The 69,171-nt window shown below is 48.0% G+C and overlaps 5 protein-coding genes and 1 long non-coding RNA gene across 10 annotated transcripts in view; 2 read left to right on the top strand and 4 right to left on the bottom strand.

Moving 5' to 3' along the window:
- Positions 1-2,372: 2,372 nt before the first annotated feature.
- On the top strand, positions 2,373-3,326 carry LOC308669867 (olfactory receptor 5T7-like; the record flags this gene model as incomplete). The annotated part of the gene is made up of 1 exon (XM_081330795.1): positions 2,373-3,326. One exon carries the CDS (start codon positions 2,373-2,375, stop codon positions 3,324-3,326), a length of 954 nt encoding a protein of 317 aa, XP_081186921.1.
- Positions 3,327-8,476: 5,150 nt separating this feature from the next.
- LOC308669871 lies at positions 8,477-13,624 on the bottom strand. Its single transcript, XR_014026846.1, has 3 exons — positions 13,597-13,624; positions 9,098-9,182; positions 8,477-8,514 (listed from the first exon to the last, which is right to left on the bottom strand). It is a non-coding gene; the product is annotated as an uncharacterized lncRNA (long non-coding RNA).
- A 2,943-nt stretch (positions 13,625-16,567) lies between these two features.
- Positions 16,568-18,778, top strand: LOC308669868 (olfactory receptor 5T17-like). The gene has a single exon (XM_081330796.1). It carries the CDS (start codon positions 16,603-16,605, stop codon positions 17,536-17,538), a length of 936 nt encoding a protein of 311 aa, XP_081186922.1. The 5' UTR covers positions 16,568-16,602; the 3' UTR covers positions 17,539-18,778.
- A 2,846-nt stretch (positions 18,779-21,624) lies between these two features.
- On the bottom strand, positions 21,625-22,635 carry LOC308669869 (olfactory receptor 5AR1-like; the record flags this gene model as incomplete). The annotated part of the gene is made up of 1 exon (XM_081330797.1): positions 21,625-22,635. The coding sequence occupies exon 1, from the start codon at positions 22,591-22,593 to the stop codon at positions 21,625-21,627; it is 969 nt and encodes a 322-aa protein (XP_081186923.1). The 5' UTR covers positions 22,594-22,635.
- A 7,031-nt stretch (positions 22,636-29,666) lies between these two features.
- LOC308670315 (src substrate cortactin-like) lies at positions 29,667-56,329 on the bottom strand. 2 transcript variants are annotated; one of them, XM_081331776.1, is made up of 18 exons: positions 56,254-56,329; positions 53,752-53,835; positions 52,072-52,145; positions 50,180-50,309; positions 49,932-50,042; positions 48,211-48,265; positions 47,551-47,661; positions 47,357-47,467; positions 47,163-47,273; positions 43,362-43,472; positions 43,168-43,278; positions 41,757-41,812; positions 37,051-37,120; positions 35,824-35,963; positions 33,986-34,084; positions 32,917-33,244; positions 30,933-31,004; positions 29,667-30,626 (listed from the first exon to the last, which is right to left on the bottom strand). In XM_081331776.1, exons 2-18 carry the CDS (start codon positions 53,833-53,835, stop codon positions 30,490-30,492), a joined length of 1,911 nt encoding a protein of 636 aa, XP_081187902.1. In that variant the 5' UTR covers positions 56,254-56,329; the 3' UTR covers positions 29,667-30,489. The 2 variants fall into 2 exon arrangements, with proteins under 2 accessions (XP_081187902.1, XP_081187903.1); XM_081331777.1 differs by lacking the exon at positions 33,986-34,084.
- Positions 56,330-60,348: 4,019 nt separating this feature from the next.
- Positions 60,349-69,171, bottom strand: part of GOLGB1 (golgin B1) — a 34,612-nt gene continuing 25,789 nt past the window's right edge. For all 4 annotated transcript variants that reach the window (XM_081331773.1, XM_081331772.1, XM_081331775.1 and 1 more), the window contains exons 11-19: positions 68,227-69,171; positions 66,846-67,006; positions 66,587-66,638; positions 64,776-64,898; positions 63,911-64,069; positions 63,556-63,641; positions 62,846-62,980; positions 62,252-62,357; positions 60,349-61,608 (exon numbers count right to left, since the gene is read on the bottom strand). The exon at positions 68,227-69,171 is cut by the window's right edge and continues 997 nt beyond it. In XM_081331773.1, the coding sequence (XP_081187899.1) occupies positions 61,474-61,608; positions 62,252-62,357; positions 62,846-62,980; positions 63,556-63,641; positions 63,911-64,069; positions 64,776-64,898; positions 66,587-66,638; positions 66,846-67,006; positions 68,227-69,171 (1,902 nt within the window). In that variant the 3' untranslated portion in view covers positions 60,349-61,473. The remainder of the gene's footprint in view (positions 61,609-62,251; positions 62,358-62,845; positions 62,981-63,555; positions 63,642-63,910; positions 64,070-64,775; positions 64,899-66,586; positions 66,639-66,845; positions 67,007-68,226) is intronic.

Below are 69,171 nucleotides of genomic sequence, written 5' to 3'. Positions count from 1 at the left end.
GAAAACTCATTATAATGTTAAAAACAAACAAACCACAGAATGGAGATGACTCAAGGAACTCTCCGGCCGTGACCCCACATGGCAGAAGTTCCAGCACGCCACAAAACAGAGCAGAGATGCCCATCTGCACAGCTCCCCCACTCCATGGAGAACAAAAGCCTTGGCTGCTAAGCCTCCATGTAATCTTTCAAGCTATTCTCCAAAGCCCCCGAAGGCAGGACGAGAAGAAAGGGATGGAAACTAATCGAGGAGAGAAGCAACCTGGAATTAAGGAGAAATTACCTAACAGTGAGAACAATTAACCAACCAGTGGAACAACCTGCCTCCAGAAGCTGTGGGTGCTCCGACACTGGAGGCTTTCAAGAATAGATCGGACAACCATTTGTCTGACATGGTATAGGGTCTCCTGCCTGAGCAGTGGGGTGGACTAGATGACCTCCAAGGTCCCTTCGTACTCCGTTATTCTGTTCCGTGTGGATCTCGGCCTACCTTCCCGGCTCCCAGCCTTTCTTCAAAAGTTCCAAAGTTCCCATCAAGGAACTCCCAAATGGGACGCATGCAGATGCTTTGTTTTTCTCCTCTCTGACGCAAGCCATCTCCAGGGACATGCTAGATGCGACATAAACTATTGTCTCTTTCTTCAGCAATAGCAACACCACTTAGATTTGTCTCCCGCCCCTTAGGTCTTTACAGCACTCTCTGGGGAGTTTACAATGTCAAAGCGTTATTAGCCTGTTGCCACCAACACTCAGGGTCCTTTGACCGTCTTCGGAAGAATGGAAGGCTGAGTCAACCTGGAGTCCCCTCCGGATTGAACTCCTGGCAGTGGGCAGAGTCAGCCTGCAGTAGTGTCTTTTAACACTGCGCCAACCTGGGGATCTTGCAAGCAGCAGAAAAAGGAGAAAGAGAAGAATTTCACAGCTGCCACTTTCATCCTGGAGACTCTGAAAAGGTGAGGAACACAAAGGGGTGAAGGGACTTCAAATCCAGCAAGAGGGAGGGTGTGGGGGGAGATGAATGCGCCCACGAACTGTTTCAGATGCACCCCAACACCAGCCCTTGTTAGGAAGATGCCTAAATTGTGTGTTGCTTGAGAGAAGAAGCTTACTTTATTTTTGTCATGCCTGGGGGAGCAAAGCTTTCTCTCCCCATGTTCTTTCCTTCCCCGTCCCCCCCTCAGAAAAGAGAAAAGGTCCTGTCAGAAGAATAATCTGGGGTTCCAACTCTTAATCTAACGATCAACACTGTGAGAAGAAAAACAGGGATGTAGTGCTGGATGGCAAGCTTCAACCATGCAGTCCTATGTTCTGTGGACTGAGGAATGATTTTTTTTGGGGGGGGAGAAATAATTTGAAAGAGTCCATGCATGACTAATTATCCCAGCAAGTTGAAACCTGCCACAATCTGCCACGTGCAGACATGTAGTTTCGCTTGACCGGGGTTCACTTAAGGAGAGATTCAACTCAGAAATAAGGAGAAATTTCCTGACAGTGAGAACAATCAACCAGTGGGACAGAAGTTGCCTTCAGAAGTTGTGGGAGCTTCATCCCTGGAGGCTTTCAAGAAGAGACTGGACTACTATCTGTCAGAAATGGTGTAGGGCAGGGGTAGGCAACCTTGGCTCTTTTAGGACTCATGGACTTCAACTCCCAGAATTCCTGAGCCAGCGTGGCTCAGCTTGGAAACCTCTCACTTTCCCCTTAGCATGGCTGGCTCAGGAATTCTTGGAGTTGAAGTCCACGAGTCATAAAAGAGCCAAGGTTGCCTACCCCTGCCCTATACCATTTCAGACAAATCTCTTCTTAATGACTTCCATTGATGGAGCATTCACAAGTTCTGGAGGCAGGTTGTTCCACTGGTTAATTGTCCTCACTGTTAGGAAGTTTCTCCTTAGTTCCAGGTTGCTTCTCTCCTTGATGAGTTTCCATCCGTTGCTTCTTGTTCTGCCTTCAGGGACAGGTTGAGCCCCTCTTTTCTGTGGCAACCTCTGAGATATTGGAACACAGCTATCATGTCACCCCTAAAATATGACAAGACGTACAGACATAGTCATCCAGCACCCTTGGAGGTCTTCTAAGGACATCAAGTGTTGTCTTAGGGAAATTGTTTCCCAACGAACTTCCCATGACTTTGAAGGCTTGCAAAGGCATTGATGACATGGCCACATATGCTCCCTCAAGACAGTCAGTAGAAAAATTTCATTCCTGGTCAACAGAACCATCTGTCTACCTGATATTTTTTTTATTCATGCAAAGCATTGCTTAATTATTCCAGGTGGCCTTGGGGACGTCCTGTGGTTCACTCCTGCTTCTGAAGCTTCTTCTTCATGATGTGGTTTGAAACCAGCAGCTACCCAGGAATTCTATAGCTCGATGGACGTCATGGAAGGTGTCAATCAGACCCTGCAGGTGACCGAATTCTTGTTCCTGGGTTTCTCTGGCGTGCCCAGAGGCCGCCCCTTCCTCTTTCTGCTGTTCCTGGCCATCTACCTCATCACTTTGGTGGCTAACTCAATGATACTTGTCTTGATCCAGCTGGATTCGCGCCTCCACAGTCCGATGTACTATTTCCTCAGCCATTTGTCCAGCTTAGACATCTGCTACTCCTCCGTCACCCTCCCCACCATCCTGGTGAACCTCTTGCGCCAGCAGCCCACCATCTCCTACAGTGAGTGCATGGCCCAGATGTTCTTCCTGATGACCTTTGCGGGGACTGAATGCGCACTGCTGGCTGTGATGGCCTATGACCGCTATGCGGCCATCTGTGAACCTTTGCACTATTTTCAACTCATGAGTAGGAGGGTGCGAGTCCCTCTGGCTACAGCTGCGTGGATCTGGGGCCTTGTTGACTCTGCCATTCACACTACATTGACCACAGATTTGGCCTTCTGTGGAAACAACCAGATCCACCACATCTTCTGCGATGTCCCCCCACTCTTGAAAATTGCCTGCAGTGACATCTACACCAATGAGCTGACTCTTCACACAGCAAGTATCTTTGTGGGGTTCTGCCCTTTCCTCCTGGTTGTCATTTCGTACGTCTACATCCTGTCTACAATTCTGAAGATCCGCTCTAGCACTGGAAGGAGAAAGACCTTCTCCACCTGCGCTGCCCACTTGGTTACCGTCATCGTCTACTTCGGGATGATCAACCTGAATTACAACCGTCCGAGTGAGGGCTACTCCTTGGGCGTGGACACTCTGATCTCCATCCTATATTCCATCGTCACCCCCATGCTGAACCCCCTAATCTACAGCCTCCGAAACAAGGAGGTCAAAGGGGCCCTACAAAAGCTTCTGCAAACTCAGGAGAAGGACGATGCTTGAAGGACTGAAGGAAAAGACTTGGTCGCCTTCTTAGTCTCTCTCTATGTCCTTTTCTCTCCACCACCAGCAATGCTTTCTCCAGACTGAGGGGTTCTGTAGTTGTAAATTCCAATACGGCTGATTGCCTCAGTGACATTTGGCAGTCCACGTGCCAGATCCTTCCTTCCTATATCCTATCAGATTTAATCATTTAAAGTGGGAAGGGGAAGAAAGATCTGGAGAACTTTCTCCCACCTCCTTGCCGTGTGTTGCTCAAGGTGTTTGCAGAAGGATCTTTTCCCTCTTGACTTCCGCCTCCCTACGCACCCTTCAGATTTTGTAAAATGAGGAACCTAAAATCCTGATTGTGCCTCAGCTGTTTGGGAGCCAGCCAGAGACATGGGACAATAGACTCTCGTTATTCTAAAATACTAGATTATAATACTATAATCACGAGGACGGGGGGGGGGCTGTGTGGGACAAGGAGCTGAGCCAGGTGATGGGTAGAGCAATTGGAATAAAAGGTATGTATCCTGGACAAATGCTGTGTTTGTTTCTCTGCGTTTTCATTTGTTTCATCCTAAATACATCCAGAAGTCACCCTTTGAAGGGGGCAGTGGGTAGGCAGAACCGGGAGACCCAAATTTTTCACCAGGAGGAAGAAAGTTCTGATGGTCTGCTGCAAGGCAAGGCAGAACCTTTCCACTTCCCCTACCTCAGGCGAGGTTGTGGGCTGTTGTGTCCCTTGGCAAGTAAGACAAGGGCAGTGAAGGAGCTGGGGGTGTACAGTTGTACAGATCTTTTGTGCAGGAGGAGATGTTCCTTCTTCATTGATGTGTTTATCATTCTCTTCTGGGGGTTTTTTATTCATTTTTTCCCATACATACAATAGTAATTTTTTCAACCAACGTGCTGTCTGAGTTTACATGCTAATACATATTTAATTCCTAATCCTTTCTTCTTTCCTCCAGCCAATGGTAAAATAAATCCCAGGTTTGATAAATCCAAGTCCGTTTCTTCTTTTTCTTTCAGTCTCATAGTCAATCTGTCCATCTCTGCGCATTCTAGTATTTTTAAAAATTATTTCTTCATCTGATGGTATTCCTTTATTTTTCCAGTGTTGCGCAAACATAATTCTTGGTGCTGTTGTGATATGCAAAGTATATAAATATAACTAAATAAATAAAATAAATAAATAAATAAAGTCAAGTATAAGCTTTGTTTATTAGTCTTTTCTGGCATTATACCTAATAAAAAAAAGTTCAGGTTTAAAATCCACATGTTCTCCTAACATCTTTTCTAGCCAAGTGTGTATCTTTTTCCAATAATTCTTTACTTTATCACATGTCCCCCAAACATGATAATACGTGCCTGACTTATGTTTACATTTCCAACATCTATCTGACATATGTTTAAACATTTTTGCTAATCTTGCTGGTGGCAAGTGCCATTTATAAAACATTGTATATAAGTTTTCTTTATAGAAAGTTGGCATTGTCTTGGTGGAGCAGTGGGCTAATGCCTCCTTAAGTAACACCAGCTGCCTGCAATTAGTGCAGGTTCGAGTCCCACCAGGCTCAAGGTTGACTCAGCCTTCCATCCTTCCGAGGTAGGTAAAATGAGGACCCAGATTGTTGGGGGCAATTAAGCTGACTTTGTAATAATGCCGCTTGGGGTGTGTGTGAAAGCCCTAATAAGCAGGCATATACATAGAATGAAGGCTACTGCTAAGCTTGTAAGCCGCCCTGAGTCTTCGGAGAAGGGCGGGATATAAATGGAATTAAAATAAAAAATAAAAAATTGTCAATTTATAGTTTCTTTCCCATAAATGATCCACAATCACATTAAAGTCTCCTACTAAACAAATGTTTTGTTATTCCAATTGTGTTATTTTTCTATGAAGATTTTGACAGAATTCTTCCTGGTTGTTATTTGGTGCATATATTACTACTAACAATATTTGTTTTTGATGTAAATATATTTCTACCATCACAATTCTTCCTTCTTCATCTGAATAAATCATTTTAGAATCTATTGTCTCTTTAATATATTCCACAACACCTCTTTTCTTTTGTTGTGCTGATGCATGATAAAGTTTCCCAATTTTGGGGTAGTCCAACAGCTTATAATGCTGTTTTTTTATATGTGTCTCTTGCAAGCAAATTATATCTATATTTAATTTCTGTAGTTTCCTAAAAATTTTGCTTCTTTTTGATGGGGAGTTTAATCCGTTTATATTCATTGAAAAAATCCCATTTCCTTTCTCCATTTCAGTTATTTATATTTAGGTCTAGTAGATCTCGTAATCCTCTGTTCTCTGGCCTTTCCTTCACTCTCTTGCTCAGATTTCTCTTTCTGTTCAAATTGTGTAGGTGTTTCTTCAGTCGCCCCTTCCTTCTTCAATGTTGTCATTCTCTTCTCATTCTCATTTCTCTTTGCACATGGTCAACAATCCGGGCTGCTTCGGAGGCTCTCGACCGCGTTGTGCCTTTGCGGCCTCTGACCCGGCACAGGTCCCGGTTGACCCCTTGGTTTTCCGTGGACCTGCGGGAGACGAAGCGCCGGAGGAGGGGCCTAGAGAGCATTCGGAGGTCCAGTCGGTCCGAATCTGACCGAACACAGTTAAGAACTTTTTCTAGATCTTACCTTGTGGCAATGGAGGTGGCGAAGCGTGCTCACTTCACCACCCTCATTGCGTCCGCAGATAACCGCCTGGCCACCCTGTTTAGTGTGACCCGTTCCCTTTTAAATCAGGGGATGGGGGAGGACCCCTTGCAGGGACGGGCCAAGGAGTTTAGTCAGCATCTGCTGGATAAAATCGCTCAGATTCGGGCTGGTCTGGACTCTGACTGGGCAGTATCTGACGAGGGGGAAGCGATGGGTTTGGCCTATAATATTTGGGAGGAGTTTGATCCTGTGACTCCGGATGAAGTGGACAGGATCATGGGGAGATTAAGTGCCACCACGTGTTTGTTGGACCCGTGCCCCTCCTGGCTGGTTTATGCAGCTCAGGAGGTGACATGAGGCTGGCTCCTGGCAGTTATTAATGCTTCCTTGAGTGAGGAGTGCTTCCCTGCCACCTTGAAGGAGGCGGTGGTGAGGCCCCTCCTCAAGAAACCTGCCTTGGATCCAGCTATTTTAAATAACTTTCGTCCTGTCTCCATCCTTTGCTTTCTGGTGAAGGTTGTTGAGAGTGTGGTGGCACGGCAGCTCCCTTTGGTCCTGGAGGAAACTGAGTATCTGGACCCGTGCCAATCGGGTTTCAGGCCCAGGTACAGCACGGAGACGGCATTGGTCGCGCTGGTGGATGATCTCTGCCGGCCCCGGGATAGGGGTTATTCCTCAGTCCTGGTCCTATTAGATCTCTCAGCAGCTTTTGATACCATCGACCATGGTATCCTGCTGCGACGTCTCAAGGGGTTGGGAGTGGGAGGCACCATTTTACAGTGGTTCTCCTCCTACCTCTCGGGCCGTTCGCAGTCGGTGTTGGCAGGGGGGCAGAGGTTGACCCCGAGGCCCCTCACTTGTGGGGTGCCTCAGGGGTCAGTCCTCTCTCCCCTCCTGTTCAACATCTATATGAAGCCGCTGGGTGAGATCATCCGTGGTTTCGGGGTGAGGTACCATCAATATGCTGATGATACCCAGCTTTTCATCTCTACCCCGAACCAACCCAGTGATGCCCTCGAGGTGATGTCCCATTGCCTGGAAGCAGTACGAGTCTGGATGGGGAAGAACAGGCTCCAACTCAACCCGGCCAAGACCGAGTGGCTATACATACCGGCATCTTGGGTAATCCAGGGTATTCCATCTTTGGTTATGGGGGGAGAGGTGTTACCCCCCGTTGAAAGGGCGCGCAACTTAGGCGTCCTCCTGGATGCACGACTCAGTTTAGAAGATCATATAGGAGCCGTAGCAAGGGGGGCATTTGCCCAGGTTCGCCTGGTGCACCAGTTGCGCCCCTATCTGGACTGAGATGCCCTACGTACGGTCACTCATGCGCTCGTTACCTCCCGTATAGACTACTGCAACGCTCTCTACATGGGGCTGCCCTTGAAGACCACCCGAAGGCTTCAACTGGTGCAGAATGCGGCTGCGCGGGTTGTGATGGGAGCGTCCCGATACTCCCATATTACACCCCTCCTGCGTGAGCTACATTGGTTACCAGTTGCCCTCCGGATGAGATTCAAGGTGCTGGTTCTTACCTATAAAGCCCTACATGGCTTAGGCCCGGGATATTTGCAGGACCGTCTGCTTCCAGGAACGACTTGCCATCGCCCAGTGCACTCACACAGGGAGGGCCTCCTCAGGGTAATGTCGGCCAGACAATGTCAGCTGGCGACCCCCAGGGGGAGGGCCTTCTCTGTGGGGGTACCTGCCCTTTGGAATCAACTCCCCTTGAAGCTCCGGATGGCCCCGGATCTCCGTTCCTAACATGGCTTTTTCAACAGGCCGACCTGGACTGATGGAAGGGAGGTTTTCTTAATTTTGTTTTATTGTGTTTTTAATTGGACTATTTATGGGATAATTTGATTTAATACCTTTTAATGTTTGTATTTTGCGTTTTTATCGTTGTTAGCCGCCCTGAGTCCTTTGGGAGATAGGGCGGCATACAAATCCCATAAATAAATAAATAAATAAATAAATAAATAAATAAATAAATAAATAAATAAATAAATAAATAAATAAATAAATAATACAACACATATGATAACCATCAAAGTATACATTTGATGCTGCCAAGCAACGGACCTTCCTGGCTGAGAGCAAAAACCATTTGCCCCACATCTGAGACCCACTTCTGGCAGAATGTCTTGCTGTAAGGGCAGAAGAATAACAGAATCACAAAGTCAGAAGGGACTTGGGAGGTCTTCTAGTCCAACCCCCTGCTCATTTAGGAAACCCTATACCATTTCAGACAAATGGCTGTCCAGTCTCTTCTTAAAAGCCTCCAGTGATGGAGCACTCACCACTTCTGGAGGCAGGTTGTCCCAATGATTGATTGTTCTAGCAGTCAGGAAATTCCTCCTTAGTTCCAGGTTGCATCTCTCCTTGATTAGTTTCCATCCGTTGCTTCTTGCTGTGCTCCCTCTCCTACAAGGGTTTCCCTACCTGGGACCCTCCAAAGTTGGTGTTGAATACCAATAATACCCAGCCATGCAGACTGAGACGTTATGGGAACAAAAATCCAAAGCATGTAGAAGGTGCTAATCTAGGAAAGATAGTTTCATCTCATGTCCCAGATGTTCTGGATTTAGGAAAAGCAGAAGATACTTAGTTCTCCTCCTTCTGGGCGTGGGGATTGTCCTGAGCTCGAGCTTTGCCCCCTTTGCCCTTCACTCCAACCTTCCAGGCAGGAATCCCCAGGGTGCAACTACTTCGCGTTTCTGTTTGTGGTGCAGGTATTGATCTCCAGGGACAGTCAGGTACCGTAGGGACCACCTCTCTCCTTTAGCCAGCATTGGCTCCGAGGGTGACGCAGACAAGATTTGGGGCACCCGAGGAAGAAGCAGAGACCTCCTCAGGGCAGAAGAGGAGAACTTGCAAATTCCCCCCTCCCCCTTTTCTGTAGCACCTTCGCATCCCATAATAGACGGCCACGGAGAGAGTTTTCCCGTCTCCGCTTCCAAAAGTTGCAGCAGCCGCAGAAGCAGGAAAAGCAGCAGCTCCATCCTGGAGGCTTTTGCAAGGTGAGGAGACCCCAAAGAAAGAGGACAGTGAAGGTCCTCAGACCTGGCAAAGCCCCCTTGGGCAGCAGGGGGTGGGGAGGGGGTGGGGGTGGAGGAGATACTTACTAGGCACCCCTTTTTAAACCAGCCTTTTTGCCGCTCTGTAAGGTGCATAAGTTGCATCTGATTCAGTCTCATCCTTTCCTGGTGCCTGAGAGAGGGGGAAAAATAGATCTAAAGCGAAGTGTTGGTGGTGAGGAGACAGGGGAGGACCTGGACCTTCCCCCTGGAGACCCCCTGACCCCAAGCCTGGGATTGGTGGAAATTGACTTCTTGGTGGGATTCTTGGATCATCTAGTAAGTACCAAGCTCCCCATGCCTCTTAATCTCCACTTGACACATGCACACAAACACACATGCATACACCAGCGAAACCCCACTTTCTAGATGTGTTTGAGAAAGAAGCTGCCTGTGATGGGAAGGAATTTGGGGAGACCCCAGCAGGGCTGGGAAAGCAAGGAAGATTTGGGGGGTGAGGAGGGGAAGGAGGGGAAGACAAATTCCAGAGGAGGATCTGCTGGTCAGGAGAAGAAGCTCAGAACGGTCCTGGATTCCTCCTGAGGACCAAGGTGAGTTGATCCCTGATCTGTCTGATTTGTCTGAAATGGTATAGGGTTTCCTGCCTGAGCAGGGGGTTGGACTAGATGACCTCCAAGGTCCCTTCCAACTTCTTCTTCTTCTTCTTCTTCTTCTTCTTCTTCTTCTTCTTCTTCTTCTTCTTCTTCTTCTTCTTCTTCTTCTTCTTCTTCTTCTATTATTATTATTATTATTATTATTATTATTATTATTATTATTATTATTATTATTATTATTATTATTATTATTATTATTATTATTATTATTATTATTATTTAAGTTGGAAGGGACCTTGGAGGTCATCTAGTCCAACCCCCTGCTCAGGCAGGAAACCCTATACCATCTCAGACAAGTGGCTGGCCAGTCTCTTCTTAAAAACTTCCAGTGTTGGAGCATTCACCACTTCTGGAGGCAAGGAGTTCCACTGGTTAATTGTTCTGACTGTCAGGAAGTTTCTCCTTAGTTCCAGGTTGCTTCTCTCCTTGACTAGTTTCCATCCGTTGCTTCTTGTCCTGCTCTCAGGTGCTTTGGAGAATAGCTTGGCTCCCTTTTCTTTGGGGCAGCCCCTGAGATATTGGAACACTGCTATCATGTCACCCCTCACCCTTCTCTTCATTAAACTACACCTACCCAATTCCAGCAGCCGTTCCTTACATGTTTTAGCCTCCAGTCCCCTAATCATCTTTGTTGCTCTTCTCTGTACTCTTTCCAGAGTCTCGACATCTTTTTTACATTGTGGTGACCAAAACTGGATGCAGTATTCCAGGTGTGGCCTTACCAAGGCATTGTAAAGTGGTATTAGTACTTCACGTGTAAGGTGCATAAATTGCGTCTGATTCAGACTCCTCAGTTCAGTCTCATCCTTTCCTGATGCCTGAGAGGGGGGGGGGAATAGATCTAAAGCGAAGTGTTGGTGGTGAGGAGACAGGGGAGGACCTGGACCTTCCCCCTGGAGACCGCCTGACCCCAAGCCTGGGATTGGTGGAAATTGACTTCTTGGTGGGATTCTTGGATCATCTACTGAGTACCAAACTCTCCACGCCTCTTAATCTCCCCTTTAAACACGCACACACAGAGAGACACAAATATACACACGTACACCAGCGAAACCCCACTTTCTAGATGTGTTTGAGAAAGAAGCTGCCTGTGATGGGAAGGGATTTGGGGAGACCCCAGCAGGGGTGGGAAAGCAAGGGAGCTTTTGGGGGTGAGGAGGGGAAGACAAATTCCAGAGGAGGATCTGCTGGTCAGGAGAAGAAGCTCAGGATGGTCCTGGATTCCTCCTGAGGACCAAGGTGAGTTGATCCCTGATCTGTCTGATTTGTCTGAAATGGTATAGGGTTTCCTGCCTGAGCAGGGGGTTGGACTAGATGACCTCCAAGTTCCCTTCCAACTACTACTACTACTACTACTACTACTACTACTACTACTACTACTACTACTTATTATTATTATTATTATTATTATTATTATTATTATTATTATTATTATTATTATTATTATTATTATTATTATTATTATTATTATTATTATTATTATTATTATATAATAAGTTGGAAGGGACCTTGGAGGTCATCTAATCCAACCCCCTGCTAAGGCAGGAAACCCTATACCATTTCAGACAAATGGCTGTCCAGTCTCTTCTTAAAAACTTCCAGTGTTGGAGCATTCACCACCTCTGGAGGCAGGTTGTTCCACTGGTTAATTGTTCTAACTGTCAGGAAATTTCTCCTTAGTTCTAGGTTGCTTCTCTCCTTGACTAGTTTCCATCCGTTGCTTCTTGTCCTGCTTTCAGGTGCTTTGGAGAATAGCTTGGCTCCCTCTTCTTTGGGGCAGCCCCTGAGATATTGGAAGACTGCTATCATGTCACCCCTCGCCCTTCTCCTCGTTAAACTACACATACCCAATTCCAGCAACCGTTCCCTATATGTTTCAGCCTCCAGTCCCCCAATCATCTTTGTTGCTCTTCTCTGTACCCTTTCTAGAGTCTCAACATCTTTTTTACATTGTGGTGACCAAAACTGGATGCAGTATTCCAGGTGTGGCCTTACCAAGGCATTGTAAAGTGGTATTAGGACTTCACGTGATCTTGATTCTATCCCTCTGTTAATGCAGCCTAGCACTGTGTTGGCTTTTTTGGCAGCTGCAGCACACTGCTGGCTCATTTTGAAATGATTGTCTACTAGGACTCCGAGATCCCTCTCACAGTTACTACTATTGAGCAAGGTACCACCTATACTATACCTGTGCATTTGATTTTTCCTGCCTAAATGCAGAACCTTACTTTTTTCACCATTGAATTTCATTTTGTTAGATAGTGCCCAGTGTTCGAGTCTGTCCAGATCCTCCTGTATCTTAAGCCTATCTTCTGGAGTATTGGCTATTCCTGCCAGCTTGGTGTCATCTGCAAATTTGATGAGTTCCCCATCTATCCCCTCATCCAAATCGTTGATGAAGATGTTGAAGAGCACTGGGCCCAGAACAGAGCCCTGGGGCACCCCAGTACACACTTCCTTCCATGTAGATGCAGTTCCATTGAGGACCAAGCCAGCTACGAATCCATCTGGTGGTGATGCTATCTAACCCACATTTTTCTATCTTATCAAGTAGTAGGTTGTGATCTACTTTGTCAAATGCCTTTCTGAAGTCCAAGTAAATTATATCTACAGCATTCCTCTGGTCCACTAGTTTTGTCACTTGGTCAAAGAATGCAATAAGGTTTGTCTGGCACGATCTGTTTTTGACAAACCCATGTTGGCTTTTAGTGATAACTTTGTTCGCATCAAGGTGTTCGCTGATTTGTTGTTTGATTATCTTTTCCAGAATCTTCCCAGGTATTGAGGTCAGGCTGATAGGTCTGTAGTTTCCAGGATCTATTTTTTTCCCTTTTTTGAAGATGGGAACTACATCAGCTCTCTTCCAGTCCTCTGGTAGTTCCCCAGTGCTCCAGGATCTTTGAAAAATATAGTTCAGTGGTTCTGAGATCACGTCTGCCAGTTCCTTGAGAACCTTGGGGTGTAATCCATCTGGTCCTGGTGATTTGAACTCATCTAGGCTGGACAGGTGCTCACTTACCATTTTCTTGCCTATCTTAACTTGCGTTTCTATTCTGTTTTTTATGGCACTGGTTTGGGTAGGTTGGACTGTTTTTTCCCTTTGTGTAAAGACAGATGCAAAAAACGAGTTAAATAGTTCTGCTTTCTCCCTGTTGCTTGTCACCTTCTTGCCACTTTCCCCCACTAATGGACCAATCATTTCCTTAACTTTTATCTTGTTTTTTACATGTTGAAAGAAGCTTTTTTTGTTATTTTTGACTTTGGTCACAAGCCTTAGCTCATTTTGAGCCTTAGCTTCCCTCACTTCATCTTTGCAGGCACGGGCTATTTGCTGATATTCTGCCTTAGTTATGTGCCCCTCTTTCCACTTCTTATACTTGTCCTTTTTATCTTTCAATTTATCAGAGAGTTCTTTATGCAGCCGTGCTGGTTTCTTTTGAGAGCTGTTATTATTCCTCTTTGTTGGTATTGTGCTAGACTGGGCCTTTATTATCTCACTTTTCAAAATTTCCCAAGCTTCTTGAGTTGTTTTCCCCTTTAGGATTCTCATCCATGGAATTCTTCCCATGGTCTCTCTGAGTTTATTGAAATTAGCTCTTTTAAAGTCCAAGACTCTAGTTTGGCTGTGTTCTATTGCTTGTGCCTCCAGAATGTTGAATTCCAATATTGTATGATCACTTCCCCCCAAGGTTCCTGTGGCTTCGACACCTTCTATCATTTCATCTCTGTTTGTGAGAATTAAATCCAATACGGCTAATCCCCTAGTTCCCTTCTCTACGTTTTGGGAGAGAAAGTTGTCTGCTAGGTTTGTCAGGATTATTATTATTATTATTATTATTATTATTATTATTATTATTATTATTATTATTATTATTATTATTATTATTATTATTATTATTATTAATTATTATTAACCAGGAGGCCGAGGAGCACCTTGAGGGCCCCTCAGGCGGAGGGTCGGGGCTGCCCAGGTGAGTCTTAAGTGAGTTCCAGGGAGGGGCAGAATAAATTCAAGGAGGACCGTCTCTTCCTGGCTGTAGCTTCCCACGACCCACGTAGCACGGAAGGGGAGATCTGTAGCACTGGGGATGTGGCAGACACTCTCCCAGCTGCGCAATGTTGCACGGGAAGGGCATTCCTCTGCAGACACTGCGATTGTGTTGTATGAGCCCACCATGTTGTGATTAGGCTCCAGAGAGTGACGTGAGCAGGGACCTCAATTTCAGCCACCATCTCCAGGGGCGCCGAGAGATTTCTCCTCCTTGAAATGGTCCTATCTTTCCCCCACACACACACCGCCATTTCCATCCCAGTCACATTGGATGGATGATCCCCCTGGAGTCTTGAGAGAGAGAGAGAGGGAGGGAGAGAGGGAGAAAAAGAAGGAGAGGGAGGGAGAGAAAGAGGGAGAGGGAAAGAGAGAGAGGGAGGGAGAGAGAAAGAGAGAAAGAGAGAGAAAGGGAGGGAGGGAGAGAAAGAGGGAGAGGGACAGAGAGGGAGAGGGAGGGAGATTGAAAGAGAGGGAGAAAGGGGGAGAAAGGGAGGGAGGGAGGGAGAAAGAAGGAGAAAGGGAGAGAGAGAGAGAAAGAGAGAAAGAGAGAGAGAGGGAGGGAGAGAGAGAAAGAGGGAGAGAAAGAGAGGGAGAGGGAGAGAGAGAGAGAAAGAGAGGGAGAAAGAGAGGGAGAGAGGAAGAGAGGAAGAGGGAGGGAGGGAGAGAGAATCCTTCCCTCTTTTCTGAGTTCCCAGCAGACCTTAGCAGGCTACATCATCTCCTCCGCATACAACACTGGTCTAGTTTTCATCCTAGCTTTTGGACCGTGTCCTGATGAACAGATCCAGCCAGTGGTGAGGCTGTAGACACTCCAGGCACTGTGCACATCCAGAAATGCAGGTAGCTTAGTAACCTGCCTTAAGTGTGTTGTAAAAACAGAAACACGAGAGTGATCAGAGAGAGTTTGCAGAAGGTTATAATTCCCGTTCATTCCCAGCTGTGTCCATCAACAACGGTCCCCTTTCTGCCTGTTTGCACAGGGTTGCAAAGGGGGGAATGCCGGCCCCCACATAGCATGTGTGTCAGATGGCTTTTGGGGAGAGTTAACTGGAGGGACAGGGCTGTAATGAACTGCCCTCCCCCAATGAAAGGAACTCATCAACATGCCCAGAAGCATCTCTTCTCCCCAATGGTGGCTAATCATACACCTAGCAGAGTTTGGTCCCTCCAGATGGTCTTTGAGAAATCCAGTGGTTCACTCTTGCTTGTGAAGCTTCGCCTCAAGGCTGTGGCTTTAAATGTTGCCCCCAAAAACTATTAAGAGGAAAACAAGTTCTTAGACAGGGGTAAGCAACCTTGCCTCTTTTATGACTCGTGGACTTCAACTCCCAGAATTCCTGAGCCATCATGGGGGAACTATGGCCCCTTCACGACTCGTGGACTTCAACTCCCAGAATTCCTCAGCCAGCATGGCTCAGCATGGAAACCTCCCCCTTTCCCCTCAGCGTGGTTGGCTCGGGAATTCTGGGAGTTGAAGTCCACGAGTCATAACAGAGCCAAGGTTGCCTACCCCTGTCTTAGAGGAATGGGTGTGTGGTAGCTGTAATGTATTGGGCCTTGTTTTACTGTGTGTACCACATGGGGTTTGAATGCTGGAAGGTTGGTTAAGCAGGGAGCTGGCTAACGGCTCCCAGCTCCTCAGACAACCCGTCTCCAGCGCTGCCATTGGCTGCCTCTAGGGCGGCAATAGGTTGCTTTAAACCTATTGGCTGCCACCTAGAGGCCAGGGTATAAATAGCTGCATTCGCAGCCCTGTTTCCCAGTTCGGTTCCTGCAAGCAAATAAACAATGTTCCTGACTGAACTCACTCGCCTCGTCTCTTCTCTCAAGCAACAAACCCAGTACACAACAGTAGCCAAATAGGAACGCAGAAGGAATGTGTGTTAACTGGGGCAACCTCAAAGTCCTCGCTTCTCAAAAACTTACATTTCTAAGGCAACGCAAATAATATTTTTATTGCATTAAGACAATATTTTTTCTATTGATGAGAATAACACTAAAAGAGTGGAGGATAAACTTGAGGTTTGATAAGGGTCAATACCTAACTTTACATCACCTATAATTTATGCATCTCTACGACTCCCATCACTTTCTCCTCCTTTCCCAAAATGTCTAAATAGGAGAGCATCCTTTTGTGTGTAGGAATCCCTTCCGCTATTCTCTGGAGAGAATTCCTCCAGTCCTCCCTGCGAAATAAATAATAAATAAATACTCCAGTGAGCCTGGATTATGGGTTTCGTGGTCCTGAGTTTGATTCCAGACTATCCCACCCAGTTGCTTGTCTTGGTCTTCCATCGCAGCTCAACGAAACCAGCCAGAGATGCACAAGCCTCTTGATGCTCAAGAACTGGAGATGCTGTTTTCTTCTCAGTAACCAGAAAGAGGAATTTCACTCACCTCCAGACTCAAAGCCCATGAACAGAGGACCCCAGGTAAGTAGATCGATGCCCCTGAAAGTCCCGTGGCCTCCTTGTGCAATTGCTTTGGAAAAGGGCATTTTTGCTGCAATTCCCATGGGCTCTACCTTCGAAGCAGGAAATAGTCCACTTAATGGTCAACCTAAATACGAGCCAGATAGTCATCTGTCTGGTAAATCTTCCTGCTCCTATTGAAGTCAATGGATCAGGAAATCCATTTTCTGCTTCGCTATGTCCTTTCCCAAAGCGCAACCAGTTCAGCTTGGCTCTTTTAAGAGTAATTAATAAAACTGCACTCTTTTAATTTAATTAAGGGTGAGGTTGTCACATATTGTCATGTTTTCATCTCCCCATGTGTCACAATTATGGCAAAGAATGTGCACGTTTCCATTCCTAACTCCAAAATTCTGCTCTTTTTTAATCCCTCCTAAATTCTTCCCTTTTCCAGTCTTCTCCTTGCAGTTATCCTTGATGGACCTCATGGAAGGTGTCAATCAGACCCTGCAGGTGACCGAATTCTTGTTCCTGGGTTTCTCTGGCGTGCCCAGAGGACAACCTTTCTTCTTTCTGCTCTTCCTGGCCATCTACCTCATCACCTTGGTGGCCAACTCAGTCATACTCATCTTGATCCAGCTGGATTCGCGCCTCCACAGTCCGATGTACTATTTCCTCAGCCATTTGTCCAGCTTAGACATCTGCTACTCCTCCGTCACCCTCCCCACCATCCTGGTGAACCTCTTGCGCCAGCAGCCCACCATCTCCTACAGTGAGTGCATGGCCCAGATGTTCTTCCTGATGACCTTTGCGGGGACTGAATGCGCACTGCTGGCTGTGATGGCCTATGACCGCTATGCGGCCATCTGTGAACCTTTGCGCTATTTTCAACTCATGAGTAGGAGGGTGCGAGTCCCTCTGGCTACAGCTGCGTGGATCTGGGGCCTTGTTGACTCTGCCATTCACACTGCCCTGGCCACCGATTTGGCCTTCTGTGGAAACAACCAGATCCACCACATCTTCTGCGATGTCCCGCCACTCTTGAAAATTGCCTGCAGCGACACCTATGTTAATGAGGTGGCTCTTCACACAGCCAGCGCTATTGCAGGCCTGTGTCCTTTTGTCATTGTCATCGTTTCATACATCTACATCCTGTCTACAATTCTGAAGATCCGCTCTAGCACTGGAAGGAGAAAGACCTTCTCCACCTGCGCTGCCCACCTGGTTACCGTCATCCTCTACTTTGGGATGATCAACCTGAATTACAACCGTCCGAGTGAGGGCTACTCCTTGGGCGTGGACACTCTGATCTCCATCCTATATTGCGTCGTCACCCCCATGCTGAACCCCCTAATCTACAGCCTCCGAAACAAGGAGGTCAAAGGGGCCCTACGAAAAGTTCTGAAGGTTTAGAGCGGAGTTTCCCCAACTGTGGCAACTTGACGTTGTGTGGACTTCAACTCCCAGAATTCCCCAGCCATAAAGGAAGCCCTGTTTTTATTTCTTTTTAATGGGACTCTATTACCATGTCTGACGAGGTGTGGAGGATCAGTTTCCCCATTTTGCTTATGGGGATTCTCCGTCCTCCAGGTCACGGTTGTCCCAAGGGTGCTTTTTCAAAAGGCAACTGGACTTCCTTTGTTTTTCCTTGAAGATGTTTCGCTTCTCATCCCAGAAGCTTCCTGAACGGTGGAGGATGGGTTTATATTCCTTGCAGTCATCTGGTCGTTAGTGCTCTCCCTGAGAGTCGTTGAGGCCACCTGGAAGTTTCGGGGGCTGATACGATCCCTCCTGTCCCCTCATGCTGACAACCCTGGGGAGTCCAGAGTGCGATGGAGCCCGTCGAGTGGCTCATTGAATTGGGTGTGATATCTGGGGGGGGGATGGGGGGTGGACTGGAGGGGAGGCATTGGGTTTTTGTTATCTTTTTTATTTTTAATTTTCTGTTTTGTGTTTTTATTGTTTGCAAGCCACCTAGAGTTGTTGTGAGTAGGCAGCTATATAAATGTTCTAAAATAGAAATGAATGAATGAATGAACGAACAAACCTGAATGACTGAATGAAAAAAATAAAATAAATAAATAAATAAAATAAATAATAAAATAAAAATATAATAAATAATAATAAAACAAAATAAAACAAAATTATAATAAAGTAAAATAAATAATAAAATAAAAATACAATAAATAAATAATAATACAACAAAAGTATAATAAAATAAAATAAAAATAAAACAAAACAAAACAAAATTATAATAAAGTAAAATAAATAATAAAATAAAAATACAGTAAATAAATAATAATAAAACAAAAGTATAATAAAATAAAATAAAAATAAAACAAAACAACGAAATAAAAAATAAATAGAATAAAAAATAAAATAAAATAAATAAAATAATAAAAATAAAAATAATAAACAAAAGTAAAATAAAATAAAATAAATAAAAATTGCAATTTGTCTGATCATAGTAAGTCCCAAGATATTTCATCTTTTTCTCCACCTCCCAAGTTTCATAATCTTGAAATTAGGGTTATATTCTTAGCCAGCATTTTTGTCTCCTGTTTATTTAGTTTGAAACTGGCTAAAGCTCCAAAGTCATGGAGCTTCCTCCTCAGATATTCCGTTGTCCTTTCTGGGTCTTGCAGAAATACAACTAAATCATCAGCAAGAGGGTCCTGCCTCGGTTTCTTAGGAAAGAAAGACCGTCGACTCCATTCGTCTGAATGGTATACTTTTAATAAAGTCCAACTGGACACAGTACAGCCAAGCCAGAAGTAATATTTACACCTGACGTTTCCTAGTTAACTTCCCGTTCCTCCCCCCCGCCCCCCGCCCCCCACCCCCACCGTTATCTCTTTATTGTCCAGTTACATTCAAAGGATTTGTTTTGCTAACAGTCCCTTCATTGACAGCTTAGATGTTGAGTGTTGGACTAAGGAGAAACTTCCTGACAGTTAGAACAACTAGCCAGTGGAACAACCTGCCTCCAGAAGCTGTGGGTGCTCCGACCCTGGAGGTTTTTAAGAAAAGACTGGACAGCCATTTGTCTGAAATGGTATAGGGTTTCCTGCCTGAGCAGTGGGGTGGACTAGATGACCTCCTAGGCCCCTTCCAACTCTGTTATTCCATTATTTTTTAAGAAGAAATTGGACAACCAGCAGTCTGAAATGATATAAGGTTTCCTGCCTGAGCAGTGGGGTGGACTAGAAGACCTCCAAGGTCCCTTCCTACACTGTTATTCTGTTCCGTGTGGATCTCGGCCTACCTTCCCAGCTCCAGCCTTTCTTCAAAAGTTCCAAAGTTTCCATCAAGGAACTCCCAAATGGGAAACATGCAGATGCTTTGTTTTTCTCCTCTCTGACGCAAGCCATCTCCAGGGACATGCTGGATGCGACATAAACTATTGTCTCTTTCTTCAGCAACAGCAACAGCCAACAGGGGGTTGGACTAGAAGACCTCCAAGGTCCCTTCCAACTCTATATTATTATTATTATTGTTATTGTTATTGTTGTTGTTGTTGTTGTTGTTGTTATTATTATTTCTTCTCCTCCCAAATTTCTCCCTTTCCCTGCGATTCCAACAATTTTTTGTTTGTAAGATTTTTAATTTTTCCCCCCATACATATAATAATAATTTTTCAACCAACATGCTGAGTTTAAATACGCTAATACATATTAAATTCCTAATCCTTTATTCTTTCCTCTAACCATCAGTAAAGTAAGTCCCAAGTTTTATAATGTTCTGTTTCTTCTTTTACTTCTAGTCTCATAGTCAATCTATCCAACTCTGCGCATTCCAAAATTTATGATTTATCCCGATGAAGAAGGAAGAATTGTGACGGTAGGCATATATTTACACCCAAAACAAACCCTGTTAGTAGTTATTTATGCACCAAACAGTAACCAGAATTCCAGCAGTTGTTTCCTCCTATGGTTTATGCAGGCTGGCCTCTAGCAAAGCCAGGTGGAAGCTGAATCCAGAGATAGCAGTTCAGTGTAGAGATTTTATTTGTTATATATATTTTTCCACCCACTTTTTTTGTTGTCATCTCTGACGTCTCCATTTAGTACTCCCAGCTCTACGTGTTTTCCGGGGTGACCAGTCTGGCAGGGCCCCCTGGTCTACCCAAATATGGGACAGAGCCCACTGCTTCCACTTTCGCCTTTCAGCCCCAATCTAGGAGGCTTCACAGGCAGTTGCTTCTGCGACAGACATGTTGTTGTTAGTTGTGAAGTCGTGTCCGACCCATCGCAACCCTATAGACAACGTTCCTCCAGGCCTTCCTGTCCTCTACCACCTTCTGGAGTCCATTTAGGCTCATGCCTACTGCTTCAGTGACTCCATCCAGCCACCTCCTTCTCTGTCGTCCCCTTCTTCTCTTGCCCTCAACCTTTCCCAGCATTAGGCTCTTCTCCAGTGAGTCCTTCCTTCTCATTAGGTGGCCAAAGTATTTGAGTTTTAGCTTCAGGATCTGGCCTTCTAAAGAGCAGTCAGGGTTGATCTCCTCTAGGACTGACCGGTTTGATCACCTTGCAGTCCAGGGAAAACCCCCATGGACAGTAAAAGGTAAAGGTGAAGGTTCCCCTGCACATGCGTGCTAGTCGTTTCCGACTCTAGGGGCCGGTGCTCATCTCCGTTTCAAAGCCGAAGAGCCAGCGCTTGTCCGAGGACGTCTCCGTGGTCATGTGGCCGGCATGACTAGACGCCGAAGGCGCACGGAACGCTGTTACCTTCCCACCGTAGTGGTCCCTATTTTTCTACTTGCATTTTTACGTGCGTTCGAACTGCTAGGTTGGCAGAAGCTGGGACGATTAACAGGCGCTCAACTCTGTTACACAGCACTCGGGATTCGACCCACCAAACTGCCGACCTTCTGATCGACAGGCTCAGCGTCCTAACCCGCTGAGCCATCTCATCCATGGGCAGTACCCAACACTTAATAGTACAGCTGGCAAAGTGAGGAGACCCTGTGGCTTAGAGGTTAATACATCTGCCTGACATGCAAGTGGCCCGGGTTCGAATCTTAGAAGGATATGGCTAGCTTTTGAGAGCTAAATAGCTCAAAATAAATATAAATATATTTATTTATATTTATATAAATCAAATAAATAAATAAAAATAAATAAATAAATAAAATAGCTATACTAGTCTCCCTTTAATTCTTTGTTGGTAAATTTAAATTTAACAATGCCCAGTTCTAATATAAAAAACAGTGAAGTCAAAGGACATCTTTGCCTCGTGAAAATACCTTGAAAAATCTTTTGGAGATAGTTGGGAGAACGTTTTCCAGATCTTTTTTTTTTCCACTTCCACCTTAAATGGTTAAACCAAAATAGCCACGTAGGAAGGAAGGATATGGCTGGTAGAATTCCAGAGGCATTGAGCAAAGGAGCCCTGTTGAAATTTGAGCTACACAATACCTCATTGAGGTAAAACTGTTGTTGATCTATAGACAAGAATGTGCAGAGAAGGTAGGAATGTGATCCAGGTTTTTTTACTTCACTGTCTTCCAGGAGAGGCTTTGTCCTTCTCCTGGGTGCACAGAAGTTTTTGTAGAGCCCCCTTGACCTCCTTGTTTCGGAGGCTGTAGATTAAGGGGTTCAGCATGGGGGTGACGATGCAATAGAGGATGGAAACCAGAGTGTCCACCCCCAAGGAGTAGCCCTCCCTCGGACGGTTGTAATTCAGGTTGATCATCCCATAGAAGAGGATGACGGTAACCAAGTGGGCAGTGCAGGTGGAGAATGTCTTTCTCCTTCCACTGCTAGAGCGGATTTGCAAAATGGAAGATACGATGTAGACATATGAAATGACAACCAGGAGGAACGGGCAGAGCCCTACAAAGATACTCGCAGTGTGAAGAGCCATCTCGTTGGTGTAGGTGTCGCTGCAGGCAATTTTCAAGAGTGGCGGGACATCACAGAAGATGTGATGGATCTGGTTGTTTTCACAGAAGGCCAAATCGGTGGCCAACGCAGTGTGAAAGACAGAGTCAACAAGACCCCAGATCCAAGAACCCGTGGCCAGAGGGATCTGCACCCTCCTACTCATGAGTTGAGAATAGTGTAAGGGTTCACAGATGGCTGCGTAGCGGTCATAGGCCATCACAGCCAGCAGTGCACATTCAGTCCCCGCAAATGTCATCAGGAAGAACATCTGGGCCATGCACTCATTGTAGGAGATGGTGGGCTGCTGGCGCAAGAGGTTCACCAGGATGGTGGGGAGGGTGACGGAGGAGTAGCAGATGTCTAAGCAGGACAAATGGCTGAGGAAATAGTACATCGGACTGTGGAGGCGCGAATCCAGCTGGATCAAGATAAGTATGACTGAGTTGGCCACCAAGGTGATGAGGTAGATGGCCAGGAAGAGCAGAAAGTAGAAAGGTTGTCCTCTGGGCACGCCAGAGAAACCCAGGAACAAGAATTTGGTCACCTGCAGGGTCTGATTGACACCTTCCATGAGGTCCATCAAGGATAGCTGCAAGGAGAAGACTGGAAAAGGGAAGAATTTAGGAGGGATGGAAATAGCAACAGGACTTATATACTGCTTCACAGTGCCTCCTCTAAGCGGTTTACAGAGTCAGCATATTTTTCCCCAACAATCTGGGTCCTCATTTTACCGACCTTGGAAAGATGGAAGGCTGAGTCAACCTTGAGCCCCATCAGGATCGAACTCCTGGCTGTGGGCAGAGTTTGCCTGCAAAATAGCATTTTAACCACTGCATCACCACGGCTTTATGGGACCAATGGAAAAGCACACATCCTTTAAAATAATTGTGACAGTTTATAACATCATGTTTTGAAATAACCTGCTCCTTACTTAAGTTGAATTAAAGGACGCAAATCATTAATTACTCTTAAAGGAGCCAAGCTGATCTTGTTGGGCTTTGGGAAAGAACATAGTGAAACAGAAATGGATTTCTTGACCCATTTATTTCAATAGAAGCAGGAAGATTTACCTGAAAGTTGGAAATTGCAGTAAAATTCCCTTTTCCAAAAAGATTGCATAAGGAGGCCAGGGGACTCTCAAGGGCATTGATCCACTTACAGGAGGATACAAAAAAAAATTACTCTTTTCAATCTCATAGTTTTGTCGAAAGCAAATGACTCCGGCGTTCGGACAGCCTTTCCCAATCTTCCACACCAAAGTGAGAGATCAAGAATAGCTTGCAGGACTTAATTTTTTTAAAAAAAAAAGCAAAAACAGGATACTGATTGAACACACGGATGTTGAGTGCAAATGCAATTGAGATATGTTTGGGTTAGAAAAGTTATCTAAAACTGACATTATTGATGTTATGAGAAAAATGTAACAAAGATGTTGACATTCAGTTGTATATTCATCAATAACAATAAGAATTGTATTTGCCTAGTGTGGGAAAACAGGGATTCCTGGGAGAAGAGAGGAAACGTTGGATGGTGGTAATATTGAATCTAGACTGAAGGAGCCAATATGTACCACTGAATTACTAATGGACCCAGACAACTAGCTGTCTATTAGGTATTTGACTGTAAAACTAGAAAATTAATAAAATAAGCAGTGTGAACTATAAATTCAGGTAAATGAGGGCGGATATGATATTGTTGCCATTACGGAAACATGGTGGGACGAAACCCACGAATGGAACACACAGCTAGAGGGATTTAAACTATTTAAAAGAAACAGACTAAACAAAAGAGGAGGTGGAGTTGCTCCCTATATAAGAAATAACTATATCTCTACAGAAATAGAGCACAACAATGACGAAAACTGTAAACTTGAATGCATTTGGATCAATATAAAAGGGGGGGGGAAATGACATTGCCATAGGTGTATACTATAGGCCGCCCAACCAAGCAGAGGAAATAGATGAACTTTTTGCTAGTCAGTTAACTCAGGTATGTAGGAAGCGCATCACAATAGTAATGGGGGACTTTAATTACCCTGATATCAACTGGGAGACAAACTCTGCACCAAGTGGAAGATCTAACAGATTCCTGACAAACCTAGCAGACAACTTTCTCTCCCAAAAAGTAGAGAAGGGAACTAGGGGATTAGCCATATTGGATTTAATTCTCACAAACAGAGATGAAATGATAGAAGGTGTCGAAGTCACAGGAACCTTGGGGGGAAGTGATCATGCAATATTGGAATTCAACATTCTGGAGGCACAAGCAATAGAACACAGCCAAACTAGAGTCTTGGACTTTAAAAGAGCTAATTTCAATAAACTTAGAGAGACCATGGGAAGAATTCCATGGATGAGAATCCTAAAGGGGAAAACAACTCAAGAAGCTTGGGAAATTTTGAAAAGTGAGATAATAAAGGCCCAGTCTAGTACAATACCAACAAAAAAGAAAAATAACAGCTCTCAAAAGAAACCAGCACGGCTGCATAAAGAACTCTGATAAATTGAAAGATAAAAAGGACAAGTATAAGAATTGGAAAGAGGGGCACATAACTAAATCAGAATATCAGCAAATAGCCTGTGCCTGCAAAGATGAAGTGAGGAAAGCTAAGGCTCAAAATGAACTAAGGCTTGCGACCAAAGTCAAAAATAACAAAAAAAGCTTCTTTCAACATATAAAAAACAAGAAAAAAGTTAAGGAACTGATTGGTCCATTAGTGGGGGAAAGTGGCAAGAAGGTGACAAGCAATAGGGAGAAAGCAGAACTATTTAATTCGTTTTTTGCATCTGTCTTTACACAAAGGGAAAAAACAGTCCAACCTACCCAAACCAGTGCCATAAAAAACAGAATAGAAACGCAAGTTAAGATAGGCAAGAAAATGGTAAGTGAGCACCTGTCCAGCCTAGACGAGTTCAAATCACCAGGACCAGATGGATTACACCCCAAGGTTCTCAAGGAACTGGCAGACGTGATCTCAGAACCACTGAACTATATTTTTCAAAGATCCTGGAGCACTGGGGAACTACCAGAGGACTGGAAGAGAGCTGATGTAGTTCCCATCTTCAAAAAAGGGGAAAAAATAGATCCAGGAAACTACAGACCTATCAACCTGACCTCAATACCTGGGAAGATTCTGGAAAAGATAATCAAACAACAAATCAGCGAACACCTTGATGCAAACAAAGTCATCACTAAAAGTCAACATGGGTTTGTCAAAAACAGATCATGCCAGACAAATCTTATTGCATTCTTTGACCAAGTGACAAAATTAGTGGACCAGATGAACGCTGTAGATATAATTTACTTGGACTTCAGTAAGGCATTTGATAAAGTAGATCACAACCTACTACTTGATAAGATAGAAAAATGTGGGTTAGATAGCATCACCACCAGATGGTTTCGTAGCTGGCTGACAGGCCGTACTCAGCGTGTGGTCCTCAATGGAACCGCATCTACATGGAAGGAAGTGTGTAGTGGGGTGCCCCAGGGCTCTGTTCTGGGCCAAGTGCTCTTCAATATCTTCATTAATGATTTGGATGAGGGGATAGATGGGGAACTCATCAAATTTGCAGACGACACCAAGCTGGCAGGAATAGCCAATACTCCAGAAGATAGGCTTAAGATACAGAAGGGTCTGGACAGACTCGAACACTGGGCACACTATCTAACAAAATGAAATTCAATGGTGAAAAAAGTAAGGTTCTACATTTAGGCAGGAAAAATCAAATGCATAGGTATAGTATAGGTGGTACCTTGCTCAATAGTAGTAACTGTGAGAGGGATCTCGGAGTCCTAGTGGACAATCACTTCAATAGGAGCCAGCAGTGTGCTGCAGCTGCCAAAAAAGCCAACACAGTGCTAGGCTGCATTAACAGAGGGATAGAATCAAGATCAAGTGAAGTACTAATACCACTTTACAGTGCTTTGGTAAGGCCACACCTGGAATACTGCATCCAGTTTTGGTCACCACGATGTAAAAAAGATGTTGAGACTCTAGAAAGGGTACAAAGAAGAGCAACAAAGATGATTGGGGGACTGGAGGCTAAAACATACAGGGAACGGTTGCTGGAATTGGGTATGTGTAGTTTAATGAAGAGAAGGGTGAGGGGTGACATGATAGCAGTGTTCCAATATCTCAGGGGCTGCCACAAAGAAGAGGGAGTCAAGCTATTCTCCAAAGCACCTGAAAGCAGGATAAGAAGCAACGGATGGAAACTAGTCAAGGAGAGAAGCAACCTAGAACTAAGGAGAAACTTCCTGACGGTTAGAACAACTAACCAGTGGAACAACCTGCCTCCAGAAGCTGTGAATGGCTCCAACACTGGGAGTTTTTAAGAAGAGATTGGACAGCCATTTGTCTGAAATGGTATAGGGTTTCCTGCCTGAGCAGGGGGTTGGACTAGATGACCTCCAAGGTCCCTTATATATATAATTATATATATAATTATATATATAATTCCTTGAAAAGATTAAAAATACGAATCCCAGGCATGGTAAAATTAACAAACAAATGAACACTGGGATAGAATTAAAAACTAAAAGAGTTTTTATTGCTAAAAAATCAAGCTTTCGTTGGCCAACTGCCAACGTCGTCAGGATGGAGATGCTCCAGGATGGAGATTTATATATATAAAGAAGGTGATGTAGGGAAAAGATCAAGAGAACTTTGTGCAGCTGATCAAAAAGAGCAGATGCAGACCTTGGGGATCGTAAACGGAGGATCCTAATCACCCTGCAAATTTCCCTGCAGCCACAAATCGAGATTTGTGGTCCCTGCATTTCGGAGGGCTTGAGCAAAAAATAAACACATCAGGAATTATGACCTTTTGCATGGTGTGAAGGTACAAGCTGCCTCTGATCACATGCACAGGGTGTCTGTGTGTGTGTGGGGGGGTGATCCCTACTGCTGATGGTATGGGGGGGGGTCTTTTCCTTCCTGCATTAAGGGCCGCAAGAAGAAATCCTGAGTGAGGACAAAGGACGGCTCCTGGTTGAACCTGGGAGCGGCTGCTTCCACACAACCATTTCACCGTCCACTCACGTCACTCTCTGGAGCCTAATCACAACATGCTGAGCTCACACAACACAATCACGGTGTCTGCAGAGGAATGCCCTTCCCGTGCAACATTGTGCAGCTGGGAGAGTTTCTGCCACATCCCCAATGCTACAGATCTCCCCTTCCGTGCTACGTGGGTCGTGGGAAGCTGCAGCCAGGAAGAGACGGTCCTCCTTGAATTTATTCTGCCCCTCCCTGGAACTCACTTAAGACTCACCCGGGCAGCCCCGACCCTCCTCCTGAGGGGCCCTCAAGGTGCTCCTCGGTCTCCTGGTTAATAATAATAATAATAATAATAAGAAGAAGAAGAAGAAGAAGAAGAAGAAGAAGAAGAAGAAGAAGAAGAAGAAGAAGAAGAAGAAGAAGAAGAAGAAGAAGAAGAAGAAGAAGAAGAAGAAGAAGAAGAAGTTGTTGGAAGGGACCTTGGAGGTCATCTAGTCCAACCCCCTGCTCTGGCAGGAAACCCTATTCCATTTCAGACAAATCAGGGATCGACTGACCTTGGTCCTCAGGAGGAATCCAGGACCGTTCTGAGTTTCTTCTCCTGACCAGCAGATCCTCCTCTGGAATTTGTCTTCCCCTCCTCACCCCCAAAATCTTCCTTGCTTTCTCACCCCTGCTGGGGTCTCCCCAAATTCCTTCCCATCAACAGGCAGCTTCTTTCTCAAACACATCTAGAAAGTGGGGTTTCGCTGGTGTATGCATGTGTGTTTGTGTGCATGTGTCAAGTGGAGATTAAGAGGCATGGGGAGCTTGGTACTTACTAGATGATCCAAGAATCCCAGCAAGAAGTCAATTTCCACCAATCCCAGGCTTGGGGTCAAGGGGTCTCCAGGGGGAAGGTCCAGGTCCTCCCCTGTCTCCTCACCACCAACACTTCGCTTTAGATCTATTTTTTCCCCCTCTCTCAGGCACCAGGAAAGGATGAGGCTGAATCAGATGCAATTTATGCACCTTACAGAGCGGCAAAAAGGCTGGTTTAAAAAGGGGGGCCTAGTAGGCATCTCCTCCACCCCCACCCACTCCCCACCCCCTGCTGCCAAAGGGGGCTTTGCCAGGTCTGAGGACCTTCACTCTCCTCTTTCTTTGGGGTCTCCTCACCTTGCAAAAGCCTCCAGAATGGAGCTGCTGCTTTTCCTGCTTCTGCGGCTGCTGCAACTTTTGGAAGCGGAGACGGGAAAACTCTCTCCGTGGCCGTCTATTATGGGATGCGAAGGTGCTACAGAAAACGGGGGAGGGGGGAATTTGCAAGTTCTCCTCTTCTGCCCTGAGGAGGTCTCTGCTTCTTCCTCGGGTGCCCCAAATCTTGTCTGCATCACCCTCGGAGCCAATGCTGGCTAAAGAAGAGAGGTGGTCCCTACGGTACCTGACTGTCCCTGGAGATCAATACCTGCACCACAAACAGAAACGCGAAGTAGTTGCACCCTGGGGATTCCTGCCTGGAAGGTTGGAGTGAAGGGCAAAGGGGGCAAAGCTCGAGCTCAGGACAATCCCCACGCCCAGAAGGAGGGACTCTCAGGGGAAACTCCATGAGAACAGAGTTGCAATCGAATCAACGAAGGGTTGGATCCTGCAGGAAATGTCCATCCCAGCTCCTCCACTGCCCTTGACCTGTTTGCCATGTGACATACCAGAGGTCTCAATCCCTTCCTGGGGTGGAAAGTGGAGAAGACCCTTCCCCTCATACAGGGGATCCTTCTCTGTGGAGTCCTTGATGAGCTCTGAGCTTGGTGGTTTTCTTGCAGAAGTTTTATGAGCTAACTAAGTAACACCATCATCAGTGCTAGAAGGAAGGGGGTTTGTGGAGAGGAGGAGGAGGAGGAGGAGGAGGAGGAGGAGGAGGAGGGGTAGTCCTAATGGTCTCTGAGCTTGGTTGTTTTTTTGCAGACCTTTCATGACCCAACTAGGTAACATCATCAGCCACCTGGCTGGCTGAAGAATTCTGGGAGTTGAAGTCCACAAGTCTTAAAGTGGCCAAGTTTGAAGACCCTTCCTCTAGAGTCTCCTGCTGGAGCAGGGGGTTGGACTAGAAGACCTCCAAGGTCCCTTCCACCTCTATTCAGATGGACTGATCGGCGCGAACCAGCCCATCATCTCAATCTGGCTTGTTTGTTCAGGCAAGTTGGTTACATGAGGTGTTTGGGTGTTCTGAAAATAGCCTTACGATATTGTACAGGTAATTTTAGAGTTACAGGCACAATTCTATCTACAATTTCCGTTGCTAAGCAAGGTGCTGAAGTGAGAAGCAACTGATCTCGCCACCGTTTTTCCACATTGGTTAAATGAACCATGTCGTCATTAGACAAATCCAGCTTCCCCACTGGTTTTGCTTGTGGGAAGCCAGTTGAGAAGGTTGCAAACAGCGATCATGTCACACACACACACACACACACACACACAGAGGATGCTGACATCATCCTAAATCCATGCTGGTTGTCAAGGGGCCAAATTGGGATCTCATGACACGTGCTGATGCAAGTACATGGATTGGTGGTAGGTCACTTTTTTCAGTGTCGTTGCCACTTTGATTGCTCAATGAAGATGTCTGGGTCCCGACAGATGAAACTCTTCAAAAGAACTTCGAGGCATCGTTTACCTTAAAGGATCTTTTATTCGAGTAGCATAATATCGGCACTACATAATCGAAGCCAACAACTGAATTCCCCTTCCCTGGGCACAAAGTAACAAAGCACAATTCCCTCCTCCAATTAACGGTCATAAATCACATTCCCCAGTTAGCTTGAAGCGCGGGCTTCCTCTCCAGACCGCCAATTCTTCATCAGCTCTGGGCTCAGTAACCTTGATTCTCACGCTAAGTTCAGTGTTGCTATGTCTAGCTGGACTCTCATTCACATCTCCCCTCCCAGCATCACCTAACTCTAAAAGCGAAAGAGGAAAGGGGGCTACATTTCCATCTGTTGTCAATGCAAAAACATCCGATGTTAGCAGCGCTGACAGAAGGATTGTAAGTTAAGGACAGAACAAACTATCACTCTAAGCTCATGGAGCTTCAGTGGTCCATGAGAGATTTAGCCAAGATGGAATTAGGAACCCCAGAAAGATGGGGCATGGGAAGATTGCGGGGATCCAGTTCCAAAGATTGAACAAACCAGTTGCAGCTCGAATAGGTTCAGAGATCACCACAGAAAGATGGAGCAGGGGAAGGTTGTGGGGATCCAGTTCCAAAGATTGAACAAACCAGGTTCAGAGATCATTGCATAATGAGAAGAACAAGAGGACAGATACCGGAGTACAACTGCTCTAAGAAGGAGAAAGCATCTGACTGTTCCATGCAAGGGGAGGCAGGTCTTCTCCACTTCCCCTCCCTCAGGAGAGGGTTGTGGCCTGGTTGTGTCACACAGCAAGTAAGACAAGGGCGCTGGAGAAGCAGGGGTTGGGTGACCACCATTGGGTAGATCTTCACGAAAGGAGTTTCACATAGTTAGCGGGGAATAGGCCAACTCTACCCTGGCAAGATCCACGCCACCAGCCCTCGTCTACCCGTTCGATGGATGTGATGGTATCTCCAGGGTCAAAGGAAATCTCATCATCTCCCTCTGGAAAAAAAATGGAGAGGGTATTAATAAGCAGGCAACACTTGTTCAGACCAAGGGTAAGGATTTTCCTGACAGAACAATTAATCAGTGGAACGGCTTGCCTCCAGAAGTTGTGGGTACTCCAACACTGGAGGTTCTTAAGAAGAGACTGCACAACCACTTGTCTGAAATGGTATAGGGTCTCCTGCTGGAGCAGGGGGTTGGACTAGAAGACCTCCAAGGTCCCTTCCAACTCTGTTATTCCTCACCCATCGTAGCCACCTCCATGCGCTTCCCAGTCCCCATTATCCAGAAGAATTGACCTACCTCCTTGGTAGTCATAAAGGGCCAAGGCAGATAGGCTTCCTTCACTCACATCATATATATGCTCTTCAACAGCTGAAAAAGAAAATTGTGGAGGTGGAGTATCTTATTATCCCCATCGTGTGAATTATCCTGACTCTTACCCAGCCTCGTCAACTTGAAAACAGAGTTGAAGATCAACCCCTCCCACATTCAATGGTGTGAGAATTTAAATCAAGGCACATCTATCAGAGAGGGATATTTTCCAAGAGGGATCTTGGAGTCCTAGTGGACGATCACTTAAATATGAGCCAGCAGTGTCATACAGCTGCCAAAAAAAACAATGAAGTTCTAGGCTGCATTAACAAAGGGACAGAATTAAAATCATGTGAAGTGTTAATACCACTTTACAAGGCCTTGGTAAGACCACACGTGGAATACGGCATCCAGTTTTCATCACCACAATATAAAAAAGGATGTAGAGACTCTGGAAAGAGTGCAGAGAAGAGTAACCAAGATGGGCTAAAACATATGAAGAACAGTTGTGGCTATGTCTGGTCTAACGAAGAGAAGGACCAGGGGTGACATGATAGCAGCCTTCCAATATCTCAGGGGCTGCCCCAAAGAAGAAGGAGCCAAGCTATTCTCCAAAGCACCTGAAAGCAGGACAAGAAGCAACGGATGGAAACTAATCAAGGAGAGAAGCAACCTGGAACTAAGGAGAAACTTCCTGACAGTGAGAAAAATTAATCACTGGGTTAATTGACTTGTCTCCAGAAGTTGTGGGTATTCCAACCCTGGAGGTTTTTAAGAAGAGACTGGCCAGCCATTTGTCTGGAATGGTATAGGGTTTCCTGCCTCAGCAGGGGGTTGAACTAGAAGACCTCCAAGGTCCCTTCCAACTCTATTACACTCTTATTCTGTTACCAAGAGTGCTTCAAATTGTTGAATGATTTCCCCCGTCTCTTCCTGCTCTTACCCTTGCAAAGTTCTTTTGTGATGTCCAAAGAGAATTTGTCTTCCTGCGTTTCAGTTATTCTGCATTCTGAGGGAACTGGGATGCTCTTAAAACAGGACCTGGGGAACTGGGATCAAATGCAGTCTCGTTCCCAAATTCAACTTATTGTCAAGGCTGAATTGCTAAGATGCTTGCTAACCTCTGTCGCTACTCAACTTGCCGTAGAAACGGGAGTTGGGGGGGTGGGAGGGAGGGAGGGAGGGAGGGAGAGCCTGGGGAAAAAAATGGGAGTTTCAAGAAGCCATCCATGGACCGTGGGACCCAAAGTCATGAAAAGCAGGTATCTGATGGAGAAGTGGACCGTTCCCATAACAAACCGAAGGGATGTGATTGGGCAACGTGAACACTTGGTGGGTGGGGATTGTGGAAAGCTATTGTTAACTAACCAGATTTTCGTGTGGGAAAACTGGAGTTGATTTTGTTCCTTCAGTGCCAGGATGTGTACTCAATAAAGTTTATCTCTTGCGGCACCTCAAGACCATAAAGTTTCTTCAGTACTGAATTTGCCAGCTGGACGGTCAACATTTATTTGTTTGTTTAGAAAATTTATATGGCTGCCCAACTCATGGTGACTGTAGATAGCTTAAAGAAATAAAACCCCAAATATAAACCCCAATAAACCCTCACTCCCCAAGAATCAAACCAATCACTTGATGGGCTCCGTATCACTCTGGGCTTCCCAGGACTGTTGGCAAAACCAAGTCTTTAGGGTCTTTTGGAAAACTGGTGGGTCCAGTCTTATCTCCACAGGGAGGATGTTCCACAGGGAGGGAGCCACTGCACAGAGAAATATCCCTCGTCTTGGTCCCACCAGATGGACCTTCTTAAGAGAGGGAACTCATAACATGCCCTATGTTCTGAAGTGACCTTCTCTAGCCCAGTTTTCATAAACCAACAACCAGGACATACAACAAATTTACATCAAGACTTGAGTCTCCAGGGTGAAGGTAAATTTCACCCTGCTCAACCAGCTTGCCCTCTTCCTCTTACCTGAAGAAGTCATTCCTCCAGGATGACCACTGCAGAGCTCCTCGTATTCCTGGCCCACCTCAGCACTGTCTTCATGGGAGACTTCCTTTTGATCCGGCATTTCCTCATAATCGCCTCCTTCATCATCAATGAAGGGAGGAGGTTCTGGACGGTCCAGATTTTCAATCACCTCCTCATAATCACCACCATCTTCGATGCTTTCTGTATAGATGGGCTGCTCCTGCTCCTGCTCCTGGCCAGAAGGTGGGAGAAGAGGTTCTCTGGTGCCACCTTGCAAGTCCAGGCTCCGTGGAGGAAGAACTGGAGGGTTGTCCTCTTCTGCTTCTTCCTAGAAAAAGAAGAACCACATCCCTCAACAAATTCACTTCTCATCAAATCTACTCTTTCTGGAGGAACCAGAATTTGACTAGATGGGCCCACCAGGACAATCTTTTGTTCATAATGACAGATAGCAAAAGTGCACACTATATGAGGCTGTATGACTTACAACCACAACTGTGGGGTCCTTGGTGTTCTCTGAGCTTGGCAGTTTTCTTGCAGACCCTTCATGACCCAACTAGGGAACATCATCAGTGTTAGAAGGGAGGAGGAAAAGGAAGAGGAGGAGGAGGAGGAGGAGGACGGGGGATGAAGAACTGTGGGGTCCCTGGTGCTCTCTGAGCTGAGTGGTTTTCTTGCAGACATTTCATGACCCAACTAGGGAACATCCACAGTGCTAGAAGGGAGGGGGGTTGTGGAGAGGAGGAGGAGGAGGAGGAGGAGGAGAACTGTGGGGTCTTTGGTGTTCTCTGAGCTTGGCAGTTTTCTTGCAGATCTTTCATGACCCAACTAGGTAACATCTTCAGTGCTTAGGAGCCTTCTCGTTCAATCCTTCTAGCCTTGATGATGTTACCCAGTTGGGTAATGAAATGTCTGCAAGGAAGCAGCCAAGCTCGGAGAACATCAAGGACACCTCAGATGCACAGAAGCTGTCTGGAAACCAAGAACCTTTTAAGCACGTTTCCCTTGATAGCAGCAATGTTGTACAAGTGAATTCACACTCAGACCTTACACTCTCCATCTCCACTACCTGGTGTTCGGGAGGCAGAGGGGGCAGGTTGCCCTTTCTCTGTGTCTGTCCAGGCACCGACGGAGGGCTCTGAACTCGCTCTTCGCTCTTCTTCATTCCCTTAAAGGAGAAAGGACATTCAGCAGTTTGGCCCTGCAGGCCAATTTTTCCTTGATTTTCCTCCACAGCAGAAGAAATTGATAATGTGGAGACTACTAAGGGCCGTTGTCTTCCCAAAGAAATGTTTCCATTTGCAAATAGTAGCAAATATCTGTACCTCGTGTGTAGGATGAGGGTGGAGGTTCGTTCTCCGAGCTTGTGGGTTGCTTTTCCAAACATTTCCTTACTAGGCTAGGTAACATCTTCAGCAGAGCTTAGGGCAGTGATGGTAAACCTTTTAGAGATGAGTGCCCAAACTGCAACCCAAAACCCACTTATTTATCGTTGGGTGCCAGGTGGGCGTGGCCCATTGGGTGGGTGTGGCCTATTGGGTGGGCATGGCCCATTGGGTGGGTGTGGCTGTGGTGGTAATGGCAGACTGGGTGGGACTAAAAAGTTCAATCAATCAATTCCAACTTTACGAGATTTTTTTTTTCGCACAAGAAGTCGAAATTGATTGATTGAACCTTTTTTTGCACACGCCAGCGGCGGCCTAAAGTGAAAAAGTTTTCTAAAACTCAGCTGAAGGCCTAGGACTGGGGCGACGGCACGCATGCCCACAGAGATTGTGCCATAGGTTTGCCACCATGGGCTTAGGGGATGTCAATGTCAGTGATCTTCTATTTATGAGGGCTTCAGGTGTGGGTGTGTGGAGTGACGGTCTTGCGATGGGTCTTGTGATGGGTCAGGTGTGAGTCAACAGTGAGAGGCTTGTGATGGGTCTTGTGATGGGGAGGTCACATCAGGTGAGAGTCATTGGGAGGAGAACTGCTGGTGGGAGTGGGGGATTGCGCGGGATGGCTGAGGGTTGGTTCTGTCTCTGATTAGCTACGTGGTTGATTTGGATTCTGAGGGGTTCATAGGCTGGTTGTAGGTCAACGTGTCTGTTTTTCCATTCTCACGAAGAGGGGGAAGTCTCTGAAAAGGTCCTTCAGGGTAGAGATTTGGGAATTTGTTGGCCTCATCTACTCCCACAGACAGCTTTAAGAGTATGGGTAGCCCTCAACTTGCAACAATTCATTTAATGACTCTTTGAAGTTACAACCGCATGGGGAAAAAATGACTTATGACCATTTTTCACACTTACAACCACTGCAGCATCCCCATGGGCACATGATCAAAATTCAGTCGCTTGGCAACTGACTCCTGTTTATGGCAGCTGCGGTGTCCCAGGTTATGTGATCCCCTTTTGTGACCTTTTGACCAACAAGGTCAATGGGGAAGCCAGATTCACTTCACAACCGCGTTACTAACTTAACAACTGTGGTGATTCACTTAACCCAGGGGTGTCAAATTGCCGGCCCACGGGCTGGATGCATCATAGCAAAACCGCACCCACCCCATTGCCGGCAAGGGGGGGAAAAGTCACGATACGTCATGACATGTCACGTGACATTGCGAGTTTGATACCCCTGACTTAACCAGTGTGGCAAATAAGGTTCATAAAATGGGACAAAACTCACTGAACAACTGTCTTGTTTAGCAACAGAAATTTGAGGCTTGATTGAGGACTACCTGTAGCCCTACTCATGGAGTGAAGGTGAGAACACATGGTTAACTGGCCCCCGCATACATGAAAATCAGCTTCACTTCTGAGAAGTTGTGGTAACACTTAGCAACAATCCTAAGCCGAGAAGGCCTTAACCCCAGAGGTCAGCTTGAGATGACTGATGGAGAACATGTCTTCTCAAGACTCTCACCTTTGGCTTCTCTTGGGTTTCTTGAAGTTCCCTGGACTGGCGACGGGCTCGTTCCTCTTCTGCCCTCTTCTTGTTCTCTTCCTCTACAGTCTTGGCCATGTTTTCAAAACGTTGCCTCAAGTTACCCATCCCAGCAGAAGCTGTTTCCAACGAGAAGGTCAATAGAGAAGATTCAGAATTATGAGAAGAAGCTTCCTCCATCTCCAATCAAAAGGAGAAACTGGTGGGATTGTGTAGGTCCTCTGAATGACTGGTCTTCAGAAGAAGTGCTACGAAACATCCAGTCTCTCCTCAAACCAGGGGTGTCCAAACTTGGGAACTTTAAGAGCGGTGGACTTCAACTCCCAGAATTCCCCAGCCAGCTTGTCTGGCTGGGGAAGTCTGGGAATTGAAGTCCACAGATCTGGCTGGGGAATTCTGAGAGTTGAAGTCCACCAATCTTAAAGTGACCACGGTTGGACACCCCTGCCTTGAATCTTCAAATGGAGGGGGGGCACCCTTCACTCTCACAAAACCATCTGAAAGGCCTTCCTCCTTTGTGTAGGTCGAATGGGTTCCCCTTGGGATTGCCCCCTACGAAGTCAACACCGCCCAACACTTGCTAGCATCTTCCAAGTTAAACAGCTTGGCATCTGTGAATCTCAAGGCCAGATCCTGAGGCTTGTGCAGCCCTCATCCTAGCCACCGAGCGTTTTTTCACGGGGGACAAATTGGTTCTTAGGAGAGTTGCAATTGCTTAAATCAGGGGGATATATGGTGATATAAGGCCACAGAAATATCACCTTTTTGGAGCAATCCCATAGATTTAGATTTAATTTTGGTGTCTGGCATTCCTCTTGATTTGTGGGAGATGCTTCTCTCTTATTTTAATTCTTCCCTTTTTGTTTATGAAGGAAAACAGGTGCAGGAAGTAACCTGAGCTCCTCCATATAGTAACTTGAGATCCTCATCTGTTGATTATGCAATCATCTCTCCCACCTTGCTGAGATGTGTCAATGTGAATGCACCTCTTCGTTGGGTGGGGGGGGTGTCTCCCTCTTTGGAGAGAGTCCCACCAGCACCTGCTGTTTCATCAAAGCTACAGGAAACCTGGATTATTTGCACTGGGTCCTGCGTTCGATTCCGCATTCAGCATCCACGGACGTCTTGCCAGGGGTGAGAAAGGGGCATTTTCTTGCTCTTTGTGAGATCTGCCCCTTCTTCCCAGGGGCCGATGGATAAACTTACCAGCCTCTACAGGTTTCGTCTTCTGATATGAGGAAATGGGAGCTTCCATCTCACCAAAACCGGCAGCGCTCTGCAAGAGAAGTCAGGGGAAACTGACAAAAGAGAATATTTGCGGCCCTGGGATGGTGCTGCCTGAGCTTGATGGCTTCCTTGCAGACGTTTCATTACCCAACTAGGTAACATCATCAACGCTAGAGGGGAGGGGAGTTTGCAAAGTAGAGGGATAGGGGAGGAGCGAGAGCAAGAGGACTGCGGGGGTCCCTGGTGCTCTCTGAGTGGGTGGTTTTCTTGCAAATGTTTCATGACCCAACTAGGGAACGTCATCAGTTCTAGAAGGGAGTGTGGGGTTTGTGGAGAGGAGGAGGAGGAGGACTGTGGGGTCCTTAATGCTCTCTGAGTTTGGTTGTTTTCTTGCAGATGTTTCATGACCCATCTATGGAACATCATCAGTGATTGTCCCACTCTCTTCTAGCTCTGAAGTTAAAAGCCCACAAATCTTCAAGTTGCTGAGGTTGGCAAACCAGTCCAGATTTATTACGCCCATTCCTGATTTATCCTCCCCTTGAAGAATCTGTAAAGGTAAAAGGTAAAGGTTCCCCTGCACATGCATGATAGTCGTTTCCGACTCTAGGGGCCGGTGCTCATCTCCATTTCAAAGCCGAAGAGCCAGCGCTTGTCCGAGGACGTCTCCGTGGTCATGTGGCTGGCATGACTAGACGCCAAAGGCGCACAGAACGCTGTTACCTTCCCACCGTAGTGGTCCCTATTTTTCTACTTGCATTTTTACGTGCTTTCAAACTGCTAGGTTGGCAGAAGCTGGGACGAGTAACAGGCGCTCACTCTGTTACGCGGCACTCGGGATTCGACCCGCCAAACTGCCGACCTTCTGATCGACAAGCTCAGCGTCCTAACCCACTGAGCCACCGCGTCCTCTTGAAGAATCTGTAAGTCACATCAAACAGATTTTTTTCTCCTTCTAGGCCAGGTTGGAAATGGCTGGAAGACAGCTTAATGGTGCCACTTTAACGATGCAGTAACAATAGTATCTGCAGAGGGTCAAAAAAGGCAACGTGGACCCCAAGCGCAGACGCCTAGATTCCCCAGCTCCCATTTTATATGGGCCCCATGCAAGACGCAGAGGTAACAGAAGCAGTGGAGCTCCCATCGTGCAGATGTGGACAATATCTTGACATTCTCTTACTTCCCTGTGTACCCCCGGGTAGCATAAGTCCACTACCAAAGGGCAGGAGGAAGCTGTGGACACCCTGGCTCTAATGAATGGGATTTGTAGTCCAACATATCCGCAGGATTACTGCCTTGTCGTGGCGAAGGGGCTTGCGTAATTCAATGAAGCTATGAGCTATGCCGTGCAGGGCCACCCAAGACGGACAGGTCATAGCAGAGAGTTCTGACAAAACGTGATCCACTGGAGAAGGAAATGGCAACCCACTCCAGTATCTTTGCCATGAAAACCCTATGGACAGTACCAAAAGGCAAAACGATATGACGCTGGAAGATGAGCCCCTCAGGTCGGAAGGCGTCCAATATGCTACTGGGGAAGAGCAGAGGGCTAGTACTAGTAGCGCCAGAAAGAATGAAGCGACTGGGCCAAAGCCGAAAGGACGCTCAGCTGTGGATATGTCTGGTGGTGAAAGGAAAGTCCGATGCTGTAAAGATTTTTTCTCCATAGGAACCTGGAATGTAAGATCCATGAATCAAGGAAAGCTGGACGTGGTCAAACAAGAGATGACAAGACTGAACATCGACATCTTAGGTATCAGCGAACTAAAATGGACAGGAATGGGTGAATTTAATTCAGATGACCATCAGGTATACTACTGTGGGCAAGAATCCCTCAGAAGAAATGGAGTAGCCTTCATAGTCAATAAAAGAGTAGGAAAATCAATACTGGGATACAATCCTCAAAATGACAGAATGATCTCAGTTCGAATCCAAAGCAAACCATTCAATATCACAGTAGTCCAAGTCTATGCCCCAACCACCAGTGCTGAAGAGGATGAAATTGACCGGTTCTATGAAGCCCTACAGCACCTTATAGAACTAACACCAAAAAATGATGTCCTTATCATCATGGGGGATTGGAATGCTAAAGTAGGAAGCCAAAAGATAACTGGAATAACAGGCAAGTTTGGCCTTGGAGTGCAAAATGAAGCAGGGCACAGGCTGATAGAATTCTGTCAAGAGAATGCGATGGTCATAGCAAACACTCTTTTCCAACAACCCAAGAGACGGCTCTACACATGGACATCACCAGATGGTCAACACAGAAATCAGATTGACTATATGCTCTGCAGCCAAAGATGGAGAAGCTCTATACAGTCAGTAAAAACAAGACCAGGAGCTGACTGTGGCTCAGACCATGAGCTTCTCCTTGCAAAGTTTAGGCTTAAACTGAAGAAAGTAGGGAAAAGCACTAGGCCACTCAGGTATGAATTAAATCATATCCCTGTTGAATATACAGTAGAGGTGACAAATAGATTTAAGGAATTAGATCTGATAGACAGAGTGCCTGAAGAACTATGGACAGAGGTTCGCGACATTGTACAAGAGGTAGCAACCAAAACCGTCCCAAAGAAAAATAAATGCAAGAAAGCAAAATGGCTGTCTGAGGAAGCTTTGCAAATAGCTGAGGAAAGGAGGGAAGCGAAAGGCAAGGGAGAAAAAGAAAGATACGCCCAATTGAATGCAGAATTCCAGAGAATAGCTAGAAGAGATAAGAATGCCTTCTTAAATGAACAGTGCAAAGAAATAGAAGAAAACAATAGAATAGGGAGGACCAGAGATCTTTTCAAGAAAATTGGAGAAATGAAGGGCACGTTTAATGCAAAAATGGGCATGATAAAGGACCAAAATGGCAGGGACCTAACAGAGGCAGAAGAGATTAAGAAGAGGTGGCAAAATTACACAGAAGAACTATACAAGAATGAGCTTAATGTCCCTGATAATCACAATGAGGTGGTCACTGACCTCGAGCCAGACATCCTAGAATGTGAAGTGAAGTGGGCCTTAGAAAAACTGAGCAACAACAAAGCTAGTGGAAGTGACAGTATTCCAGCTGAGCTATTCAAAATCTTAAAAGACAATGCAGTAAAAGTGCTACACTCAATTTGCCAGCAAATTTGGAAAACTCAACAGTGGCCACAGGATTGGAAAAGATCAGTTTACATTCCAATTCCAAAGAAAGGCAGTGCCAAAGAATGTTCAAACTATCGCACCATTGCACTCATTTCTCATGCTAGTAAAGTCATGCTTAAAATCCTACAAGCTAGACTTCAGCAGTATGTGGATCGAGAACTACCAGAAGTACAGGCAGGATTTCGAAGAGGCAGAGGAACTAGAGATCAAATTGCCAATATACGCTGGATCATGGAGAAAGCTAGGGAGTTCCAGAAAAACATCTACTTCTGCTTCATTGACTATGCTAAAGCCTTTGATTGTGTGGATCACAACAAACTGTGGCAAGTTCTTAAAGAGATGGGAGTACCAGACCATCTTATTTGTCTCTTGAGAAACCTATATGCGGGTCAAGAAGCAACAGTGAGAACTGGACACGGAACCACTGATTGGTTCAAAATTGGGAAAGGAGTCCGGCAAGGCTGTATACTGTCGCCCTGCCTATTTAACTTATATGCAGAGCACATCATGAGAAAGGCAGGGCTAGATGAATCAAAAGTTGGAATTAAGATTGCCGGAAGAAATATCAACAACCTAAGATACGCAGATGATACCACTCTAATGGCAGAAAGTGAAGAAGAACTAAAGAGCCTCTTGTTGCAGGTGAAGAAGGAGAGTGCAAAACTTGGGTTGAAACTTAACATTAAGAAAACCAAGATCATGGCATCTGGCCCTCTCAATTCCTGGCAAATAGATGGGGAAGAAATGGAGGTAGTGACAGATTTTATTTTCCTGGGCTCCAAGATCACTGCAGACGGGGACTGTAGCCAAGAAATTAAAAGACGCTTGCTCCTGGGGAGGAAAGCCATGGCAAATCTAGACAGCACACTAAAAAGCAGAGACATCACCCTGTCAACAAAAGTGCGTATAGTCAAGGCTATGGTCTTCCCAGTTGCAATGTGTGGCAGTGAAAGTTGGACCATAAGAAAGGCTGAGCGCCAAAGAATTGAGGCCTTTGAACTGTGGTGCTGGAGAAGACTCCTGCGAGTCCCTTGGACTGCAAGGCGATCAAACCGGTCAGTCCTAGAGGAGATCAATCCTGACTGCTCTTTAGAAGGCCAGATTCTGAAGCTAAAACTCAAGTACTTTGGCCACCTAATGAGAAGGAAGGACTCACTGGATAAGAGCCTAATGCTGGGAAAGATCGAGGGCAATAGAAGAAGGGGACGACAGAGAATGAGGTGGCTGGATGGAGTCACTGAAGCAGTAGGCGCGAGCTTAAATGGACTCCAGAAGATGGTAGAGGACAGGAAGGCCTGGAGGAATGTTGTCCATAGGGTCGCGATGGGTCGGACACGACTTCGCAGCTAACAACAATATCCGCAGGGGAAACAATTGGCGAAGCTTCTCCTGAAGTCTTGATGTCACGAGAATAAAACCAAGCCATGAGGCTCGAATTAGGGGAGAAGCATTGATGACAGAGAGTTTGAAATGGGCACATGTCTTCTGGAGCTGCTTCTTCCAACCATCCAGACCCAGCTGAGCCCATCCCAGGTTTGACCTCCATTTACCTTGTCCACTCTGTCTTTCTGCACCCCGTAACGGCCTCCGAAGCCCTGGGAATAGTCTGCAATAGAGAAAACAAGCAACTTTTTTTTAAGGAAGGTGGAAGCATGAGTGGAACTCAGACGTCTGCGCTTAACGTCCTTCCTTATCAGTGGCCCGTGCAGCCGTCTACCCTGAGGGGCTTGAGACTACATTGAAAGAGTTGCTCCAAAGGTGCTTTTTCCAAAAGGCAAGTGGACTTCCTTGATTTTGTTGTTGTTGTTGTTGTTTGAAAATGTTTCCTTTCTCATCCAAGAAGCTTCTTCAGTTCTTCAGAACTAAGAAGAATCGAAGAGGATGAGAAGAGAAACGTTTTCAAAGAAAAAAGCCAAGGAGGTCCAGTTGCCTTTTGGAAAAAGCGCCTTTGGGGCAACTATGACCTGGATGATTGAGAACCTCCGGAGGCATTGAAGGAGTTGGCACAGAAAGGGTCCTGTGATGAAGCTGATGATTTAAACACTAGTAACCACCTAAGAAGTATCAACTTCTTCTGCATGTTGACATACCCGGGTCACTTAGCACAATTAAAACTAGACTGCAGATTTCATAATACATCCCATCTCCTTCCCTAGTCCCACCTAGGACTCATGGGCTTGACCTTCTCCTTTGATGTCTAGCCCAGGCTAGATTGAGTGTGACTGAGTCTTTCCGTACCTCCAGTGTCTGCCTAAACTAGCTGTGTGGATACAGCAGATAAGCAGAGATTCAACTAAGGTGGTTAGAATTGGCGTTCTGGTGGAGTTCTGCAGATGCCACCTGCCTCCCTATAGTAGGTGCAATGAACAGGATAAAAGAGTTGGAAGGGACCTTGTAGGTCTTCTAGTCCAACTCTCTTCACAAGCAGGAGTCCATATACCATCCCGGTCAAATGGTTGTCCAGTCTATTTTTGAAAACCTCCAGTGATGGAGCATGCTCAACTTCTGGAGGCAAGCTGTTCCACTGGTTAATTGTCCTCACTGTCAGGAAGTTTCTCCTTGGTTCCTGCTTGCTTCTCTCCTTGATTACTTTCCATCTGTTGCTACTTGTCCTGCCCTCAAATGCGTTGGAAAATAGGTTGGACCCCCGTTGTTTCTGGCAGCCCCTCAAATATACACAACGATACACAAATGAAAAATGAAGAGAACAGGACCTTTGAAAATAACAAAGAAGAGTACCAAACATGGAGTCTATCTGCTCTTCTTAGAAGTCCCCTGTATGGAAGCAACCTCCTTCTGGTTCTGGAGCCTCAAAGTTCTGGAGAAGAACTTGGAAGCTTGAACTTGCAAAATAGGAACTGGACCTTGCAGTCCTTAGCTAAAAGATTTCAGAACATGGTTTCCATGTTGTATATTTATGCTCTTCTAAGAGATTACCCAGCTCCACTTCCTTCCACAGACCTGTCTGGGATTCGTGGGGCTTGACCTCCTCCTTGTGGGCCCATCCAAGGGCAGACTTGTCTTGGCGGTCCTTCTGCACACCATACTTCCCACCAAATCCAACAGCATGGTCTGCAATGGGAGAACACAACATTTTTCAGAAAGCCAAGAGAGGTTAATTGAGATGAACCAAGGTTGACTTGAATCTTCCAGACCTGTCTGGGATTCATGAGGCTTGACTTCCTCCTTGTGGGACCAACCCAGGGCAGATTTGTCTTGACGATCTTTCTGCACGCCATACTTCCCACCAAATCCAACAGCGTGGTCTGCAATGGGAGAACACAACATTTTTCAGAAAGCCAAGACAGTCAAGAGATGATTTGAGATGAAACTAATGGACTTGCAGCTCCCAGGGAGAGAATACAAAACAAATTAAGACATTTTCCGAATTTGATTGATAGATAGAATCACAAAGCCAACAGATTGCCCGGCTTGGCACAACCTAGTAAGCCACTCACAAATGCAAAGCCTAACCAAGATCACCAAACCTAGCTTGCTGTGTGAGTCCAACCACTAAATCTTCAATTGACCTGGTTGTCTGACCTGGCTGCGGGCACATAACCAATGCCTGGTGGGGTCCTTGGTGCTCTCTGAGCTTGGTTGTATTCTTGCGGGTATTTCATGACCCAATTAGGTAACCTCATCAGGGCTCAAAAGGAGGGGGTTTGAGGAGTGCAGGAGGAGAAGGGGAGGAAGAAGGAAGAAGGGGGGAAAGGAGAAGGAACGAAGGAGAGGAGGAGAAAGAAGAGGAAGAGGAAAAGAAAGAAGGGAGGAAAAGGAGGAGGAGGCAAAAGAAGAGGAGGAGAACAGGAAAAGGAAGAAGAGAAGAAAAGGAGAAGGAATGAAGAGGTAGAGGAGGAGAAAGAGGAGGAGAACATGAAGGGAGGAAAATGAGGAGGAGGAGGAGGAGGAGGAGGAGGAGGAGGAGGAGGAGGACTGTGGACTCCTTGGTGATCTCTGAGCATGATGAAGATACCACTGATGAAGTTACCTAGTTGAGTCATTAAACATCTGCAAGAGTACAACCAAGCTCAGAGAGCACCAAGGACCCCACAGTTCAACCCTGAACTACAAATATTCTCTTCTATTGCAGCCAATATATTGCAAGGTGAGTAGGTTGTAAAGCTTTCTAAGTCTTTCTTTGTGACTTGGGATGGTTGTTAGCTCTCAACCAAAGCCATCTCTCTGTTTTTGGCAGGGAACGAATGGTCTTGCAGCTCCTTGTCCAAGATCCAAAGACGGAAGGACTTCCTTCTTTGGAAGCTTCCAAGTGGAGGCTGGACAACCATCATTCCGGGACCCTTAAATTTCTACTCCTTTGCTTGAGCAGGGGGCGGAGTTCATATTTCACGATCTGAGAAGCTCCTCATGTTGTATGAGGTGAGTGAGGAACCCTTGCAGGGGCGTGCCGAGGAATTTAGTCAACATCTGTCGGACAAAATCGCTCGGATTCGGACCGGTCTGGACTCCGACTGGGCAGTATCGGACGATCAGGACACGAGCGGTCTTGTCAATGTTACCTGGGAGGAGTTCGATCCTGTAACTCCGGAGGAAGTGGACAGGATTATGGGGAGGCTGAGCTCCACCACATGTTTATTGGACCCGTGCCCTTCCTGGCTGGTTTATGCAGCCCGGGAGGGGACACGAGGCTGGTTCCAGGTGGTTATATCTGCCTCTTTGAGTGAGGGTAGTTTTCCCGCCGCCTTGAAAGAGGCGGTGGTAAGACCTCTCCTCAAGAAGCCTGCCTTGGACCCGGCTGTGTTGAATAACTTTCGTCCGGTCTCCAACCTTCGCTTTCTTGAGAGTGTGGTGGCGCATCAGCTCCCTCTGGTCCTGGATGAAGCGGATTATCTAGACCCGTACCAATCGGGCTTCAGGCCCGGGTACAGCACGGAGACGGCATTGGTCGCGCTGGTGAATGATCTCTGGAGGGCTCGGGACAGGGGATATTCCTCTGTCCTAGTCCTATTAGACCTCTCAGCGGCTTTCGATACCATCGACCATGGTATCCTGCTGCGGCGTCTCAGGGGATTGGGAGTGGGAGGCACGGTTCTTCAGTGGTTCTCCTCCTATCTCCTGGGACGCTCGCAGTCGGTGTTGGCAGGGGGGCAGAGGTCGACCGCGAGGCCTCTCGTTTGTGGAGTCCCTCAGGGGTCGGTTCTCTCGCCTCTCCTGTTCAACATCTACATGAAACCGCTGGGTGAGATCATTCGTGGTTTTGGAGTTGGGTATCATCAGTATGCTGATGATACCCAACTTTTCATTTCGACCCCAAACCACCCCAGTGATGCCCTCGACGTGATGTCCCGGTGCCTGGAGGCGGTCCGGGTCTGGATGGGGAGGAACAGGCTTCGCTCAACCCTGACAAGACTGAGTGGCTGTGCGTACCGGCATCTCGGGATATTTAGGATATCCCACCCCTCACTATGGGGGGTGAGTTATTACCTCCTGTAGATAGGGCTCGCAACTTGGGAGTCCTCCTAGATTCACAGCTCTCCCTAGAAGACCATATAGTAGCTGTGACTAGGGGGGCCTTCGCCCAGGTTCGCCTGGTGCGCCAGTTGCGGCCCTATCTAGACCGGGATGCCTTACGTATGGTCACTCATGCGCTCGTGACCTCTCGTCTTGATTACTGCAACGCTCTCTACATGGGGCTACCCTTGAAGACCACTCGGAGGCTCCAACTGGTACAGAATGCAGCCGCGAGAGTTGTATTGGGAGTTTCCCGATACTCCCATGTCACACCTTTGCTCCGCGAGCTGCATTGGCTACCAGTTGTCTTCCGGGTGAGGTTCAAGGTGTTAGTAATGACCTACAAAGCCCTTCATGGCATGGGTCCGGAATACCTTGGGGAGCACCTGCAGCCGGCCTCAACTTCCCTCCGCCCAGTACGCTCCCACAGAGAGGGCCTCCTCAGGGTGCCACCGGTCAAAGAATGCCGACTGGTGGCCCCCAGGGGGAGGGCGTTCTCTGTGGGTGCACCGGATTTATGGAACCATCTTCCGGTCGAGCTCCGGATGGCGCCCGATCTCCGCTCCTTCCGGCGCGATCTTAAAACCCATCTCTTTAAACAAGCTGGCCTGGCCTGATGGGACGGGGTGGGATTTTTATAAATGAACTTCAATTTTTAATCTGTATTAATTTATTATGGGCATTGTTTAATCACGTTTTAATAATTTTTAATTTTTGTATCTAGTTTTTATGTATTGCCCTGTTCACCGCCCTGAGTCCTCCGGGAGAAGGGCGGTATATAAATTAAATTAATAAATAAATAATAAATAAATAAATGTAGCAGACTAATGAGGAAGAAAAACTACTCATTGTACATATTGGCCCCCAAGCAACACATGTCAAGTAAAGGTCAGCCAAACTAAAGGACCACCAGGCCACAGCTCCAACCCTGTTGTGACTCGGTGTCAGCCTGTGGTTTCGGCAGCTGAGTCGGATAATTCTGAAGAGGAGGAGGAGGAGGGGTTTGGAGAGCCTTTGGTTGCAGAGGAAAGTTCTGATGCACCACAGAGATCTCAGCCAGGCCCCTCCCATCTTGTTCCTCCTCAGACCCAGCTGTGTGAGTCTGAAAGATTGGAAGCAGACGATCCACAGCTGGCTCTGTTCAGGGACGCTCGAAGCAGGAGGCAGACTAGCAGAAGTGAACAAAGAAAAGCAATGAGGCACCTCGGGAGAAGGCAATGAGAAGCCACGCCTTGAGACTGCTGTTTAAAAGGGGAATGTGTGGGAGGTGTTGGTTGCTGAAGGCAACCGTTTGAAGAGCTTCTGATATAGTCTCGGTCTGTATTTGTTTAACTCTGTTTTGAACTGTTTCGTTTAGTTTTTGCAAATAAATTTGGTTGGCTTAATTCCAGCCTATTGAATATAAAAAAGGGGTTCTCCCTGACATTCCAACAGGGCCGGTTGTAGGCTGGAGCAGAACAAACCCATCCATATTTTCTACAGACCTGTCTGAGATTCATGGGGCTTGACCTCCTCCTGGTGGGCCCATCCCAAGGCAGACTTGTCTTGACGGTCCTTCTGCACGCCATACTTCCCACCAAACCCAACGGCATGGTCTGCAATGGGAGAGCACAACATTTTTCAGAAAGCCAACAGAGGTGAATTGAGATGAACCAAGGTTGACTTGAATCTTCCAGACCTGTTTGAGATTCATGGGGCTTGATCTCCTCCTTGTGGGACCAACCCAGGGCAGACTTGTCTTGGCGGTCCTTCTGCACGCCGTACTTCCCACCAAACCCAACGGCATGGTCTGCAACGGGACAACACAACGTTTTTCAGAAAGCCATGGGAGATTAATTGAGATGAAACAAGGTGGGCTTCCAGCTTCCAGACCTGTTTGAGATTCATGAGGCTTGACTTCTTCCTTGTGGGACCAACCCAGGGCAGACTTGTCTTGGCGGTCCTTCTGCACGCCGTACTTCCCACCAAAACCAACGGCATAGTCTGAAGGAGGAGAACACAACGATCTTCAGAAGGTCGATGACACAGATGGTCCAAACGTCCATGCAGATTCTCCATCATCCAAGTCATAGTTGTCTTAAAGATGCTTTTTCAGGAGGCAACCCGACTTTCTTGTTTCGCTTCTCCTGCAAGAAGCTTTTTCAGCTCTGACTGGATGCCGTGTGTGTGTGTGGGGGGGGGGGGGAATGGAAGGAGTATTCTCAGAGAGAGCGCTAACGACCAGATGACGGCAAGGAATATTCCCACCATTCAGTCAGAACGGAGAAAGCTTCTTGAATGAGAAGCAAAACGTCTTCAAGGAAAAACAAGGAAGTCCTGAAAAAAAGCACCTTTGGGATGGCTTCAAAAGTGTTGCGTTCCAACCCAACTCATTTCATTCTCGGGGTCCCAAGAGACTGGGCTCCAGAATACGAAGCTGGGATGCAACACCCCTGGGAAAAGACTGACGGATCAGTGAGAATGACCTTGGGCCCTTTAAGAAGGAACGGGGGGGGATGCCCAGAAACCTGGAGGTGGGCTCTCAAAACTTACCTTTTTGGGACACGTGCATTTCTATCTCTCCCTTGTAGTCAAATCCAAGCGCAGACTGCAGGGAAGGGAAAGTGAGAGACATTATACAGTCACACACACACACACCCTTCAGAGTACTTGTAGCCAATTGCATCGGTCACCAGGAATTGGCAATAACTGGATGGCTCATAATAATCAACCGAGCAAGTTGCCTGCCCTCAATGTTTTTGGTTCTGGTTTTTTTTAATTGTAAACCAGCCAGTTAGACGGTGAAATGGGCGGTGGATAAATTTGATTCATAAATAAATAACGTTGAGTGGGAAGTAAAGACCGTGGGGAGGGAGGAGGGCGGGAAGGGGGCTGGAAAAGAAATGCAGTTCACTTCAATTATGTGGGCTGTGGGGAGACCCCTGATGTCCTCGAGAGAAAGGAGGGGGAGGGGGAGCAGCAGTCCCTGGTGCTCTCTGAACTGGGTGCTTTTCCTCCAGATGTTTCATGACCCAACTAGGCAAGATCATTAGAAGGGAGTGGGGTTGGCAGGGAGGAGGAGGAGGAGGAGGAGGAGGAGGAGGAGGAGGAGGAGGAGGAGGAGGAGGAGAAGGAGGAGAAGGAGGAAGAGGAGGAGAAGGAGAAGGAGAAGGAGAAGGATGGTGACTCTGGGGTCCTTCATGTTGTCTGAGCTTGGTGGTTTTCCTCCAGACATTTCGTGACCCAACTAGGCAAGATCATTAGAAGGGAGTGGGGTTGGCAGGGACGAGGAGGAGGAGAAGGAGAAGGAGAAGGAGAAGGAGAAGGAGAAGGAGAAGGAGAAGGAGAAGGAGAAGGAGAAGGAGAAGGAGAAGGAGAAGGAGAAGGAATGTTGTCTGAGCTTGGGGGTTTTCCTCCAGACGTTTCATGACCCAACTAGGCAAGATCATTAGAAGGGAGTGGGGTTGGCAGGGAGGAGGAGGAGGAGGAGGAGGAGGAGGAGGAGGAGGAGGAGAAGGAGAAGGAGAAGGAGAAGGAGAAGGAGAAGGAGAAGGAGAAGGAGAAGGAGAAGGAGAAGGAGAAGGAGAAGGAGAAGGAGAAGGAGAAGGAGAAGGAGAAGGAGAAGGAGAAGGAGAAGGAGAAGGAGAAGGAGAAGGAGAAGGAGAAGGATGGTGACTCTGGGGTCCTTCATGTTGTCTGAGCTTGGTGGTTTTCCTCCAGACATTTCGTGACCCAACTAAGCAATATCATCAGTGCTAGAAGGGAGTGGGGTTGGCAGGGAGGAAGAGGAGGAGGAGGAGGAATCTGAGCCCACAGAAGGAATGGGAGGGACCCTCCCTAGTATCTTGGACCATAAAGGAGAGGGGGATAAGGTGTATAGGACTTTCAGACTTGCAGGATTCTGTTACTATAAATTTACAAAAGTGTTAGCACCCACGGTTGGTGCTTCTTGGCTGAACCACAGTAAAGGGCTGATTCCTAACTTCCCAAAAAAAGCCCCAGCATGAATCCAAAAGATCGGAAGACAAAATCTCTGGCCCAAATGACCCACCCAGATTGGATCCTGCAACACTATCCCGGCACACGTATATTCGCTTTCATTCATGCAAGAAAGCCCCGTTTGTGGCTTCCAAAGAACGTTGAGTGTAAAGTCCCATTGAATCAAATGCATTTAAAGAAGTTAAAACCTCCCACCTCATCGCTTCCCTTTCGTGCTGCGATAGGTATTATAGCCAGGATAGTAGGCAAAACTGGTAATCAAATAGCCAAACAACCTTATCTGCTCGGTCCTTCTGAATGCCGTACTTTCCACCGAAACCCTTGGCTGCGTCCGTCTGGGAGGAGTGCATGCCGACCTCGGCAACATACTCATGGCCCAGGGCACTCTGGAGAACCAAGAAAAACCAGGGTTATCTCCTTGCAGGTTATTTGGCCAAGTTGCCGCGCAGAACAGCGGCTGTGCGAAAGACCAACTGCAGATCAGCTGAGAACGTCAAAAAAAGAAGGGAAAACAAATTTCTACCTTGTCCATGCGGTCCTTCTCGGTTCCAAACTTGCCCCCGTAGCCATAGGAAGCCTTGGGTGCCGTTTCCAGCTCCTTCTTCTTCAGAACTTCATGTTCCTCAGAAACCTTGCTTCTTAGCTGCTGGATGCTGAAAAGGGACATCAAATAGCAGGAATTGAGGAGGAGGAGGAGGAGGAGGAGGAGGAGGAGGAGGAGGAGGAGGAGGAGGAGGAGGAGGAGGAGGAGGAGGAGGAGGAGGAAGACTGTGGGGTCCTTGGTGCTCTCTGAGCTGGGTGGTTTCCTTGCAGACGTTTCATGAACCAACTTGGGAACATCATCAGTGCTCATGAAGAGAGTGGGGTTGGAGGAGGAGGAGGAGGAGGAGGAGAAGGAGAAGAGGAGGAGGAGGATCAAAAGAGGGAGCTTGGTGCTCTCTGAGCTTGGTTTTTTTTTTCTTGCAGACATTTCATGACCCAACTAGGGAACAGCAGTGTGAAGGAGTGGAGAGTTTACCACTCACACTGATGATGTTGCCTAATATGGGTTGTGAAAGGTCTGCAAGAAAACAACCAGGCTCAGAGAGCACCAGGGCCCCATTGGTTCCTATCTTAGCTAACTTTTGTTAATTTTCATATTTATCCTTTTAATTGTTTCATATTGTCATTTTTATCGGGTTGTAAGCCACCTGGAATCTCCTCTTGATAGCGAGATGGGCGGGGTATAAATTTAACAAACAATTTAAATAAAATAAGCCAGGATAAATCTCAACCGGAGGAATTGAAAGGAGAGAAACGGTCCCCCAACACCAGGACTACGACGTCATCCGAGCTGAAGAAAAGCAGCACTTCTGCCTCTTTCCAAATAAACACATAAATAAGAGATTGAAAAGTTGTCTGAAAAAGAGGAAGGACATCACTTCCTCTGGTTTTGGAGGAGAGAACAAGGAAGCCACATAAATTATGGGTCACAGGATTCCGTTCTCGCCGAAGAACCTCACGGTCAAGTTGAGGCACAGCCTGGTCTCTTGGGAGGAAGCCCACCAGTTTCTCCAATCTAGTGCCTTCGGGGTTGGACTGCAGATTCCATGCTGTTTGGGGAAGATGGGTGTTGTCATCCAACATCTCTGGACAGGACAGGACAGGGCTGGTTAAATTCTCGTCCAAGAATCTTAGCTCTGACTCATCAAAAGTGGGGAACCGGATGGAGAACAAGCATTCCTGAAGTTCTTCTTTCTCCTTTCCAATAGTTTCTGGTCTCCAAATTCAGAAAATGGGGTGGGAGACTGTGCCCCAAAACAGCCTTCATTGCTCAAAGTCAACAAAAGCTGCTAGTCCTCTTAGTGTTTCTAAGCCAGCATTGTGTGGACTTCAAAACCGAGAATTCCCCAGCCAGCATTGTGTGGACTTCAATTCCCAGAATTCCCCAGCCAGCATTGTGTGGACTTCAATTCCCAGAATTCCCCAGCCAGCATTGTGTGGACTTCAATTCCCAGAATTCCCCAGCCAGCATTGTGTGGATTTCAGCTCCCAGAATTCCTCAGCTAGCATTGGGTGGACTTCAAGCTAACAAGATTGAGCAACTCTGCCCTTAGTCTCCTCAACTTCAGCTCCCACTAGTATCTCTGTAGTTGGCTTGGTGAGGACACCACTTCCTTTTCCTGTGAGGAGCAGACACTGCTATGCTAACCACTAAGAGATGCAGTCTAACTCAAACCCAACTACAGCTCCCCGTCCTTCCTCAAACATGTGTGAGACACCAAGTCTCTCCTTTCAGTGGGGCTCTGGGCTCCATTGCAGTTGTAACTCGAGGACTGGGGCCAAGGGTTTGGCGGGGGAGTCAGAGCCCTACTTCTGACCCAGCAGAAGTTGAGGTCTAGATGAAAGAGTAGACGGGATGAAGAGGCCACTCACTTGATGTGCTCGGCGCGGCCAGATCCTTCGATTGTCTTAGCCCCCCAGCGCTGTTCCTTCTCCGAAATGTCGTTCTGTCAACAAGAGGAGACAAGAAGTTACGTCTGGTGGGACTCAGGAGAGTCCATGGACCATCATCTCCCCAAGGTGAGGTTGCCTCCAACTTTCCAGAAGTCCTTTGAAACTGGCTATGTCTGCAGCCCCCGGGATCTCCTGAAGAACTGCTAAGATGGCTACGGAGCTTCTCCCTCTGCCAGGTCCTGGTTGTGCCAAAGATGCATTTTTCAGGAGGCAACCAGACTTTGTGGTTTTCCTTTGAAGACGTTTCGCTTCTCCTCCAAGAAGCTTCCTCAGCTCCGACGGGATGGTTGGGAATGGAAGGATTTCTATTCCTTGCAAATCATCTGGTCATTAGCACTCCTCCCATTCCCAAAAACCATCCCGTCGGAGCGGAAGAAACTTCTTGGAGGAGAAGCGAAACGTCTCCAAAGGAGAAGCAAAAAGGCCGGTTGCCTCCTGAAAACAAAACACCTTTGGGACAATGGCTAAGGTGGCTACAACTGTACAATACAACAAGATGTTCTCTCCTCGTCTTTTTAATTCACATTAACGTGTATCACTACGGTATAGTTTCTAACGTTTGCATTTTAATGGTGCCTCGCCCAGAGTCACACAGGTGAGACCGGCGGCTATATAAAAGTGACACGGGTAGTCCTCGACTCACAACCACAATTTCCGTTGCTAAGTGAGACAGTTGTTAAGTGAGTTTTGCCCAGAGGTGGGATTCAAATAGGTGAACGACCGGTTCTCTGCGTGGATGCTGCTTCCGGAAGTCCATTCTGGGCCCGGATGACAAAAAATTAGCTACCGCTTCTGCCGAAGTGGTGCGAGCCAGCCCGGTTTTGCCCCATTTTATGACCTTCCTCGCCGCAGTGGTTAAGTGAATCACTGCAGTTGTTAAGTTAGGAGCACGGTCACTAAGTGAATCCGGCTTCCCCATTGACTTTGCTCGTCAGAAGGTCTCAAGAGGTGATCACATGACCCCCTCCCGGGATGCTGCGACCGTCATAAATATGAGTCAGTTGCCACAGTTGTTATAGTGAATCACTGCAGTTGTTAATAACACAGTCGTTAAGCGGATCTGGCTTCCCCATTGACTTTGCTCATTAGGAGGTCACCAAAAGGGGATCACGCGACCCCACGGGACGCCGCAACAGTCATAAGTACACGCCAGTTGCCAAGCCTCCGAATTTTGATCTTGTGACCACAGTCCTAAGTGTGAAAAATGAGACACAAAGTCTTTTTTTCCCCAGTGCCAATTGTAACTTCAAATGGTCACTAAATGAATGATTGTAAGTCAAGGGCGACCTGAAATAAATAAATAAATAAAATTAAATAAATAAATAAATAAATGAAATTAAATAAATAAATAAAATTAAATAAATAAATAAAATAAGCAGTCTTTCTAAAGTTCCTCTCATTTCTCTCTTTTTTTTCGATCCCTTCCTTCTCTTCACTGAGGAAAGGGGGAAGACCTCTTTTTCCAGGGGTGTCCCCGAAGCAGAGCCACCCTTTCTGCCTCCTCGGTCACAGCTGGGCCCCTCCCTGTGGGGGCCAGGCAGAGCCCCATGGGTCCAGAGCTGCTGAGCCGCAAGCAACCTGGGAGCAAAGAGGACTCACCACAAAATCTGGGTCCGTGTCCCAATCGTCTCCTTGGGTCTCCACCTTCGCGGACACGTTGTGGCCCACCGCAGCTTTCCACATCTGGGAGAAGAGAGAGAGAGCAAAAGAGAGAGAGAGGGAGGGAAAGAGAGGGAGGGAGGGAGGGGGAAAGAGAGGAAGAAAGAAAGAAAGAAAGAAAGAAAGAAAGAAAGAAAGAAAGAAAGAAAGAAAGAAAGAAAGAAAGAAAGAAAGGGAAGGAAGGAGGGAGGGAGGGAAGGAAGGGAAGAAGAAGAAGAAGAAAGAAAGAAAGAAAGAAAAAGAAAGAAAGAAAGAAAGAAAGAAAGAAAGAAAGAAAGAAAGAAAGAAGAAGAAAGAAAGAAAGAAAGAAAGAAAGAAAGGAAGGAAGGAAGGAAGGAAGGAAGGAAGGAAGGAGAGGGAGGGAGGGAAGGGAGGGAAGAAGAAGAAGAAAGAAAGAAAGAAAGAAAGAAAGAAAGAAAGAAAGAAAGAAAGAAAGAAAGAAGTCTCTCTTTCTCTTTCTCTCTCTCTCTCTCTCTCTCCCCCCCTCCCCTTAAGAGAGGACAAATTTTGCAATTCACAACAACAACGCACATTCTCCTTCCTCACAACGTGGGACTCCTTTTGGGGGCTGGAGCCCACCTTAAATGGCTGTGCGCTCTGCAACAACTGCAGTGCAGACGAGGGACGGAAACTCGGCTAACCATCCTACAGCCAGCCGGATGCAGGCCAAAAGGAAGCCATTGTTCCCTTGCTGTGCGCATGCAGGTCTTCGGCCGAGATCTCTGGGGCTTTATGAGCCAACTGGGCCTTCTCTGTGGTCACGGCCAGAAGCCGGGGAAGCCAGCGTCCGCAGCCCCTCCTCTCCAAGGACAGCTTACTGGATGGGAGGGGGGGCGCTTTTTATCTCCGAAAGAAAAGCAATAACGTAGGAATGAGGCCTCGAGCAACCTAGAATTAAGGGAGAAACTTTGCAAAAATAAGAGCAAAGACGAGCAACTAAGATGATCAGAGAGAGGCCTGGAGACTAAAACGTATGAAGAACGGTTGCAGGCATTGGGTATGTCAAGTTTAATGAAAAGTATTTCAGTATTTGAGGGGCGGCCCCAAAGAAGAGGGAGTCAAGCTCTTCTCCAAAGCGCCCGAAGGCAGGACGAGAAACGATGGATGGAAACTAGTCAAGGAGAGAAGCAACCTGGAATTAAGGAGAAACTTCCTCACAGTGAGGACAATTAACCGGGGGAACCACCTGCCACCAGAAGTTGTGGGTGCTCCAACACTGGAGGTTTTTTAAGAAGAGACTGGACAGCCATTTGTCTGCAATGGTCTAGGGCAAGGGTAGGCAACCTCGGCTCTTTTATCACTCATGGACTTCGACTCCCAGAATTCCTGAGCCAGCTATGCTGGCTCAGGAATTCTGGGAGTTGAAGTCCATGAGTCATAAAAGAGCCGAGGTTGCCTACCCCTGGTCTAGGGTCTCCTGCTGGAGCCGGGGGTTGGACTAGAATACCTCCAAGGTCCCTCCCAACTCTGTTATTCTGAACACACTCAGATAACCACTTGGCCCGCACACCTGCAGCCGCAGCACCACGGCAGACCCCCAAGTGCCTTCACACAATCTTTATACCACCATCTTTCTGCAATTCCACTCTGGATTCTGCATCAGGCCACCCAGCCAGCCAGATTTTGTTCAAAAAGAATCAATCGATGCAAGGTCGACATCGGGAATCGTAAACCAGCTGCGACGTCCGACAGCCCGGTGGTCTAGCGATCCAGGCCCAAGGCTAGAATGTGGGAGGCGGTGAGTTCAAGTCCCACCTTAGCCACCAAAGCCAGCTGGGTGACCTGGAGCCAGTCCCTCAGCCCACCTCACAGGATTGTTGTCGTGGGGAAAACAGGAAGAGGAAGGCGTGTCGGATATAGGTTTCCTGCCTTGTGCAGCCTCGCAGATCTGCAAAAGGTTTGCAGCGGCTTTTCCAACCCTCATTGAAAGAACTCGCCAAAAGGTGAAAGAACTTGCCAAGAGCACAGCCAGGGAACGCTGGTTGCAAAAATCAGAGGCCTGTCTTCCGCCAGACGTCCCTCCCTGCCCTCCCTCACCCCTCGCACCGGTCCCCTTTTCTGGAAACCCCACCTGGCCTCGCCGTCTCAAACCGGCCCTCTTCGCCCTCTGCTTTGCGCCAGATGTTGCCCTCTGGAAGCCCAGGAGAGCAGCAATGCACGTTGTTGCAGCTGAGCTGCTGGAGCTCAGAAGCCCAGGAGCCAAGGAGGGGGGGGGCTTTCGGTCCCTTTGGCCCCATGGGCTCAGCCAGCTCCCCCTTGGCTGCCCCAGAGGGCTGGGATGGAGGTGCCCTTTTGCCAGCTAGCAAGCATCCCTGCCTGGATCCCACCAGCTCCACAGATGGACAGGACCAGGGCTAGGTTGGACTTTCCATCCCCCACCCACAGCCACTCCGCTCCCAACTGGCCAGCAGCACCCAGGCGCTCGGCATGCAGCCTGCCTACCTTGCCCGGAGCCTCGGTTTCCCCTCTCGCAGCGTCTCTGCTCAGCTTCCTCTCCCCCACCCTGGTTTCACTTGCAAACCCAAGTTCCTGTTTGACGTTCACCAAACCAGGAAGGTTTTGCTTCTTCCTGGGCCCGTCAGAGCAGAGGAAGGCCAATGGCCTGTGGGGGGGAGGGGGAGGGGGTGATGGAAACTCCGCTCTCCTGGGGCCAACCAGCTTGTGGGTCTAAACCTGGCCCCGCTCAAGAAGTGGGGGGGGATCCCTGCACGCTGCCGAAGAGGTGACAGGATAGCAACCTTCCAATAGCCACGTTTTCCTGACATTGAGAATAATTAACCAGTGGAACAACCTGCCTCCAGAAGCGGTGAATGCGCCAACACTGAAATGGTAGAGGGTTTCCTTCCTGAGGAGGGGGTTGGACTAGATGACCTCCAAGGTCCCTTCCAACTCTGTTGTTCTAATTCTATTCTGTCCTGTTATATTCTATTCTATTCTATGCATTATTATTCTATTATTAATTCTATTTCTATTTCTATTTCTATTCTATTCTATTCTATGCATTATTATTCTATTATTAATTCTATTTTATTCTATTCCATTCATTATTATTCTATTATTATTAATTCTATTCTATTCTGTTCTGTTCTGTTGTTGTTAGCTGCGAAGTCGTGTCCGACCCATCGCGACCCTATGGACAACGTTCCTCCAGGCCTTCCTGTCCTCTACCATCTTCTGGAGTCCCTTTAAGCTCACGCCTCCTGCTTCAGTGACTCTGTCCAGCCACCTCCTTCTCTGTCGTCCCCTTCTTCTCTCGCCCTCAACCTTTCCCAGCATTAGGCTCTTCTCCAGTGAGTCCTTCCTTCTCATTAGGTGGCCAAAGGATTTGAGTTTCAGCTTCAGGATCTGGCCTTCTAAAGAGCAGTCAGGGTTGATCTCCTCTAGGACTGACCGGTTTGATTGCCTTGCAGTCCAAGGGAGTCGCAGGAGTCTTCTCCAGCACCAGAGTTCAAAGGCCTCCATTCTTTGGTGCTCAATCTTTCTTATGGTCCAACTTTCACAGCCATACATTGCAACTGGGAACATCTGTTCTGTTCTATTCTATTCTAATTCTATCCTATCCTATCCTATCCCATCCCATCCCACCCTTATCCTTATCCAAGGGGCTGCCCCAAAGAAGCCAAATATTCAGAATATCAGAATTGGAAACACCGTTTTGAGGGTCTTCTAATCTAATCCTTTGCTCAAGTAGGCGACCCGGTATCATTACAGATAAATGAGGGGGGGCAACCGATTTTCCAAGGCACCAGCTGGGGAATTCTGGGAGTTGACGTCCCCAGGTCTTAGAAGCGGCCAAGCTTGGACGGACACACACACACACACACACACACACACACCGCTTTAGATGTTTGTCAGTGTGTATCTTTCAATGCTTTTGCCCAGGGAAAGGAAGTTTGATGAAGCCTGGCGCAGAGGCTTTCCCAATTAATTAACAATGCCACAGAGGATTGTGCTGCCATTCAGGAGGGACCCAATCATGTCCCTATTAATTGGGCAGGGCAAGACTTCAAAGCAAGCTTGTTAATTAATTCTGCTCCATCTAGGAAGGCCCCAAGGGAGGGGTGACGTTCTCGAGGCCCAAGGGACACCCCCTTTTTCAGAGGTCTGGGAATTTGCCCTGGCAGCATTTTCTCAGGCTCGGCAACTCCCAGAATTCCCAGCCAGCATTTACCACTCTGTCCTCGACATACGGCTGTAAAGTGGGAGCAGAATGTCCATCGCTAAGCAAGGCAGTTGCTGAGCGAGCCACGCTCCACTTACGACCTTTCCTGCCATGGTTAACTGGATCGCTGTGGGCTGTCAAGCGAATCACGAGGTCGTTAAGCAGATCTGGCGGTTCCCCGTTGAAGCCAGCTGAGGGGGGTGGCTGATGGGGATCACGCGACCCCAGGACCCTGCAAGCCTCGCCAATGCAGGCTGGTGGCCAAGCCCCCGAATTGGGATCATGTGATTGCAGAGATGCTGTGACGGTCGTAAGTGCGAGGACCGATGACATGTCACTTGTCCAGTACCCGTTGCAAGGGTTGCTAAACAAAGGGATGTAGATCAAGGACGACCAGTACAGCAAGCCCCGGGGCTGGTTGGTGCCCTTAAATCCTCCGCCCCCTTCCAACAACCCAATTAATTTCTAACATTGCTTTCCTCTTTTAAATTGTCTATACTGTTTTTAAGTTTTTATTTTATTTGTGCACTGCCCAGAATCCCTGTGAGAGGAAGGTTTAAAATTAGAGACACACAGACACACACAAAGACACAAACACACACAGAGACATAGATAATACCAAGAGATGAGAGATACAGATATAAATAGACAGATGAGATAGATAGATGACAGAGACGATACACAGAACAGGGCTTTTCAACCTTTTCACCCATTCTACCACTTTTAGGATATGGCAACATCCGAGGACCACCAGTCGCCTAGCAAGGTGTCAAAAACTTGATGACCCAAAAAGGGGGGGGGGGGAAAGTGATGAAGTACAGGTAGTCCTTAACTTACAACGGTTCGCTTAGTGACTGTTCGAAGTAACCATGACACTGAAAAAAGGCCCCCCCCCCGAGCCACAGCCGAGCAAGACTCCTGCCTGCCCGCCCGGCGGCGCTCTTCCTCCTGTCCGAGGTTTTCATGGTTGTGAGCATTTCTGTTGAGGATTGGCAGCGGGGGTGGGGTGGGGGTGTTTGGTTTTTATCTCCCCCCCCCACTCTGCTGGGTGGTTGCAGCAGGTTTTAGTCCCTTCACATGACCCTGGGACACTGTGACCGTCATAAATATGAATCAGTTGCCAAGCATCTGAATGTAAATCAGAAGACCCTGGAGATGCTGCAACATTCCAGCTGATCGGCGCTTCTTCTGGGCTCAGAAGCGCCAGGATTGGTGCTGAGCTCCAGCTGGATCCTGGCGCTGATCCTGGTGCTTCCGCTGAGCCCCGACAGCCCTGCAGCTCCAGCCGTCTCTCGCTCAGGCTTGTGCGGTGCTGCCACCGGTTCAGCTCACTCCCCTCCCCCGCTACTTCTCTAGGATGGTCGCGTACCACCTGCCAGGTGCCAATGTACCACAGGTGGTACCCGCACCACTGGTTGAAAAGCCCTGACATAGATGATAGAGATAAATATATAGACAATAGACAGACAGATAATAGACAGACAGACAGACAGATAGAGATGAGGGGGTTATAAACAGATATAGACAGAGAGACAGATAGGAAAGAGATAGAGACGAGGGAGAGTTATAAACATACAGTATAGACAGACAGATGAGAGAGATGAAATAGATAAGATAGATATAGAAAAGAAAGAAAGAAAGAAAGAAAGAAAGAAAGAAAGAAAGAAAGAAAGAAAGAAAGAAAGAAAGAAAGAAAGAAAGAAAGAAAGAAAGAAAGAAAGAAAGAAAATGAGATAGAGATGAGGGGGTTATAAACAGATATAGACAGAGAGACAGATAGGAAAGAGATAGAGACGAGGGAGAGTTATAAACATACAGTATAGACAGACAGATGAGAGAGATGAAATAGATAAGATAGATATAGAAAAGAAAGAAAGAAAGAAAGAAAGAAAGAAAGAAAGAAAGAAAGAAAGAAAGAAAGAAAGAAAGAAAGAAAGAAAGAAAGAAAGAAAGAAAGAAAGAAAGAAAGAAAGAAAGAAAATGAGATAGAGATGAGGGGGTTATAAACAGATATAGACAGAGAGACAGATAGGAAAGAGATAGAGACGAGGGAGAGTTATAAACATACAGTATAGACAGACAGATGAGAGAGATGAAATAGATAAGATAGATATAGAAAAGAAAGAAAAAAGAAAGAAAGAAAGAAAGAAAGAAAGAAAGAAAGAAAGAAAGAAAGAAAGAAAGAAAGAAAGAAAGAAAGAAAGAAAGAAAATGAGATAGAGATGAGGGGGTTATAAACAGATATAGACAGAAAAGACCAACTTTTTTTAAAAAAAGGCGAAAGCTGCTCCTTGCAAGCAGCCCCCCAGCCCGCCCCCAATCAGCTCCGAAGCCCCCCGATGACTCCTGACGAAACACCCGGACCACTCAAGACGCTCAGAAAAATAAACATCTTTATTGCACAACGAAGGGGGTGGCAGAGAACCAGAAGGCCGGGCGGGGGGGGGGGATAAAGGGCTCCCCCAGACCACGGGGGGAGGGGGGACCCTCCTTAGGTGCCCCAGGGGTCCAAGAGGCAGATCCCAGCCCATGCCAGGAGAGCTCCCTCTCCTCCTCGAGTGGCCAGAAAGGGAGCCCCCCGGCCCATCATCCACAGCCTTTCCCCATAAAGCCGAGGACCTGGGCTCCTGCTCTGGGATCCACTGGACCACCACCCATTAACTGACCGCCGGAGGTCCTGAGACAGGAGGGTCAGGAGCTGTGCAACCTCCTCAGCGCAGGGTGGGAGCCCAGCTGCAGGACCTGAGACAGGCCCTCCCCCTCCAGGACAGGACAGGACAGGGTCACCCCCTTCCTTTAGGGCAGGGGTCCCCAGGCCTCGGGCTGCAGCTCCTTACCGGCCCTTGAGGTCTTCGGACAGGGCGAGCCCGTGCATGCGTGCATCCCCCCCTTGCGCAAGCAGCAAGCACGGACACACACGCTTGCCTGCCACTGGCACAACCCCCGCCTCCCCCCCTTCAAAAGCCGGTCTCCAAACCCGGAAAGTTTGGGGAACTCAGGGACCGTATTTCTAGCCCCGGGGGTTAAAACAGGGGCACCCCGAACCATGCAGGAAGAGAGAAGTGAGAGAAGCCGGTCAGGAAGGAGCGAAACAAGTCGACTTGGGCCCTTGCGGAAAAGCTCCTGCAGAATTCCGGTCTTCTCCTGCAGCGAGTCCCACCTTGGCGAATTAGGGTCAATGCCGCCAAAAGGGAGGGAGGTGGGCATCCGCTCGGCTCCGCCCCTTCCCCCCAAAGAAACTGTGGACTGGCGCCACCCCGACTCGGCTGGCCTCCGAGGCCGGGAAAGCCCTGGGGCCACCCTCGAAGGAGCAGCGCAAACCCTGCGTGGCGAATGGCGAAGAAAGCCCGTCGGCCCCAACTTTACTAGCCAGCATTGGGCTTGACCTCGGGCAGATTCAACCAGGCCGCGTGTGAGCCGGGAGCTCCCCGTGCCCAGCCCGGCGGGGTCCCCCAGGCATCGGGGGCCGCAGTTCCTCCCGGGTTTCCAGGCCCGTCTTCTCACAGGCGCCCCACGATGTACAGGAGCAGCAGCAGGTGGATCCCGCAGAGGTAGAGGGTGGCCAGCAGAGAGAAGAGCCGGCGGGGGCAGAAGAGGGAGCGCAGGAGACGCTGCAGCCCGCGGCCCCCTCGAGCCTGTGGGGGAGAGCCAGAAGGGGGGAGGGCGTTAGAGAGGGAGGGGGCCTTGGCCCCGGAGCCGCAGCCCAGCAGACGCCCAGAGGGAGGGACAGGGACGATGGACGCTGTCCGGCTGGAGGGACCATCCACACCAGAAAGGGGAGGGAGGGAGGGAGGAAGAGGGAGGGAGGGAGGAAGGAAGGAAGGAAAGGAGAGGGAGGGAGAAGAGGGAGGGAGGAAAGGAGAGGGAGGGAGGGAGGAGAGGGAGGTAAGAAGGAAGGAAGAGAGGGAGGAAGGGGAGGGAGGAAGGGGGGGAGGAAAGAGAAAGGAAGGGAGGAGGGAGGGAGGGAGGAAGGGGAGGGAGGAAGGGAGGGAAGAAGAAGGAGGGAGGGAGGGAGGAAGGAAGGAAGGAAGGGAGGGAGGAAGGAAGGGGAGGGAGGAAGGGAGGAGAGGGAGGGAGGGAGGAAGGAGAGGGAGGGAGGGAGGAGGAAGGAAATATGGGAACAGGGAAGAGTTATAAATCATGTTCTTCAATGCTGTTGTAACTGTGAAGGGCCACTAAAGAAACGGTCGCAAGCCAAGGACCAGCTGTGGCCATCGCAGGGACACCCAACAGGCCAAGGAGGGCTCAGAGGCCCTGGTGCACCCCCCCCCCCGTTACCTTGCTGAAGGAGCTCTCTGCAGACCCCGGCAGCAGGGGCTGTTCAGGGCCGGAGGGCATCGCAATGCTGGTCTCCGGGGACTGAGCCCACTCCTCGGACTCCAACCTGGGTGGGCAAGAGGCCTTGATCAGGGCCCTGTCCCTGAGGCCGCCCGTGGCCCCTGGACGAGCAGACTGGCAAGGCTGGCCTCCCCCAGGGGCCTGAATCACCCTCCCCTTGGGCCTCCCTCCCCAGAGACCAAAGCACCCCTTCCCTCAAGCCACGGCCGGCTGCAGCCCAACCTTCCTGGACCCCTAAGGGGGACCCAGGAGGCATCTCTGAAGGCTTCTTCCTCCTGTTCCCCCCTCCCCTGAACCTGCCTGCCTCTTTTCCCCACCCCACCCTGGGCATCCCCCTCCTCCCTCTCACTGATCAGCCTTGGAAACGCCTCCCTCGGGCCAAGAGCACCAGGACACTGAGGAGGAAGACAGACAGACACACACACACACCCGCAAGGCTCTGCAACCGTTTTGACCCGCCAGCTTGGCTGAGAGTTCCCAGAGGGGGAGCCTCTCTAGACAGGCTCCTTGCAACAGCCCCCCCTCCTCCAGCACCTTCGGATCTGCTCCTGGGCTGCAGCGCAAGCCTCCTCGGCAGCCAGGCGTCTCTCCTGCTCCTCCTGCAGCAGCTTCTGGAGCTTGGTCAGGCCCTGCCTGGCGACGCTTTGCTGCTGCTTGGCCTCCGACAACCTGGCAGGAAGGAGAGTCCCCCTGAGAGAGGCGGGGAGGAGGGACGGCAGCCCCCGGAATAGCCTGCGACCCTTCAGAGGCAGACCGAGACCGGACATCCCTGGGATCAGCTCAGGAATCAGAGGCCAGAAGGAAAGACACCCTCGTGTTGGGGAATTGCCGGCCGAGATGGAAGGCGGCGTCAAGCAGGGAAGTAGCCTTGAGTCCTTGCGTGGCTGCAAGAGGCATAAACCCCACCTATCGCCCAAGAAGCCTCATTTCTCAAGGGTTCCCAGCTGGGGGTGCGAGGCAATATTCCCGGGGGTGCGAGAATATATCAGAAGCGTTCCAGGGGTGCGGGGGATAGAAAAGGTTGGAGAAGGCAAGCAGTCCGGGGAGGATTCTTAGAACGGAAGCTGACGTCAATGAAGTTGTTTGCGTCAGCTATTCGTGAGTGGATCTAGTTGCTCAAACCTGACACCTGGGTTGAGATCTCCCAAGGTCACCAGGAAACCCAGGCAAAGGGGATTCCCTCCCCCCTCCCGGGGGACACCCAGGAACCCCGAGTTATTTAGCCCGCCTGCAGCCACACTCACTGCATCTGAAGCTCCTGCAGCTCTCTCCGGTTCGTCTCCTCTTTTTCCTGGGGGGCCCCAGGAGCAGCATCGGTCAGGAGGGGTCCCTAGGGTAGAAGCCTGGTGTGAAGAGGGGCTTAGGCAGGATGATCCCCCCCTCACTATGCCCCCCCACACTCTCCTTGCTTCTGCCCTCCACTGGGGCCTGAAGGGTGGGTGTGGGTGTGTGTGTGTGTGTGTATGGAGAAGAGGTCGTGAAGAGGACCTTACAGGCCGTCTCCTGGAGAGAAGGGAGTGAGCTGCTGCTGAATAATCTTTTCTGCCATCTTCATCCTCAACAGAGGTGGGGAAAGCCCAGCCCCCTCCCTGGCCTTACCACGGTCTTTGCCGGACTCTGCAACTCCTGCAGCTGCTTTTCGAGAGCCGTGCAGCGGGCCAGAGCCTCGCTGTGCTGCTGGTGGGTCTCGCGGAGGCTGCGGCTGCTTCCTCGGAGCTGGTGTGTGAGTGTGTTCTTCTCTTCGAAGACCTGCGAGAGCTGGAGAGATGAGCCAGAGGATGAGGCACTCCCACTCCCCCAGGGAGAAGCCAGCCTAACACACGGCAGCTAAATCAAGAAGAACGGAGCTAGAAGGGACCTCGGAGGTCTTCTAGTCCAGGGGTAGGCAACTTGGGCTCTTTTATGACTCGTGGACTTCAACTCCCAGGATTCCTGAGCCAGCATGGGGGAACTATGGCCTCCTCGTGACTCGTGGACTTCAACTCCCAGAATTCCTGAGCCAGCATGGGGGAACTATGGCCCCTTCATGACTTGTGGACTTCAACTCCCAGAATTCCTGAGCCAGCATGGGGGAACTATGGCCCCTTCATGACTTGTGGACTTCAACTCCCAGAATTCCTGAGCCAGCATGGGGGAACTATGGCCCCCTCATGACTTGTGGACTTCAACTCCCAGAATTCCTCAGCCAGCACAGCTTAGCTTGGAAACCTCTCCCTTTCCGCTCAGTGTGGCTGGCTCAGGAATTCTGGGAGTTGAAGTCCACCAGTCTTAAAGTGGCCAAGTTTGGAGACTCTTGACTTCGAGCACAAGGCAAGCCCAACGTCCAGAAGGTCCTTGAACCACACAAGAGATGAAACTGGAGACAGCCAGCTTTGCGAGAAGGACATCCCTCTCTCTGCTCGGTTAGCCCCCTGGAAAAAGACCCCCCGCCCCAGAGAACAACATTCCCGCCTCTTCTCCCCACCTTGCTGTTCAGCTGCTGGATGCGGAGCTCCTTCTGGTGCAGATGCTTCAAGCTGCTTCCAAGCTGGGCCTGGAGCTCCTCCAGGGATGCCATCTGGCCGGAGCCCGTCGCCCCCGAAGTCCCCTGGGGAAAAGGCCCAGTCAGCTGCTGCCCACTTTTTGCCCAGCAAGACCCCCCCTCACCCCCACCCCCATTCTCTCTGGCCTAGGATGCGACACAGGTGGCTTCCCCTTTCTCAAGACACGCAGAAGGATGGGACTTGTGGTCCGGAAGCGAGATAAAAGGCGAGATAAAAAGGGAGGGGTGGAGGGGCGGCTTTTTTTGAGGTAAGAGTTATAAGAATCTGCTAAAGCCATTTGCCGGTTTGGGCTTTACGTGAAAGAGTCAGGAACCAGACACAAAATACGGTTAAAAAAAAAAGAAATGGAACTTTAGCATCCCAGACAAATATCACCCGGCAAAACGTGTTGTTAGACAACAGGAGCGTAAGGGAAGAAAAAAAAATTAATGTAAGGTCAATTGTTACCGATAATGTTCTCTACAGTACACTAAGGGACGTGGTGGCTCAGTGGGTTAGGAGGCTGAGCTTGTCGATCAAAAGGTCGGCAGTTTGGTGGGTCAAATCCCGAGTGCCGTGTAACAGAGTGAGCGCCTGTTACTCGTCCCAGCTTCTGCCAACCTAGCAGTTCGAAAGCACGTAAAAATGCAAGTAGAAAAATAGGGACCATTACGGTGGGAAGGTAACAGCGTTCCGTGCGCCTTTGGCGTCTAGTCATGCCGGCCACATGACCACGGAGACGTCCTCGGACAAGCGCTGGCTCTTCGGCTTTGAAACGGAGATGAGCACCGGCCCCTAGAGTCGGAAACGACTGGCATGCGTGTGCGGGGGAACCTTTACCTTTTACCTTTACAGTACACTAAATGGTAGTGGGGTCAGGAGAAGGAAATATCAGAAAGCTGATAAAATGCCGCAGAATAAAACTGCAATGAAGTCAGGAGGGAGTCCTTGCACGCCAAATGCCTTGGCTGACCAGTGAACCCTCTCGCTGCCGTGGGAGGGCCAGGCCAGCTTCAAAGAGGAGAGCGGGAACATCGAAAGCTCGGCCACTTCGCCAGGTCCGGGGACACCCACACCCACACCCACACCCAGCCTAGGGAGGGCAGAAGCAGCTGCTGCAGTTTTCTCATTAGCGCAGAGTGAGTGAACTTAAGGTTAATACATAGCGTTATCCACATCTTATGTTGACCTTTTTATGCTGCTGAACGCTGCCTCGAGTCACTGATGGAGAGGTGGGCGGCACGCAAATTTAAAAAATAAAACAATAAAAGAAAATAATAAAAGAAAAAAGAAAAAAACAACAAAATAAAATCAAAACAAAATAAACAATAAATAGAAATGAAGCGAAATAATAAAATGAAATGAAAAACAAAATAACATACAAAATAATAAAATGAAATGAAAAGAAATAAAATAAAATAAAGTAAAATAAATAAAATGGAATGGAATGGAATAATAAAAAGAAATAAAACAATGTATAAAATTAATAAAATAAAAAATGAAACAACGTGAAATGAAATAAAGTAAAAAATGAAACGAAATGAAACAGAATAAGAAATAAAAAATAAAATAAAATAAAAATAAAGTAATAAAATGATAATAAAATGATAATAAAATGAAATAAAATAAAAAACAGAATAAAAAAATAATAATAAATAAAATAAAATAAAATAAAATAAAATTTTAAATTAATCACACCACCACCCAAGCGCCGGCTGCGTGAGCCTGCCGCCCTCCGGCCCGGGTCGCTCACCTCCCTTCGGGGCTGCTCCAGCTTCTCCGCCTCCCAGCCGGCTTTTTCTTCCCTGAAAAAAACCAGCCCCAAAAGTGAAAGGGGGAAAAGCCAATGGGGGACAACCTGGTTCACTTAACAACTGCAATGATTTGTTTAACAACCGTGGCAAAAATAAAAAAGAGCGACCCAATTAACCCCCGCCTTGCTTAGAAACGGAGCTTCCGGTCCCCACTGAGGACCCGAGTCGAGGGCCACCCGGGCGGCCCGCTCCCCTCACCTGAGTCGCCGGAGCTCCGTCTCCGCGGCGTCCCTCTCCTGCTGCAGCCGCTCCACCTCCCGCATCTTCTGCTGGAGCTGGGCCTTCAGGCGCCCTACTTCGGCCGTCTCCGCCCCGGCCTGGAGGTGCTGCTGCTGCTGCAGATCCTTCAGCTCCGCCAGCTCAAGAAGGAGAAGAGGAGAACCTGCCTGATCAAAGACTTCCTTCCCACCAGATCAACTGGCTCTCCGAAACAGGGTGAGGGATAAAGGGCCCCCCAAAAAGGAGTCTGATTCTCAACAGAGGAGAATACTTGTAGCTCAGGTCCCTTATGCTCTCCATGCTTGGAGGTTTTCCTGAAGACGTTTCATGACCCAACTAGGTCACGTCATCAGGGCTGGAAGGAAGTGGGGTTTGTGGAGGAGGAGGGGGGGGACAGGAAGAAGAAGAAGAAGAAGAAGAAGAAGAAGAAGAAGAAGAAGAAGGAGGAGGAGGAGGAGGAGGAGGAGGAGGAGGAGGAGGAGGAGGAGGAGGAGGAGGAGGAGGAGGAGGAGAAGGAGAAGAAGAAGAAGAAGAAGAAGAAGAAGAAGAAGAAGAAGAAGAAGAAGAAGAAGAAGAAGAAGAAGAGGAGGAGGAGGAGGAGGAGGAGGAGGAGGAGGAGGAGGAGGAGGAGGAGGAGGAGGACTGTGGGGTCCTTGGTGCTCTGATCTTGGTTATTTTCTTGCAGATGATCCAACTAGGTGACAACATCAGAGCTAGCCCTGAAGATGCCTAGTGGACCACCAAGGACCCCACAAAAGGTTGCAGGAATTGGGGATGCCCTTTCTAATGAAGAGAAGGATTAGGGGTGATGTAGAACATGGAACAATGACAGCGCTGATAATGGTAGCAGCGCTATATGTCATGACAATATTGATAAGATAACCGTTATTGTCAATTTTACTGTGAGCACACACCGGCCCACATTGAAAATGAAATTCTGTTGCCTGCTCTCCAAAGAAAGATCATAACAACATCAGCTAGCACAACAATGATAACAATGATACACATGATAGCAGTCTTCCAATATTTGAGGTGCTGCCACAAAGAAGAAGGGGGATCAGCCTCTTCTCCAAAGCCCCTGAAGGCAGGACAAGAAACCACAGATGGAAACTCATCAAGGAGAGAAGCAACCTGGAACTGAGGAGAAACTTTCTAACAGTGAGGACAATAACAGCTTGCCACCAGAAGTTGTGGGCGCTTCATCACTGGAGGTTTTTAAGAAGAGACTAGGCAGCCATTGGTCTGTACAGGGTCTCCTGCCTGACCAGGGGGTTGGACTAGAAGACCTCCAAGGTCCCTTCCGACTCTGTTATTCTGTTACCCCTTGCCCTCCAACACACAGCAGAGTTTCAAGACTTACCAGCCGGTCTCGGTCGTTCTGCAGGGACGAGAGCGCCTTCTTGAGACTCGGCACTTCGGAAGACGTGCCGGCGGCCGACTGGAGCTTCACCTCCTCCGTCTTGCGGGTTTTGTCCAGCTCGCTCAGCAGACGGTCCCGCTCAGCCTGCAGGCTGGCCATGGCCTGGGAGAAGGCCTTCACTTGGCCAGAGGCCCCCTCCAGCTCCAAAGAGAGGCGAGCAAGTTGGGAGTCTTTGGATTGAAGCTGCTGGTTGAGCTTCTCCAGCTCCTCCGAGAAGCCCTTCCCTTCCGTTGAGCCTCGGAGGGCAGCGAGTTCGGAGGCCATGCTGTCCTTCTGCTTCTCCAGGGCGGTTTGCGCCTCCTGAGAGCGAAGCTTCTCCTGATGGAGGCCTTGAAGCAGCTGCCTCTGCTCTTCCAGGTCCGCCGCGTGTCTCATCTCCAGGGCCCGCCGTTCTTCGTTAGACTGATCCCAGCTGTCTTGGAGAGAACTCATGGCTTTCTTGAACGACTGGATTTGGGCCTTCAAGTCCTGGTTTTCCTCTGTGACCACGAGGAGGCTCTGCTCCATCTGCAGGAGGTCCTTGGCCAGCTCGGCCACCCGTTCTTCGGCTGTCTCGGTCTCGTTCCGCAGGAGTCCAGCGTCGTGATGGAAGCTCTTGAGGTCTTCCTTCATCTTGGCTTCCGCTTCCTGCAGCTTCTGAGAGGTGGTTTGACGAAGACGAGCCAGCTCCTCTTCAAGTCCCACCACCTGCTCATTTGCCAGCGAGAGCTGCCCACCTAAACTCTGGATTTCATCCACTTTCTCTTGCAGCTGCAACTGCAGCTCCATCATGGCACCCCCTTCCCTCAGAACCAGGATCTCATTCTGCCTCTGGGAGAGGGAAGACTTGAGACTCTTGACTTCCTGCTCCAGATTCTGCTTCTCCAGCTTCAGGGCCTCCACGGT

This window comes from Vipera berus (assembly GCF_964194415.1).
Source record: "Vipera berus genome assembly, chromosome: 6".
In the NCBI taxonomy this organism is placed as follows: domain Eukaryota; kingdom Metazoa; phylum Chordata; class Lepidosauria; order Squamata; family Viperidae; genus Vipera; species Vipera berus.
This window is presented reverse-complemented; position numbering and strand designations above follow the sequence as displayed.

Bases quoted from the DNA above. Each gene is read 5' to 3' on its own strand.
- LOC308669868 (XM_081330796.1), top strand. From the start codon at position 16,603: ATGGACCTCATGGAAGGTGTCAATCAGACCCTGCAGGTGACCGAATTC.
- LOC308670315 (XM_081331776.1), bottom strand. From the start codon at position 53,835: ATGTGGAAAGCTGCGGTGGGCCACAACGTGTCCGCGAAGGTGGAGACC. The intron at 43,279-43,361 runs GTCTGGAAGATT...CTCCCATTGCAG, and splicing joins GCCTCATGAATCCCAGACAG to ACCATGCTGTTGGATTTGGT. The intron at 35,964-37,050 runs GTAAGTTTATCC...CGTTGGAAACAG, and splicing joins GACGAAACCTGTAGAGGCTG to CTTCTGCTGGGATGGGTAAC.